Genomic DNA, 60,948 nt, shown 5'->3' with positions numbered 1-60,948 from the left:
GAAGCTGGTTCAATTGGTTCTCACAACAAGAAAACACACACACACGCACACACACACACACACACACACACACACACACACACACACACACACACACACACACACACACAGAAGAATCAGTATTCCAGTCAGATGTTTCTCACTGAGCTCAGCTGGCTCTGGTTCCCAGTAAAACCACCACCAGGGGGCAGCACAGATGAGAGTGTTTAAATGTGTGTGTGTGTGTGTGTGTGTGAGAGAGAGAGAGAGAGACAGTGAGAGCCAAAAAGAGCAAAAGAAAAGTATGCATGCATGATTGTGCAGACAAATGTGTGTATTTGTGTGTCTGCCAACCTTGTTTGTATGCCTGTGTTTGTCGGCCTGTCAGTGTGTGTGTGTGTGTGTGTGTGTGTGTGTGTGTGTGTGTGTGTGAGTCCTGACAAAGGCTCCATCCAGCCATACTGCAGAGGGCTGCTTGTTCCCAGAGACCCTCAGAGCTCCAGGACACCCAGTCTCTCTGCTGCCTGCAGCCCAGACACAGCAGCCCTGACACGGACACAGTCCCTCACCCTGCTCCCCCTCCTCCTCCTGGAGCTCCGACACCTGTTTGGATTACTGATGGACGGGAAAAATAGAGGCGAGTTTTAAAGTGGCAAACTTAGTATTAGTGTAGGAGTGTTGGGAGTTTAAAGAGAAGAGAAGAGAAGATAAGGGAAGAGAAGAGAAGAGAAGAGAAGAGAAGACCTATCTGGACTACAAGCTTATTAAAAATCTAGTTGGTCACAAACAAGCGTTTCTTAATTGAAACTTCCTGGAACTTCGGTGGATGTCGAGTAAACAGCAGCCAACTCTGGCGTAATTTAACCAAAATCTTTCCCTGGAATTGTCGACTTTACTGACTTTTCGTCAGGAACTCTGAACTAGATCTTACTGAAAGGTTTGGAAACTTTGTCGACATCAAGCTGCTTTATTCCTGAATATTTGGACATTTTGGAAACCTTTCTGAGATTCTGTTGGAGCGCTGCACCGGATTCTGCACTATTACTCTCTTGTCACGTCCTTCTGGTTTGAATCCACCCAATTTAAGAGGAATCTTTCTCATTTAAGACCTGAACCATGGCTCCGTCTGTTGGTCTGTGGCTGTGTCTGTACCTGCCGCTGCTGTTTACCGACGCAAAGAGCGTCGGGCAACATGACAGTCAACTCGACGCCATAGACAAACCCTTCTCTCGTGTCAAACTGGAACCCCTTTGGATCACCAAGCAGCTCAGGACTGGGGTCGATGCCACCAACCAGAGCTTCCCCCTCCCTGAGATGCTGGATCTAGACCTGGACCAGCACCACCGCCAGGCTCGTGGCGCTGAGGAGGAAGAGCAACAGTCCACCTTTAGCCAGTCCTTCGAGAACGACTCGGTGACAACGCCGCAGGCCACCGAGATCAACAACGTAACAAACGTGGCAGCAGGGGACGATGGTAACGATAATATCAATCTCCATGGAAACACCACCATCTCTGACCACGATCCCCCGGGGCTCTTCAACCCCTTCTACCCGCTGGCGGACAGCTCGTATTCAGCCTACGCGGTCCTGTTCCTGGCCGGCCTGGTGCTGGCGGTGGGCGTGGTGGGAAACATGGCGGTCATGTGTATCGTCTGGAACAACTACTACATGAGGTCCGCCTGGAACTACCTGCTGGCCAGTATGGCATTCTGGGACTTCCTGGTCCTGGTGATCTGCCTTCCTGTGGTGGTCCTCAACCAGCTCTCCCATAGGAGGATCCTGGGTGACATCACCTGCCGCATGGTGCCTTATATGGAGGTGGGTGGGGCATATGTGGAAGATGGAGGAGGAAGAGAGAGATTGCTTGAAACTGATTTTGTGTTGCCATGTTCTGGGTTAAACTCGTTAATGTGATTTGTCCTGAGGGTGGCGCTAGATTATAGTTAATGGAGGGTTCCTCCTCTGAGGAGAATGAAGGAGTTCAGAGGCACAAACTGGTTGTGCACATATACATTTTTGCATTCAAGTAGGGCTGATGAGATGTTGAAACACTGCACTATTTAAAAGCCAACTGCAGGGGATGGCAAGCTACCGCCACAACAGCATGTGACTTCCCATCATCACGACATGTTCTGTCTTTGTTTCTTAAGACGGGAGAGCGTCCTAGAGCGGCAAGGTTGAAGAAATTCGACACAGCAGTATCCTTTGGTTCACAGACCAAGATTACAGTGCCACATAAAAATCACATAGACTCTGCCTCACTCACTCTGAAAAAACGTCCAACTGGAAGAAACAGCAGTCTTTAAGTAGAAGACGCTAACTGGTCCGTTATCTTAATTCACCACTGCTGTGGTGTTTATGTCCTATGGTTTCCAAGTAATACCGTGCTGTTGAACCACCCAAAATCACTGCAGGAGAAATTCCTTCACCACCACAGCCCTACATTCAAGTGCAGTTTGTTCTGGTGGAGAAAAGATCAGAGGGTCATTAGTGGGTGATTATCAGGACCCTATTCACACCTGGTACAAGTCTTCACAGGTCCACTTGGTTCAAAGGAACCAACTTGGGACCCGTGTTGGACCGGGGACACAAGATCAGTCTTATAGGATGTGTCAATATGTCTAATACCTAAAAAGTATTCTCGATACATTTATTATTTAGTGTTTATTTAGCAGAGACAATGTAAAATACATGTTCTGTACCAGATATAGCTAATAGCTAATTTTCCTCTGTATCACCCTTTTTTTCATTCCTGATACCAATTGTGATACCTGGACTATGTATATTGGTCAGTACTTAATACTGATCTGATCTTTTTAACAAGCAGTTATTATCATTGTTGTACGGCCTGGCTCAGAGTCAGAGCGGGGCGGCTCATGACTTCACTATCCTGGGAACAAAAAAAGGTTTTTGGCACTATTGTAGGAATTTTAGCTAGCTTTTGGTCACCTAAGATTACCCAAGCAAGCATAGCTCCTAAATTCTTATATCAATGTTACGAACTTTGAACATAACATTGATTAGTAGCTATGCTTGCTTGGGTAATGTCAGCTAACCAACAGCTAGCCAGCTAGCTCAACGTTATGTTTGTAATGTCTATGTGAGAAATGAGTAGCTCTTTCACAGCTAATATAGCTGGCTGGCCTGTAGTTCTTGGTTGTAGAGCAGCAAAATATTGGAGTTGGTTCTTTAATGTCAAAATGCAAAGAACTGCTTTGAGATTAGGCCCTGGCTCCGAACCGGTCTTGAAACTGCTTGATGAAAAGGGGTATCAGTGTCTCACAGCTCAACAACTACAGACCTGATTGCCCTTCGACCATGTTTTCAAATTTAAAATGTTTAAAAGTACTGCACTATTTTTCCAATTCCACATCAAGGCCGCCTTAACTGAGAAACAGTTTTGTCCAAATGCTGTAGACCCAAATTTAACATAACAGTCCCCTCTTGTGTGGTTTTATATTGTGAATGATAATAAACCAACATTGGCCATAAACAGAACGTTTTCAAATGTCATAAGATTAAACTTCTTAATACAACAAGGATGAGGATATCCAATGTTTGCTTATGGTTGTATTACCGTACTGTTTGTCTGAGACCTAGCGTAGAAAATGTAAGAGAGCAGGACTTCACATTATTTCTATAAATTATTCTTTTGAAGCATATAAACACATTATTTTTAGGGTTCTCTGACTTTACATTGGTTCCCAGGATTTTATTATAAATTGCTGCTCTTGTACTCTCTATTAGTGCCAATTCAGGTCAACTGCAATATGTATCAGGTGTTATTGTCCTTGAGGTTTCAATATTTACATTTATTGTTAGGCGACCTCTAGTGGAAGTAGTAATTATGACTGGAGCGATATAAAAAGTCCATGAGACCGTTGGGGTTTTTGGATGGGTCAAATGAGGACTTTGAACCTGGGGACTGGGCTTTGGGTCCCATATGAAACCAAAAGTTGACTTATTTAAAGTTTTAAGTTACATAATGGTCAGATATGACGGTTTGGCAAACAATCCTTTCTGTCATTGAAGTATTAGGACTCTTACATCCATTGTTACTCATCCGCTTCTTTACCAATATGGTGAAAACCGCATTGTTAACATTTTGTGTTCTAGCTAACGGTCTTCTTCATTGCTTTTGCTGGCACACTGGAACATTTCTTGGCCGTTCTTTGCTGCTTTCACCAAATGTCGATCACTGCACTAACATGAAACCGAATCACATTGCCTAAGTTCGTTGTTCTCAAAACTTCTTGGTGTCAAGGAACCCCAGATAGATACACATCAGGCTATGGACCCGTATTTGATGATGAGATTTTGTTACTCCAGAACTGAACAATATGAACAAAAAAAGTAATTCTTATACATTCTTTCATTGGGCTAAAAACACCACATTATGTAACAATCTGCCTCATTATGTAATAAGTAAGCCTGAACCCAATATTTAATACATTTCCCCATGTTCTGTAATTTTGTTTTTTTTTACATATCGTGGCGGCTAATAGAACATGTGGAAGTTTCACTTTTTTATGACCTGGATTTTGAATATGCTCAAGCTGTTGAAGCTGGTGGTGTTTTTGAGGAGCCCTGTGGAAGAAACCCAACAACCAGGGAATGTGTTTGAGTAGCAGTTTGTTAGTGTTAAATTCATCTATTGTGTTTATATTAATTAAATGATTGGATCATGTTTGTTGGACAGAAATTCAGATGAATGAAATCAACCAACAAGAACAGATGGTTTTAAACTGCGTGATTCTGACTTGTGGGCTTTTGTCCCACCCAAATGCTGTTTGTTGTACTTTTAATGTAGTTACACTCAAAAGTTATTCTTTGAATTTACTTCAGGATTCAGAAATTCTCTTGGACCAACTTAATTTACTTGGGTTGGATCAACTTCATTCACTAGTGAAAATACATTACATTTTGTATGCATGTACTATGACATAATGAATAACTTAAGTAAATTAAATAATAGTGAAATTAAATTATCCCTAGTTTTTCTGGGGACCTGCTGGAACCCACTGAAGGACTCCAAACCCTTTAAGTCACAGTGCGGGTACTGTAGACTCTACTGAACGGCAACTATAGATCAGCATTTTACTGAAAACTTTTGGAAACATTATTCAAGTTCGAGTTATATTAATAAACCTTTCAACTTTTCTGAAAAGAGCGAGTACTTCACTGAAATCTGCAGTATTGTCCTTTAAAGATGAAAAACTATTATGGCACCGTTTTGCTCTAAATAGATACAGTTTACTGCGACTTATCTGGGATTTTAGATCTGTGTCATAGGGGTGAAGCATCCAGGAAATTACTCTGTACTGCACATGCAGAGTCAAGTAAAACTTTAATTAAATTTCAATATCAGTTTACAATACAATACAATACATACGCCCTTTGTCCTTAGATCCTCGATTCAGGTAAAAAAAAAAAAAAAACTCCCTAAAAACCCCTTTGAAAAACAAAATGGAAGAAAGCTCAGAAGAGGAATCTCTGCACCAGGAGAAATGACAGCATAGCAGCAACAATCCAGCTCCAGCTCCAGATCCAGATATCTGCTTTAGGCACTGACAGCAAGGTTATTATTATTATTATTATTATTATTATTTATTATTATTAGGAGATGAAGGTTGAGGGCTTGAAGGACCAATATCAGTTTTAGGTTTTAACACAGTAACACAAATGAGATTAGCCACCACAAAGACATATCTAAGTACAGGGAAAGAGGGAGTTGACATAGGCTTGCTCAACTGTTATTTGCGCACAGAGCAAAAAAGGACGGGACTTAGGAAGGGTTTATAGACATTGTATTGCTTTCTAAAATGAGAATAATAGAAAAACATTTCCCAAAATGTTTTATGTGTAATTATTTCTTAGTTTAGCCAGCTCAGGGAAATCTGATTCTCAATTTTCATAAAAGTTTTAGTCCTTTGAGAAACCACTTTATAGGAGATTAGAGCTGAAAACATAGATTTGATCAGTGTCTATTCCCTTCTCGTCTCTGCAGGCTGTGTCTCTGGGCATCACCTCCTTCACTCTTTGCGCTCTGGGTATCGATCGTTTCCACGCTGCCACCTCTTCCTCCCAGCCGAAGGCCCGGCGGGTGGAACGCTGTCGCTCAGTGCTGCTGAAGCTGCTGCTGGTGTGGCTCGCCGCTCTGCTGCTGTCCAGCCCCGAAATCTTCCTGTGGCAGCTCAGCCAGGCCGTGTCCCCGTCCACCGGCCAGCTGGTCGACTCCTGCACCATCACCCCCTCCTCCCCTCTGTCCTTCTACCTGCCCGACTCTCTCCACTCTCTGTTGCTCAGGTATCACCAGGTGAGAATATCACAGACACACAGGATAAACTGAACAAGAGGTTCTGACAGTGAATATATCAGTCAGACCTTCTGGGTCTGTAAAGTGAAGCCAACGTGGAAGTGTCTTAAACCTGTATTCTTTCTAATGGCGAACAGGGGGCAGCTCCATGGGCTGCACAAAGAAGTCTGATAGTATTGAATCTTATGGAGAAATGAGCCGACTTCTCACTTGATTTATGAGCTCAGTAAACAGTTTCCTGATGAGTTTATGGTCTCAATCTCTTCAAAATGGTACTCCACAAAACCAATGGGTAACGTCATGATTGATTCATACTTCACAACAAACTTATATCCCGCATCATGCAGCTACTTCTGTCTCTTCATTGGCCAACAAATCATTTTGGGATTTGATGTAATGTAATGAGTATGACCTTTTAATTGTGACTGATGATGAATAACCAGTTACCAATGTACTCACAGTCGAAGTATACGGTCAAACTGTTGCTCACAGAATAGTAACTCCAGTCCACCATCTTTGATTTCACATGGTTTATACTGACTGTAATTAGACGAGACATTTCTTCATCAGACCAAATTGTGTTTGTTGCTCTTTGAATCCTCTTAGCTACTTATATGGTATAAGTAGTTAAGAGGATTCTTTGATGGAGGGGAGTTCATGGGAGATGATAAATTTGGTAAGAAGAACCTGATTGGACCCGACCCAACCCGCCAAAGCTCTAAACTACAAACAAGATTTTATAACTCTGAATCTTTGTACTGAACTGAACCTCAAAGTATCATAACTTCGACATATTGCAACAAATAATATTACAAACAAAAGTACCACAAAGTAGCACTATCTCTGCAGCTAAGGTAATCAGATTACTCCTGTACTCTCTGTTTCAGGGGCGTATGTGGTGGTGTTTTGGCTGCTACTTCTGCCTCCCCATCCTCTTCACCATCCTCTGCCAAATGGCCACCCGCAACGTCAACAGCGACTCCACCTCTGCCCAAAAGCAGCGTAACCAAGACGACCGCTCCACCAATCAGAAGCGCCAGCAGCACCAGGCGGTGGAGCGGCAGCTGAACTGCACTCTGCTGGCGTTAGCCGTGGTTTACGGTGTCTGCGCTCTGCCCGAACACGTCTGCAACATCACGCTGGCCTACACGCACATAACCGTCTCTGAGGACACGGCTGCCATGCTGGCGCTGTTGCATCACTTCTTGTTGTTCTTCAAATCATCGGTGACGCCGGTGCTGCTGCTCTGTCTGTGTAAGGTAGGTTCAGAGAGTCCAGAAACCCCAGGCAAGATCCTTTTTTTACTTGACCCCCTCACACCTGCAGTGTTAATGAGCAAGGGTGTCTTAAGAGTCCCCTTAATTCAAATATTTTTTGGGGGGGCTCAAAAAGGTACGACACAGTCAAAGACATTTCTTCAGGTACACTATTGAACCTCCCCTATTTGTCACAGCTCATCCACACAGGTGTCATTATTAACACTAACAAACCCTGGATCCCATTTCCCTGCTCCAGCCTGATGTCCCTGCTGACCCCCTTTTTCATGTTAGCCACTTTGTTCTGTTCAAACAAAACTGATCCCACAGCAGCTTCAAGGCCTAATGCTTCAGCCTGTTCTCATTTGCAGGGCATCAAATATCGATGTGTTGTCACAACTCTCGCCATCTCCATTACAGACGCAAAGTACACACACATTGAAAACACTGGGGAGGGAGAGGATAACTAGTCACAGGTGAGACGATCAGGGCGGGACGATGGCTGTCTTCGATGGAGTCCGCCATGTTGAACCGCCATGTTTCTACAGTAGCCCAGAACAAACACTGGCTCTAGAAAGGGCCACACCGATGGCCCTTTTGCGGGCAATGTAGTTCCTCATTCATGCTGGGAATGGGAGGGTGAAGCAAAGGAGTACCACTAAATCCTACACACTGGGCCTTTAACACACAGATACAAGTACTGTTCATTTAAATAGAGCTTTGGCAGAGGTTCATTTTAGTAATTAGTGTGTATTTATTTATTGCTACTAACTTAACCGCTGCATGAAATACAAAAAGGTTATACACCCAAACTTTGTACATTTACACATCAAATCTCAGGTCGGTTCAGACCCAGCTGTTAGCTTGCAATAGTCCGTAACATTCAGTAACGTCACTGACCTGCATGTCTTTGCCTTTCAGGCTCTCGGCCAGGCCTTCATGGACTGCTGCTGCTGCTGCTGTCAGGAGTGTCAGCCAACCACGGCTCAGGGCTCGCCAAGCTCCGCCCAGGTCAAACTGAAGGCAGCCAATGAGACGTCTATCTTCTTCGACAAGGCTAAAGACACGTCGGCCATACTGTCCATCTCCAGCTAGAGCCATAGGTCCTTTTTTAGCATCAATCTATCACTTCCTCATAAATCAATTCATCATCTCTTCTTTTTACCCTTCAGCACTGTTTCTCTTCCATCATTAACTTTCCTTTCCCTCCCTCCAATGTTTGCTGTGAATCCATTTTCTCCTCCTTCTATATATTCTTTCCATACATTTTTCTCTCTCCTCCAGAACACTTGTGGATCAATGATTGTCTTTCTTCCTGTCCTCTCCTCTTCTTCCAGAGTACCATTTGTATGATATTCCTTTATGGACACTGCGTTACACCCCTCCAGCTTCCTCTCTGTTCAGGAGGTGATGTTTAATCTGTAGTGAGATTAGAAAAGTTGCTGTACTTGCACAACCAGCCTGTTTCAGGACTCTCCGAATGGACTCTTTCCTCCAACTTCCTGCTGTATGTAATGTAATGTGTGATATCTGTGGTGGAAAAACCAACATGGATGTCTTCTTTGGTTGGACTAAAGCTGATGTTTTGCTGTGTTTTATGGGGAAGTAATTAGGGCTGCTGTTTACATCCCTTACAGCAGGTTGATGGCAAACATGATCTAAAGATGGTTAAAAACGCTGGTGAGACAGAAATAATCCAATTGGCTGTTAAACGTCAATGAGCGGACAAGTTACATAACCATTAAACTGGCTGAAAAGAGTACAGTTGACGTGTTGTGTATTGAAATGGCAACGACTTGTTTTCGACTTCGTGGTCAAAAGAGGAGGATTCCTAGATGCTTTTGGTGACTCACCTCATCTTTCTTCTAGCAACAAATTTTGGCCAAAATGTTATGTCCCCTTGACTGTGTTCCAATCAGAGCTGTGTTGAAATATGAATGAAGATCTTCCAATATTACATGGATGGATTAAACAAACGTAGGGAGTTCATTTCTATGCTCCAAGTGTCCTATGTTCCCCTGTTCTTCATATCTGTTCTCATGGTCCCATATTCCCAGGGTTAGGGGCCAGAGTTTTGACCCGAACTAAACAGGAGGGTTTGTGTGTTTTAACTGAATATTTAACTAGGGAACATAAGACCTTGGAAACATAGGACCTTGGGTGCATAGGACCTTAGAAACATAGGACCCTGGGAACAAACGACCCTGGGAACAGGTTATAGTAAAAGTTATTTCTCAAAAGGGATGAAAGTAGTGAAGTGGGGGAAGGGAGGAGATCTGAAGAGTATTGAACAGGACTCAGACCTCTTCAGTACTGAGGTGGTCTCTTTGTACAGGAAGTCAAAATGTGTAGGATGTGTATTAATATGTGTTTAGGACAGTGCTTTCACTCAGACTGTCAAACTCAAACAACTAGTACAAATGAAGAAACAGAAGATATGGACGTAGCTTACTTTAGTTCTAGAATTACAACTAATTACATCTTTGTATGAAGGGAAGCGAGATAGTAATTTTTTTATGTCACAAGAATGTGTATGCCTTCGTAATGTTCAGTGTCACAGTGTTAAATTCATGGTATTAAAATGAAAACTGCCCATTGTTGGCCCAGTATTCTGAAACCCCAGTAGTCCAAAAAATGTCCCATTGGACTGAAAGCCCATTTGTCAGACAGCTTACATGTAAACAATCACTCACTGCTGTGAAGGCCTTGTTTTAATACACACTGGATGTGCAGAAAAAGACAAAGCAAGGTGACCTTTGTTGTAATTTTAACATGTGGTAAACATTGTGAAACCGTTGCAGTTTGGTTAGGTTTAGGCATCAAAATTCAAATTGAAATTGAAATTTGAAAAGATTTGGCTCAAAATAAATATGTTAGTTACATCATTTGAGTTACGTACTTAAGTTGGTGATACCAGAGTGTGTATTTTTGGAACAACAGGCCTTCGGAGCAAAGGGCGTTTGTTTTCGGAATAACAGGCTGTCAAACAAATGGGACATTTTCTGGACTATTAGGGTTTCTGTCAAAACAACGGGGTGGCAACAATAATATATGTCAGAGCCGATTGTGCCTTAGTGTCCCCTCAGCTCCGGACTGTCAGTGTCTGAATCAACAAACAGCGAGTAGAAACTTGTCAGACTAACTTTACACTGTGAGCAGCTACTTTAAGAGACAAAAAGAAACTGCATCAATGTTTTGACCTGCAGCTGTAAGTTTTCACCCAAAAGTTAGCAGTGTTGTTTTACCACTGACAGTAGATTTTTATCAAAAGATGATCTTTTGAGGTCACTTTTATTGCCTTAAATAATGATCCACATGTGGAGCAGTACTACATTTCCACAGAAAACTTGGATACACCTGGTTTACATTTGATATACAGCACTTTGACAGTGGTCACATTTTCATTTGGGTCCCTATTTACAGATGGTAAATATGTTTCCTTCACATGCTGTTTGGTCTATTATATAAATCTGAAAAGAAACGAGACATATTCGGAGCTCAAGTCCCACCAGTGTCGTGTTTGAGTTTATTGTAAATGTGAACAAAGTTGACATTAAGTGCCTCCTTAATAACTTTTTAATAAAGGGACAGTCCACACAAAACAAATTAACTTTAGTGCCTGTCTTACATTTTTCTTTTACAGTAAAACTGTGTTGTTTTTATCTTGTGAACAAGGCATAAACGGACCAATCGGGTGAATAGGTAGTAATTTATAAATAAATGTGAGTAATTTAAACTGCAGTTGTCTGGAAAACTTATTGATGCAATAATGATGTTATCCATCAAGCTGAGCTGATCACCACAACATGCTCAGGCCTATTTTATTCAAGCCCAGTATTCTTCCTGCAGGCCTAAATCTGCAGCTGGGAGTGGGAGGAGCTATTTCAGAGACCATGGTTCTGGAAGTAAGTCCAATAAATTTTTTCAGTCAAAGTTACATGACTCACCGCTGAAGCTCGTCTACGGCTTGGATGGACATAAAACTCTCCTGATGGAGTCATCAGTCCAAAAGATGAAAAACTGTGTTGGAAAATATGAGGTTCTTTGAAAAAGGTAAAGCCTGTGGACATAAAAACTGGAGGAAAGAAGTCAACTACAACTCCCAAGGTGCATTTAGGTAAGAAGCATCTAGTTAATGAGGTTAAAATTGCGCTGCTAGCGGTAGGTGGAAGCTAAAAATGATGCTTAAATCAGTTACATTTTGGATGAATTGCGTTACTAAGCATTTTGAATTCACTACAGCTCTGACTGGCTTCTTCTCCATAGCAACATCAGCTGAGGCTTGTGGGTATTGTAGTGTTTTGAGACATCAGCCAAAATGACGGACACCATCTGATTTCCCATAAATGAAGTTGAAATAATTTAAACTGGTGGTCAGAACATAGACGTATAGGATTGTTACATCATCCAGGAGAGTCCTGAATTTCTATGTTAAACCTACAGTATGCAATTTCTGCCTGTAGGGGGATCATGGGAGTTGTCGTCATTGTTAAACGACCACTGTTGCTGATGAAAATCTATCTGACATGACTCAGGCTGAAATTGTTCATTGGTGAGTTAATATATTAAAGTTTTATTCAGTTTATTTATCCTTACGTTACATTAACTTGAGGCTAGTAGGAAACGCATCGTTACCTGAATAAAATGATTCTCTGAGTTTAAATACTGTTGGAAACATTTGGGATAATTAACTTTTAACAAATGACTGCTGTCTGAAAATAAGAATGGTTATGTTTTTGTTACCTTAGTTTGAGCCAATTGAGTCCTCCATGTTGAACTGCCATGTTTCTACAGTAGCCCAGAACAGACAAACAGTGGCTCTACATTCACATTTTTCCTGGCCACCATAGTTTCTCCCTTGCGGTTGGAAAAGGAGGGTGAAATTTGAGTGTTGCAATCTGCAACTATACCGCTAGATGCTACTAAATCTTACATTCGGAACCTTAGAGTCTTAAGAAAGACTTAAAGGTCTTGCTCACCTTGACAAATAATGCTATCAAAATAATACAAACTATACCTATGAGATCACTGAAATGCAATTTTTTTCCTTTCATCTAATTGGTTTGTTTCGATATCAGCCTGCTGTGTATCACGCTGGGGGATAGGATGGTAAGATAGTAAGCAGAGGTCAAATGAATGGTCCAAACACACTGAATCTTGGCTCCAAACCAGGAACTACTGAGAAGAAAAGTGTGGGCCAGGAGGAACCCTTTTTCCACCAAATTAGCTCTGGTTCTTGACAAAAAAATCAGTCAACAATAATTAATCTTCTTATTATTCTTTTCTGAGGTGCTGTAAAAGGTTTGAGAAACACAAGTCTAAATTAAATACACTCTAAAACCAGCAAAATTCAGATTTAAATCAGGAACTATCTGATGAGAGAAGAACGAAAACAAAATCATGAATTTAATGGAATCAGATATTGGCTTCAGCAGAGACATCAGGGCGGGAACACTAAATTAACCTTTTATGAGGCGAAATACAACAAGAAATAATTGGATTTGTTCACAAAAAGACTTTCAGAAACTCATTAGAGACTTTTGTCTCTGATGTAGTTTTAAACGGTGTAAAGGAATCCTTCCTCCCTGCTTATAAGAGCGAGGAGGATTTTCCCTCAGCAGAGCTGCTGCGCTGCATATCAATGACCTCACTACTGTCCCGTCGCCATGGGATACCAGCCCAAATTCACGTGTGAGAAAGAACACGCACCCACACAGTTCTGTTAATTTAGAAACTCTTTTCCAAATCAATGCAAGACTCTTTTCACTCTCCCGTCTTTGCCTGGTTACCCCCGGCAACCCATGAAGGGGATTTACAAATTTAAAGGGAAGGTAGGAAATGATGCTTGAGGCAGACAGACAGATAATGTGAGACTACTGGGACAAATCAAATCAAAGTCTGATGAAGTATTCTGAATTTTAGCCTTTTCTGGAGCTTTCAACAAGTTGTTCAGATGACAAAGAGCTGGTTCAGCTTTCATACAAAAGTATAAAACCATGGTCATGTGATAACTGAGCTGTGACAAGGGGTCAGAGGTCATTGACCAGAAGAAGGAGGACATTCACATCTAAATCATATACAACCATTTATGACTTGTTATCATGTTACTGAAGGTCTACACAATGGAGCAAACTGTGTGCACAGAGGAAGACGTGACTGAAAACTCCAAAAAAAAAGCTAGTAAGTGACCTTGAGTTAAACATGCAGTATGTCATTTCTGCCACTAGGGGTCTCTCACATCAAAACAATAATAAAAGACAAAGTTTGATGTGGTGAAGCAGCGTGGGATCATGGGAGTTGTTGTCTTCACCACCATTGGCGTCATTGCAGTCAGCTTCTCCCGGTTAGGATTCCTTCAGTGTTCATGGTTCAGGAGGTTTCTACCGGGAGCCCAATGATCCACAGAGGTCTCCTCCTCTCCAACACAAACAGACCCGCTGATTAAAACCACTAAACACACTGAATAAAGCAGTTCCACCTTAAACACACTGAATAAAGCAGTTCCACCTTAAAAACTGCTTCTCCCGCGCTGTTGGACAGACAAAGGACGTCCCGGAGGGGCTGCGAGCCGAGCTGCTGCTAACGTTAGCTCAGCTTCTTTAAGATCCAGACGTCCGTCTCTCTCATTTGGATTTCGGATCGGTCTCGGATATTGAAGTCTCCACTTCCTTTCTCTGTACAAAAATGAAGCCAAAATATCCGGATACGGCTGCTGCCATATTTTGCTATTCGGAGCCAGAGTCTGTGCAGTAGTGATCCGGTTGGCGTAAGGTATCAAGTCCGGCGGACTCAATGGCGAACAGGGCTCAGCTGTCAATCATTATGTGGAACCTCCTTTTTATATCTTTAAATAACTAATTAAAATCAAACTGATGATAAAAACGAACACTAACATCAGCGTGATAAGAACGACCTGAAATGACAGAAACCATCTTTGGGAAAAATTTGTTTGACTTGACTTTTAGTTTTTGTCTGATCTGCTAACACAGCAGGCTTTATTAGCTACACTGCAGTCAGCCACCAGGGGGCGATAGAGAAGGTCTGGATTCACTTTTGGAGAGCTGTCATGACGTCCATCTTTATATGTCGTTGATCGAGACCAACTAGAATATTCGACCAATATAGGCTGCAGCCACCCAAAATCAACCAAAGTTTGATTTACTATCTGGTGATTTTGACTTATTTCTGTGGTTAACGTTTGGTCCATTTATTTATCTTATCTTGGTGGAAATAACAAAGATACTTGAGGTAAGTTTTATGTAGTTTACAGGACGGAGAGAGCGAGAAAGGAAGCTGAGAGGAAAGAAGTGGAGGAACACAGAGAGAGATTGATGGAGAGTTGGAGGAACAGAATGTTTCAGGAGGTTGGTGATGTTGTTCTCATTAGTAGTGATGAGAGTTCGCCACTCTGATACAAACTACTGAACAGACCGCCTCTGTTCGCTAATGAAGCCACACACACACACACACACACACACACAGGCGACTAGACCTCCATTGGTCATGCGAGAACGTCTCTGGGACAGACTGGATGGGAACCAACTGCAGGCTTTAGTTATGTAACGGGAAGGTCACAGGTTCGAGTCCCACATCGATCTATAAGGTGGGTGGATTGTATTGTATTGTTTCACACAATCACATTCACTTCTCACTTATTGACTGTAAAACGACCTTTAACTCTTAATATTTAAAGTTCTTCAGGAGGTAAGAAGCAAATAAAAATGAGACATTTTAAATAATACAAAAATGAAATGGACTCAAATAGTCAAACAATGATATAATAAAATAGAGAGAAATAAGATATTTAAAGCTTTAGGCAGGAAGTTCAGATCTCAGAATTAAACATGAAGAGATTTAATCAGTAAAATCGGTAACCAGTGAAGAAGAGGCTGAAACTGTCTTCAAAAGCAATATTAAGTTGAAGTATGTTGTGTTTTTATTTTGTAGAAATAATACCGTAAGAAGTAACTCAAGAGATAAATGTATTATTACTACGATTATATATATATATATTACATACACATACTGTATTATACAGCGATCAGCCCTAACACAGTGAGCACTGACAGTAAATAACACTGATTATCTGGTTATCAGGGCTCTCTCAGTGGGGGGGGTATATCAGGCAGACAGTGAACATTTTGTCTTCAGAGTTGAAGTGTTAGAAGCAGGGAAAATGGGCAACGTGAGGATCTGAGTGACTTTGACAAGAACCACATTGTGATGGACGACTGGGTCAGAACATCTCCAAACCTGCAGCTCTTGTGGGGTGTTCCCGGTCTGCAGAGGTCAGTACCTATCAGAAGTGGTCCAAGGAAGGAACAGAACCAGAGACAGGGTCATGGGGCGGCCGAGGCTCATTGATGCAGGTGAGGAGTGAAGACCGGCCCGTGTGGTCCGATCCAACAGACGAGCTACTGGAGCTCAAACTGCTGAAACAGTTAATGCTGGTTCTGATAGAAAGGGCTCAGAACACACAGTGCAGAGCAGTCTGCTGGTCTGGGACCAGTCAGGGAGTTCAGTGCTCAAAGTGTTACTGCTGATCAGTGTAAAGTGCTGTACTGTACATTATGTTGTACTATAATGAGTGAAATGAAGAACCCATGACATTGTAACACTGGTGTGTCTGTGGCAGAACAGACTGAATTCATCAAGCAGGCGCGAACCCGTTGTAATTAAAGTGACCACGTCTCATCACACCTTGGTGGAGGTCTCCCAGTGCCCTTCTAGTTGCTCTATTGTTAGGGCTGCCCCTGACTAAAGACTTTCCTTGTTGACTAGTAGCTGCCGAGTCTTCAGAGCAACAGACAGCTAATAGGACTGCTTACTAGCTAACAGCAGCTAGTACAGTTGCACAGGTCAGAGACTTCAGACAATCCTCTGGTACTTTGGTCCCGGTGACGAGGAGCAGCTTGTTTGTCTGCAGCTGTCCGACTGATGTAAAGTGCGCTGACTATTAGGTTGCTGCCCTAGAATACCTATGAACATTATATTACATTATAATATAGATCCTCCTAAATGTTACACACTGGACCTTTAATACAGTACTTATGTAAATGTATTTAGTTACATTCCACAACATCTCAGCTAATATGATAAAATAATATCTGTATAAGTTAAACTACTGCAGCTTTAAATGGAAGTTATAAAACAGAAACCATTTTTAGATTTAAATTCTTCACTTTGTAACTGCGTCTGTGTGAAAGTGTTGAACCTCTCGCTCACCGTGTGAATCCCACCAACATGAAGCACTACTCGTAGAGAAGTGTGTATGTGTGTGTGTGTGTCTCTTTGCGCACAAGCTCAATGAACACAAACTAATCTGACCTGAATGTCTCTCTCACACACACACACACACACACACACACACACACACAAAACACACACACACACACACACACACACACACACACACACACACACACACACACACACACAAAACTGAAACCAGGAGCACAATGTTGGTTTTGTTCTGTGGGAAAAACTGATGAGGGAAGGAGTGAGGAGGAGGAGGAGGGGGTACTGTTGTCATGGCAATGAGCACGGGGTCCCGATGGAGAGTTAGGTGGACTCATTGGGAACACACACTCACACACACATACACACACACACACTGGTGGGACCACCTTGTACTGCAGACAGGAAACACTGAGGCCTGCTTCTTTGTTGATTGGTATAAAAGTAGATCTACACACACACACACACACACACACACACACACACACACACACACACACACACACACACCTTCACACTATGAAAGGGAAGTTTTACCCACTTGTTGACAGGAGAGAAAAAGAAGGGAGGGACTGAGGAGAGGATAGATGGATGGATGGAGAGAAGAGGAGGATGAAGGTTTTATCAGTGCGATCACGTCACAGCCGAATGACCAAATGACCGGCTGCTTTTATTTCTTCCTCCTTTTGCTTTCTTTACTTTCTTTACTTCTTTTTTTGTCCGTCTGCTTTTGAATCTCTGAGAAAACTGAGCCTTCCTCTAAACTGTCCATTATCCACCAAAATAAAAGCCTGAATGATACGAGAGCTGTGGGTGTGATGTAACAACTCTCCATACGCCACTTCATCATCAGGAAACTCACATCATGTGATCGATGTGTCGCCATAGATACCGCGTATACAACAGTGTCAAATATTGTATTTAATAAATCTAATTATCCTTCATTAGTACAAAATCTTTTTACTATAACTAGTATTTAACTTTCACATTATCCCCGAACAAATAAACTCTTTCATCTCAACCATCAAGGAGAAAAAGGTTTTCAATGTAAGTTAGTAAATTCTGTTTTCTTTCAACCTAACATATCTGATGACTTCACTGTAACATTGAGGACGATCTGATGTCACAAACGCCCTCCCTGTTGGAGGGTGAGGGAGGGGGTTGCAATCTTCACAAACTACAAGATAAATAAGTTTGTTTCAAGTGAATGATGCTACTCTAGTGGAGAATATAGGGCTAATATTAGCATAATAGGTCCAGTTTTAATGTACTACAGTGAGTTATTAACTGGTTATAAACAGTCTCAGTTTCTTACTGATGCTTCTATATGAGACACATAAACATCAGAGAGAACATATTTCTGTATATTTATTCTTAATGTCTTCCGCCGGGTCGGATTGTGCAGCGTGGTACGAGTGAAGTAAAGGATCTGAATACTTCCTCCACCACCGGTTCCAGCTTCCCTTTCATTTAAAACAAACCCTGATTGTGTGCAGAAACACCTGAGTGTGCCAGAAAAGAATCATTCTGGATGAGAATTTGTCATTTTTTGGATTAAGTCAGATTAAGTTCACCTTGCCTGGTTGCTGGACTGTACAGGCTGGAGGCAATCAGACGGTCCCTCTCTCTCCTTTGGCTTCCACTCTGTTTGGTTTGGTTGAATTTGTTTGTCTTTAGCTTCATTTCGCTTTTAGTTTTGTTAAATAAACATATTTTTAGTTACAACTCGTGTGCTCTCCCCTTCTTTGTCCAGCCTTGAGCCGGGTTGTGACAAGCATCAAGCTCTGGAATCTGATACTTCCTGGCTATTTATTGACTTGTAGTACCTTATTATTTGCATTCACGGTTTCGGGCCCCCTGAGACTGACCGGCCCCCAGTTGGAGGTGCTCGTTGTCAACTTGTGATGGGCTAACAGGAAATATGGGTGACCTGTCCCACAGCTCCACATTGGTTGTTTCTGTTCAGGTGTGGTAGATTCCTTAAGGAGGAGCCGGATGTCTCCTACTGTCAGGATAAAGTGAAAGTTTCAGCAAATATGACAAAAAGTTATTTTTTAGAAAAGTTAGCAACTGCAGCTTTAAGTTACTCGTTCAGGGTTCAGTGACGTGGAGCCTGCAGAGCAAATGACAGCTGACTGCGATGATGATTGAACTGCTGAGCTCAGCTGCTGCTCCACAAATTAGTCTGAATCTGACCCCGGAGAGAGCGCACACACACACACACACACACACACACACACACACACACACACAGAGACACAGACTGTGTGTGTGTGCTGCCCTCTGCTGTCTCATCAGTGACACTGCAGGTCTTGAATCATTGACACAATCTCTGTTCAGACTGTTGGATGATTCTCCACCGCCGCAGCCAATACTGCTCTCTGATTGGTCGGATGTTGATGGTTAAAAGTTCAAATCATTCATGTTCCAGCCAACACTGCAGGTTACCATAGTAACAATATTGATGTTTTATACTATATTCGTGGTTTAAATTGTTTCACCTTCATTTTGTTTTCTGTGACAAGTGCATGTCTTTCAGACTCTTGTATAAATATATATTTTTTTAAATACTGATAATAATTTTAATATTATTAATCAGGCCTGTCACAATATCTACTTTTAAATGTTTCTTATTTTTGCTTTTTTCTTACATGAGACAACAGTTTACGAGGTTGAGAGAACTCTACTCGTCCAATCCTCGACATAAACCAGTTTGTCCAACGCAAGAAACCATAAAAAAACAACAAAAAAAACATTTGTGGGCTAAAGAACCACTGCTGGTCCACTGATCCTTATTAAAACTATAAAAACCTTTGGATGATATTTTACTAACAGAAATAAGAGCATCTAATCATATATTGCTTCTTAAATTAAGTATGATAATGCAAGTGTACCTCAGAGTGAGCAACTTTTAATTATTAAGAATATTCAGACATTGGAATTGAAAAGAATATTAAAATATCCTAAATAAAAGTCTTATAATGGCACCCAGTAGATTATTTTGACAAACTTTATCGATTATCGAGGTCATGTTGTATATCGCACAGTAAGACAATGACGTTATTGTCCAGAGAGAAATAAATACCTCAAGTTGTTTGTCCATAGTATTTTATTAGTATCATACACAAGCATGTTTCTATTAAAACACATTATATATCAACTGAATCAAACAATAATGTACAAACAGGTTCAGACTGACGGACCGTCTCAGCGTGTTTGGCCTGCACATACAAACACTTTGTTCACCAACGCTACAGAATCATCAACAAAACCACAGAAGTCCAGTCAGAACCAGTTCGTCAGATTCACTTCAAACTCATCTCCAGATGTTAGGTTCAATTTGTTGTTGTTGTTTTTATATCTTAATTTTAGTCATTCAGTTGTTTGACTTCAGTTTTGAATTCAGTTGAATTTACTAACTGTATGACTTGTTCTTGTTTAAAATGACCACAATCATTCAAAAGATAATCTAATAATACATCACGAGATAACCTTTCACAGTACTTTCACTGGTTGTCTTTTGTTCACCGATCAATGACACCGGTGGTTCTGTCTTTTTTCTCATGTTTTGGTGACGACTCCGTAGAAATCTCCTGTCCAGTTTCAGTTTGTACATGCAGGATTACAGGACGTTACTAGATTATTTGCCATAAAAAATCTGGTCACACTTCACATAACAATGACCGTATTCCAGTGTATATGTGAGAAAAGTCTTGTAAGCACACTGTCATGATGCGATCCTCCTCCTGTGGATTCTTCTGTTTTATTGCACTGTTTTAGTACATCTCATGTTGTGTAACTTGCATTACTTTTCTGTAGGTTAATACTCAAGTTGACACACTGGATTAAGGCCATTTTACGGTAAAGTTGCACCAAAATAACGATTTACTTCATCGGGTCCCACAGATATACAATCCTTGCCCTCAGCATGCAAACAGAAGAGACCAGAGCCGATCAGAACAGAGCTGCAGGGGAGATTTCAAGGTTCACACGTTCGACCTGATAAGAAAGGACAGAAAATACCCACAGCTGTCGTCTGAAGGCGTCTTCCTGCTTTGATTCACACCTGGCAGGCTGCTAAACTAGCAGCTGCTGGATCTCAGAGTTTACTAGAACACAGGAGACAACACATTTTAGCTGGTCAGGTATAATCTGTCCTCTTGTGATACCAATTATTGTTCTTTTTCTGTATTTAAATAACTAAGAAAAGTGACAACTGTTTGACTCCACAGGTACTTCTAGTTTTAACAGGGTTTCTTAAAACTCCATTTTGAAAATCACATGTGCCATGGTCTTAAACCAGCTTGTCGGCTCCTCGACGAGTGCCTGAAATCTGCTGCATCCGACAATTTGTGCTACCTTTCAAAACCATTAATGATGCCAACTTTACGCAGCAACCGGCCAATTGTGTTAAACCCAGTTTTACCGTTTTCTGATTTTTTAAATTTGACTGAATGCTTGTTTCCATCCACTACTGTTATGCAATTATTAAGAGTTGGTTCAGGAGATAAGCAGTCGGTGGTGCCAATTCTCCAGTTGGAAAAAGCAATCAGTCATGCGAGTTAAATGTTAGCCACGTCAGATTTTAAGAGCATTAACTCTTCCGTAGTGAATCACTTTTCTCTTTTCAGGCCTTTAAACGTGAAAGACTTCGTTATCAAACCGACTTTGTTCGAAGCACAATTAACCTTTCGTCCGCTGAATCAAACTCCTGCAAATTCCTGTTAACTCTCTGCTGGATGATAAATCGAGACTTTGAAACTCCCTCTGCGATCTCATCTGTCTGACCGCATCAATAACTAATAATCACTGTGCTGGCTGATCAACAGATCAATAAATTTCGAGTGGACCAGAACGAATCAGACAACAACTTTTCGCTGGTTCAGAAAACACCAGAGCCTGAATCCCGGAGAAGCTGAGGAACAAACTGAGCTACCAGAAGCCTGAAGGAGATTCAGTTTTTCTTGGAATTAAACAATTTCATTCAAACATTCGACTGTTGTGCTTGTTGTTGTCTGGTGTTTCATCGGGGGGGGGGTACTGGACCTTCCAGTGATCCAGTTTATTACAACAGCTCCTTCAGATCCACAGCTCTGGGTAGTTATTAAGAAATTTGCAGCTTTCCGCTGTCGGGCTAAAGATTTGGTCTGTTTGAAGATTACAGCTGTTTGGCTCTGTTGTGGAAACGATTACATCGAGAAAAACAAAAGGACTTTCTTAGTTAAGAGCTAAGATCTATCTTATGTTTCTGGGACTTTGATCTCACATTGTTCAGAGTTGGGCCTAGCATTGTAGTGGGTTCCAACAACAACAAGTTAAATTCGGAAGTCATAACCCACAAGAACACTCAGTCTATAACTGGGACAGCATTCTTGCTGACTTCACCAGATCAGCTGTGCTCAGGTGGTTCATTTAAGCACACCTGTACTGCGCTACAGCTCCAAAGAGATCCTTACATTTGCAAATCAGGCATTATTTTGATAATTCAACCAAGCTGAATCCAAGCTGTTAATCTGTTGCTAGATTTGGTCAGTTACAGTTGTAACATAAAGGGTTTGAATTATTGTTATAACACTTATGTGCTTTGCTGTCGATGTGAAATGCATGCTGGGATACAAAAGAAAGCAGATTGAGAAAGTCTCAGTCTGTCTAGATCTTAAATCTAAAACCAGACAGACCCTGTTCGGCCCGACAGCGTAAAGCAGGCGAGTGTGGGCGAGCAGAATGAATCACCCACATAAGCTGCTGACAGTTTGACCACTCTTTAACAAAACGACCTTAATACAGAACAACATACAGACAGGTAATGTTCCTTCCTTCTCCTGTTTGTTCTGATTGGCTGCTGTCAGGACCAGGATGTGTCAGAAATGTGATATGCACCAATAGAAGGACAGAGCTGACTAAGATGCTGCAAATGAGACAAACAAGCAAAGTAGTGTGAAAATAGCGTGAGGATGTAAGTTTAATGCTAATGTTTGTACGAAGCTACATGCTAAAGTTTTGTGAAACTTTTGATGAAAACCTTCTTATGTAGTTTTCACTGAAGTTTCTCTTAAAGTTTCCTAATTCCATAACAGATTACAATCTATGATCTGACAAGCGCGATTATTTTTCAGTCAAAACTATCAAAACATTATTTTAGTACTTGCTGTTTAGCTATCGTCAATGCCGTTTATTTAGAAACTAAACTGGATCACTTAACTAGCGAGCTAAAAGTTTAAATGCTTGAAAAACTGCTGCTACCATTCACACCAAAAAAATAAACCCAAAAACATATTCCTTCACATTCACCAAAAGCTGGTTCTAAACTTCGACCAGCTGTATGAGCACCAACTGATTATATGTCTGAGATAAATATAAAGTAGATTTCCTTGTGTAGCATCATTCAGAGTCAGCGCAGTCCGAACCCTGGTCTTAAACCACATTCCTATCATCATACATACCATAAATAGAAACGGTGAACACTGTTTTGTGTGCAAGTCTATGGCTGCCAACATTAAAATGGAGTCCTTTGCATTCATGTGCACATCTAATTGGCAAAATTCATTATTACCGCCATTTAATAAAAATCAGTGTAACAAAGGCATAATAACAACATTAAAAGTGAAGGTGTCAGATTGTGCAACCTTAACTGGAGTTTTTATGTCCTGATATTAGCTCATTTCTGATGAAAATAAAATTTCTGTAACTGCAGGATTCTCCCGGGTCTTTTTTTTCTGAAATTGCCGACTATGAAAATGACCATGAAGAAAGCTATTTACATTTAATTTTCATTAGAAACGAGCTAAAAAAGATTTAATTTAAAAGTTCAGTCTAGAGTACACAGAAAAATATTTCACTTTGATAGTAATTGTGTTTTTTCAAACACTAAAATTACTATTTGATTTAAAGATTTTAATTGTTACACATTATATGCAAGAAAAATGCATAATTGATTAAACTTTTACTTCAACATTGGCAGCAGCAGACTTCCATAATCACGCTGCATCTTGTGGCACTTAAAACCAGGATGTGGACATTTCTCAGAGCTTGTGAGGAAGGATGTTAAGTTTTGTACATCAAGTTTTGAATCCGAAATGTGTTTTGTTGTCACACCTGGTGTCATAAATGCATCAAAATAAATGGATGAAAACGTTTAAATCAATCGATTTTACAATAAACATTTAATATGTGGGAGTTTCAACAAATCAGGCGTGACTAATTACATCGACGTGATGTGAAGGTTGCATTTGATCACCCCTGGTCCGATCAGCAGACATCTCAGAGCAGAAAACACTGAACTCTGGCTCCAGAGTAGACTTATGAAGTCAAAAAACAACAATAAAAAATAATAACAATATAAAACAAATAAGAAATAAAAAGCTTATTACAGAGATATGAACAGAAACAATAACATTTCTCCTTCTGCCAGTAAAGTACCACTTCCTTAAATCTGGCCAGACCAGGTTATGTCACAATAAGAAGATTATTAACATTATTCTCATTATTAATATCTTACAAAACCAAAATGAACAGTGCAATAAAAAGGTTTTTAATCCCTCGCTCAGCAGGAGAGAGAGAGAGAGAGAGAGAGAGAGAGAGAGACGACGAGGGGCGGGGCTTGGCGACGAGGAAAGAGAGAAAGAAGGGAACATCCAAAAATAAGAAAAGGAAGGAAAGATAGAGGGAATACAGAGGAGGACAAGCAGTTCACAACAGACGAGGGAGGAAGAGGGGCTTCTCAGGATTATATAAATGTGAACGAATGGAGGCGTGGATGGATGGATGGAAGATGTGGAGGTAGAAAGGGAGAAACAGATGGAGGGAGGGAGGAAGGAAGGAAAATCAACAGAGGAGAAATGATGAAGGCAGATTTTTGGTGGTGGAGAAGGTGGAGGTCGGGGAGGAGAGGAGGATCATGGGAAAAACTTAAGTGAGATCCACAAAACAGGCTCCAGCTAACCGGCTAACAATGCTAATGACAAGAAAATCTGTTTTCTTTCTCCCTTAAAAGTCAATATGGCCGACAGTTTTGGCTGCAGAGAGATGTTTGGCTGAGGCTCCCCACCAAAATAAAAGCACGGGTTATCACAGAGGCTGCTGTATGGATCTGTAAAGATGCACTGATACCACTTTTCTGTCGCCAGGATCAAACACTGACTGACTGCTGGGTTCATTTACTGAAAATTAAAAAAGTCACTTCACCCAAAATTACAAAATAAGAAGATTTTCTCTCTTATAGTTTCTATTAATGCAGATGGTTTTGGTTTTATTACCTCCACCCAGACACAGTGGAGGTCACTGACTTCACTGTGAGGAAAACCTTTCAGAAATGGTCCTGCTGTGTAATTTGAGTGAAATGCTCCTTTAACTACAGTATTAATTAATTCCTCAGACTTCTGTGGTGTGACACCCCTAACAAGGGTTGAGTGGCGGGAATTGAGATCCCGGTTTTTCCTGGGAATTCTCGACAAAATCTGCTTCCGTTTCCCGGAAAAAATACCTGCGTTAGCGTGTGTGCTGGTGTACCGAAGACATTTTCTATGTGCTACAACAAAGACGCCTTCTCCAAACCTCACGATGCTTCCAAAGAACTGAACTGAACCACGGAAGCAACGGTTGTCACTGCTGTTCATTCAACTTAGGAGAGGAAACTTTATTCTGTTAACACACAGAACTAATGAATATATATGAATAAAATTTGAATTAACGTACATTTCTGATTAACTGTGTGTTTAAAATCGCATTTCATTTAAGGTGAGAAATCCCAGAAAATGTGAGATATATTCCAGGAAAGTATTAATTTTAAAATCACAGCTTCAACCGTAACGATGGAGGTTGAGTGTGTCCGTCAGGAGGATGTGGATGACACAGAGACTTTGGTCAGTACTTGAATAAAAACAAAACGGAGGTATGAGTGCATCCCGAGGTGTAATGGAGGTGGGTGGAGGTCAGGAGGTGTTAATATAAGGAAGGGAGAGATGGATGGAGGACAGGTGGGGGGTTAGGGAGTAAAGTTTTCAGGGGAGGGGTTTTGATCAAAGAGCGAGTGTGTGTTAGGACAGGTGGGCGTGGCCTGTTCTGTTTTCTGTTCTCAGGAACTCCTCTTAGTCCGGGAGTGTTGGATCAACCACTGAAGAGTGATGTCTGCAGAGAGAGACACATGTGACGTCAGCAGAGTGTGAAAGAAAAGCAAAGTGTGGTTTTAATCTTCTGGGTTCAAAGCAGGGATGGGACCTGAGAACTGGATCCAAAAGATCTGACTGATCGCAGTCGTGTGTGCGGCTCAACGTTAAGGTTCCTGTAAGGTTCCTGCTCAATAATGCTATTGTTAAAAGGTCAGAATAGAAACAGACGTTTGGTGCAGGGTTAACATCTGAACACTATGGACCAACAGATCAGTTTAAAGCTGTTCAATCTGACCACTGACAGAGAGATATATACAGCCACAGTACTGACGTAGGGGAGCTGAGGGGCTCAAATCTGACATAATGAAAACCATTAGTTCATATAAATGTTTAAACCTATAATGACTTTCCTCACTTGTATGTGTCCACACTGATTATTTATGGAAGAAAAGTGGTTTCACCTGTTTTTTTAATCTGTTTTATCCACTAAAAGGTGTAAAATGGAGTCCATACACGATCCTGACCATTCAAATTAATGCAAAAAGCAATAATGTCAGGCATGTAGCATGACGTCATTATATAGACTGTGTCAGCAGCTTCAGCTCTGACTACCTTCCAGTGTCCAGTCTCATCGCTGTGATTCAATAATGATCTCGGGTCACTGCGGCTTTCCTGGTTTGGAAAACCAATTTAACATCGACGGTATCTGGAGGAAATAATGGTACTGAGAGACAGTATTCTCCCAGCATGCAGCACTATGGGGACATCCACTAAACAGACGTTTTAATCCTTTAATTATTCTTCTTTTGGGGCCAAAACTATTATTTACTAAACTATTTGTTTTAATCTTTTAAAATCATCATTATTGGCAGAAAGAAGAAAAACATCAGTGATCCCAAACTTGTGTATGCTGACATTTTATATTCTGTGAAATATACACAATTATAATTATTTGGTATTAATTATTTAAAATGTGTACATTGTCTTGTTGATGATGGAAAAACAAGATCCTTAACTCCATTAATCAAAGCCTGTTAACCTGAATGCATTTGATCTCATTAAGTATTTAAAATGTGTTCATTGTTTCACTGATGATGAAGCTTTGATTAAACAAACGTAACCACTTTACCTGCTCAAGAAAATGTGAAGTGATGTAGAAACATCAGTAAAAATGGTCAGAAAAAGTTTGTTTATGCACAAATTTGCTCTCTTTGCTGTGAACTGGGTCGCCATTTTTAAAAAGTGAGTATACGTATAGTGTGTGTGTGTGTGTGTGTGTGTGTGGTGTGTGTGTGTGTGTGTGTGTGTGTGTGTGTGTGTGTGTGGTACCGATGTTGTCTTTCTCCTTGCAGGAGATGGAGTAGCAGCAGATCTCTCTGTCCTGGATGGCCGACAGGTTCCTGAGTAAAAACACAATCAAAGATAGTGATACAGGAATGTCAACAATTACTCATTCATGCAGCAACAGTACCCACACTCTTTCTAAGAAACTAATTTTCCAGGAATACTTGATAAACGACACAGGACAGCACTTGCTCACAGTCATATAGCTGACTGCTGGGACTAGTACAGACACATTCAACCTCAGAGCTTCTCCTGACAGACAGCCGAGTGTCAAACTAAATATGCACCCAGGTTTCTGTGGGGGCTAAAACACAATGAAACATTTCCAGGATATTTGGTTGTCTAAATCCATTTTCAGTTGTTTCCATAACTGGAAAACTAGTCTAAATGTCCAGGTTTTCCAGGACGTGTGGGAACAATGTGGATAATATAGAGCAACATGTCTGTTCCTCACAGTTGAGTCCAAAAGGGGGAGCTAGCGAGTCACAGTGGGAGCAGCCGTGTTACATCTTCAACACCAAAGTAACCATTTACTGAAAGCTAGCAGGAGGTAGCCCACATACCAAAACACACATAGCTCACATCCATGAAGCATGTGACCTCTGTTCACACTGATAAAAGGTTAGAGTGAGGTTTGACTTACATCCTCTCTATGAGCTCCTTCTCATCCAGAGCTCCTGGTAGGTCCCTCTTATTGCCCAGAACCAAAACCTGAAGAAGACACACAGACGGGACAAACATCAGAGAATATAACAGCTGTCAGTCACAGTGCAGCACGTTGCAGCTTCAGATAACATCCGTCTGATCACTCTGGGGCGACTACAGCTTCAGTGACGCCACTAAAAGATACCTTTAAAGATGCAACCGGTGCTAAAATAAAGAGAAGGTTTTGGTTTTTAGCAGCCAGTTCTTCCCCACTGTGAACCCAGAAGTGTTGAGTATCCTAAAGGTTTGTTAGAAATGTTCAGTTTGGGTCTCGAGCATTTAGAAACTGCCAGATGCTAAAATGTTTCATTACCTGATTGATTGATTTGGACAATATAGGAGTTGGTTTAGGGGAATATCGAGGATGCTGAATCGACATTTACAGAATACAAAATGGACGTTTCAACCAGAAGTTTCCACATTTCAACTCCCAGTGGGATGATTTTGATTCATTTTGAGGTTATTTATATGCTTAATACATATCCACTGCAGCAGAGACACAGTTCAATAACAAAATGCTGCACAGCAGAAAAAACACCAACAGAACTGAAGAATACCAAGAAATATCACATCTGAACATTTGTATAATGACATTGAGCTTTCTTGTATCCAAAACACAGGTCCAATCTATTAATATGTAATATATTATAAGTAATATCAAAATTAACTCAAAATGAAGAAAAATCAGCCCACTGGGAGTTGAAATGTGGAAACTTCTGGTTCAAACATAGATTTTATATTTTGTAAATGTCAGAAATGGATGCATCATCATCAATAACCCCCCCCCCCACAAACCCCTCCTGTATTGTCCAGATCAGCCAAGCTGCTGCTGAAACATTGTCCATAGAGGTGTTATTGAGGAGACTAAAAGGGTATAAAAGGGTTTAAAGATAGAAAGTGCTGACGTTTCAAAACCGGCTGTGCAGAAGCATTAAACTTTAAACACACTATATCTGCCTTTTATCTCCTATAATTTTCATTAAATGTTTCATTTCTAACACAAACAATTTGCTTTCCCTGTTCACAGATGTGTGTTTGGTTGGTTTTGCTCACTGTATCAGGTCCACTGTTTGATGTTTAATCTGATAGTTCGGCTCAGTTCAACTGGCTCTGGTCCAGATTGTTCAGTCCGCTGCAGCTAACTCGTTCTGGTTCACTCAGACCGACAGTCGCTCTCAAAAACCCTACAAGCTTCAAGACAGCGTGTGGAAACATCTGCTCACTGTCTGAGGTTCTGAACGCACCCAACTGTTCTGTCTCATTAAAGGAAAGGTGTTTATTGACTCGCTCTGATGGGTTGTTAAATCTTAAATATTGGTTTAAACCGTTCACTCCGGTTTGTTCTGGCGTTCTTACAGGAATTCCCTGCAGCTGCGGTTTGTCCAGCAGGTTGTGGAGTTCGTTCTTGGAGGCTTCGATCTTCTCCGGGTCTGCTGCGTCCACCATGTAGCTGCGACAGAGAGAAAGAAACTGTGATCTCATCGTCATTTATATCAGAACACGGTCTGTCCTGCTGAACTCGACAAAAACCACAACCGAGCCCATCAGGATCACTTTTACTACATCTCCACTGTACTTTGGTCCTCTTTGTTACATAAATCTGCCCCGTTTGCCCTGAAGCTTTCCTCTCCCGTCTCACTAACACAACTGTGGTAATGTGACTCAACAAGACTACAGGACTGAATTCTGCATTCAGCTTCTTCCTGATGATCAAATTCTAAGATTTTTGATGACATTTAATGTGATTGAATCAAACTCTTTGTCATCAAAAACCTTCAGATGTTACATTTAAATCTTCTTCCTGTGAGGAACGTGTCTGTTTGTTGGACCGAAGGAGCTGCTGGACTAACATGCGTGACTATCCCCCGTCTCTCTGCTCTCATTAACGTCTCCTGTCGTGCTGAGACGTCCCAGCGACCCCCTCTAGGGATCAGAACCACAGTTTAGGGACTTACACGATGGCGCTGACTCCTCGACAGTAACGCTCCCACATGCTCCTGAACCGAGGCTGACCACCGATGTCCCACAACTGCAGACACAGGGAGACGGTTAGTGAGCGTCTCAACATAAAGAAAGAGATTAAAAATGAACAAATACAACAGAAACTGCAGAGTTTTATCTCTGTTACGAATAAAATAACACATTTCTGTTTGTTGTCTGTGTGTGCGGGGTAAAAAAACACTGCATGGACGTCATTTCTGCCTCTTTATTCTCTAGATTAGTCTAAATATTTTCTATAATTGATATTTTATGAACGTTTGATGGAAAAGGGGTCACCAAAGGCTCATGGGGGGTCGCGAGCCTTCTGGGTGTTAAGAAAAGTTAGAAAAGTTTGAATTTAAAACCAATGAGATGAAAGAACGACGGTCAAGTGTCAAAGAAGAAACCTATCAAGTCTGTAAAACTGTGCAAATATAAAAAAGACATAACAGGTATTTTATTGTATAAAAACGTCCCTAAAACAATCAATAAAACTGATCTCTGATCAATAATCACAGGAAATAATCTGCTCAGACCTCAAACTTCCTGCAGTTGTTTTAATGGTTCAGTTTATCAGCTGTTATTATTATTACTGAATCTAATATGAAACATCCATAAAATGTGACAGTTAAAGGAGGAGAAGGTCTCAATGGTTCCCTCTGAGGATCCATAAGTAACTGATTACCACTATAAATAAGTGTGTGTGTGTGTGTGTGTGTGTGTGTGTGTGTGTGTGTGTGTGTGTGTGTGTGTGTGTGTGTGTATGTATGTGTGTGTGTGTGTGTGTGTGTGTGTGTGTGTGTGTGTGTGTGTGAGAACCAACCTTGATGGTGACGTTGCCTTTAGTGATCTTCCTCATGTTGAAGCCGACTGTGGGAATCATGTCTTCACTGAACTGGCCAGACTGTAACACACACACACACACACACACACACACACACACACACACACACACACACACACACAGCAACCATCATATTCTTGTATCTGCTGTTACTGATCGATTTCAGCTCAGATACACTGTATTGATCTGTGTGTACAGATGTGTGTCCAGGTGGCCAGATGGGACCTTTAACTCCACATCTGCCCTCGTTCTCCATCATTTATCCATTAAAATACATTAAAATACATTAAAATACATTAAAAAAAAAGTTTGGACTGATACGTTTGTTTTCTGCTGTTTTTTTTACTGAAATAAACTTAAAATCATGATGCTTTGACATTTTTGGGAATCTGTATTAAATATTGTTCCGTCAGTTTACATCTGGAGAACAGGATTTATAGACCAGGGTCTCCATCAACAACATGTTACTGGCATCATATAAATATATATTATTATTATATTCATTTAAACATGAATGAAATGAACATTACAGTATATATACGGAACAGGAGGAAGCTGTTTAAAGAGCAGCTGGAGAAACTCAACCCGGACTAAAACTGAATATCTGAACATTACTGGACGAATAACTGCTGAAGGAATATTAATAAGAGAAGCAACAGTCTGATCAAAGGACGACATTATTAGTATTGACTTTTTAAATGTGTCACCAATGTTCAATAATACAGTTTTTAAAAGTCTCAAATATTGTTGATAAAAATCTGTCGTCAGTCGAACAAAAGGTTGATACAAACTTCAGTTTCAGGAAACTTTAACAGTTCAAATCAAATACATTTGTATACATTTACAGAAAGTTAAAGTATTAAATCAGATCATTAATATCATTAAAATGAATTTTTTTTTTAAAGGATATTTGGACATTTTCATTATTTTCCATGACTGGAAATAGTCTGTACATTTCCAGGACGAGTGAGGACCCTGAACTCATCACCACAGATCCTCACAGAAAGAAAATATATTATTATTATTGTTATTATTATTATTATATAAATAGTAAATCTATGTCAGTGGGTCAGCCGGAACCGGGGAGCAGAAACACGCTGATGTCAGCTGATGACGATGTGATGGACTCTGGAGAGAGACTGGGGAGGGAAGGTCACTCTGTCAGCGGGGGGGGGGTGATCGATCCTCCAACAGCAGACCTAATCAAACCAATCAAACCAATCACAGCTCATAGATCATGCTCCGGCCCTGCGGACAGCGGGGGGGCTCCGTATGAACCCTGTACAGATGTTTACCGTCTAACACGAACCCACCTATAAACACGCACACACACACACACACACACGCGCACACACACACACACGCGCACACACTCCTCCGTGCTCGCGGAGGGTAACAATGGACGCAGCCGGATGCTAACTGACAGCTAGCCACCTGCAGCTTACCGCTATGACGTTGACGAAGGTGGTCTTCCCGGAGTACTGCAGCCCGACCAGGGTCAGCTCCATCTCCTCCTTCCAGAACAGCGCCTTGAACCAGTCCAGCAGCTTGTTGATGAGCGCTATCATCTTCCTGTCGTCTGCTGCTAACGCTACTGCTAATGCTAATGCTAGGTGGCTCTGCTAGCTGGCTGGCTAACGCCCCGACAGTCTGTGTGTTCTCCGTTCGGGGGGGGTTGACAGTCGGTGTGACCGCCGCGGACGGTACCGGGGGGGCACGGAGGACACCGGAGGGCTTCCTGTGGACCGGAGAGGGTGTCGGGAAGGCGTTGTGGCGCTAATGTCTGCGCTGTTTGCTAGCGACGCCTTTTTCCTTCCAGCTGTCAGCGATATTAGCCACCGCGACGCTTCCGGTACAGACTTTCAAAATAAAGTCCGCAGGGAAGTCAAATGTTTTAAGAATATGGTGGGAAATTAACCACAGGAGGTGTTTTCTGTTATTGGTTATATTGTTGGGTTTTATTGAACTGTTGATTGTTTATTTTATGTCTTGTTGATTGTTGATTGTTTATTTCTATGAAAATAAAAATTGAATTGAAAATGAATTTGTATTGCCTGTTTGCACCGTCTGTAATTTCATCTGTGCTGTATGTTGTGCATATTGCATATTTTGACAATAAAGCTGACTTGACTTGTTGTGTATCAGGAACAATCCCTGTGCAATAAAAGACTCTAACTGTAAACTATCTAATGTTTATGTTTTTCATTGATGAAATTAATTTTCTTTTATAAATACAATGATTCAAACTCATCTACACATGCTGGTCATACTGTATATTAGTGTAAATATATCCACCTACCTCATTTACATAAAAATACCTGCACATAAATATTTATTCCAGCACCCTTTGCACTCTGCACTATTCTCTACTGTCTACAAATATTATTGTTTTTGTTTATATATATCTATATCTGTACATAAGAGCTTATGTCCATTTTGTTGTCCTGTTTATTTATGTTTATTTATGTATGTGCATTGAGAGTAATGTAAAATTCCTTGCGTGTGTGCACCAATAAAAGTGATTCTGTTCTCCACTTCCTGTTTGGGTGGGGTTGATAGAGGAAGCAGAGGAGAGCAAAGAGGAGACAGACAGAGAGAGACACTTCAAGTGATGGAAACACCGCCCTCTGTTGTTGTGTTGGGTCACATTAGGGTGGAAACTACCGGGGAGGCAGGGGGAGCAGCTCCTCTGGTTAATGTGCAATACTCTGATACTGCAGTATTTAAAGGATCTCAACATTAACATTATTAGTAATCACCTCTATTATTTATTATATTATATTATTCTAATGCTGCACAGCTCAGGATTATATTTTAGTTTATTAAACATAAGTATGAATCCAAATATTTCTTAATGATCCCCCAAAACAACCATTTTGATAATCAATTAATTATAGTTTGTTTTTTATCATACGTCAGCTGTAATGTAATACTTTGCTTTAGTGGAAGAGAACTGAGTAAATTCAACTGAAAACATTTGTATAAAGATGCATTTAAGTGACTTTATTCAGATAAATTCTGTTCACACATTTTACAGTTGTTTCCAATTGCTAACACACTAAAATAACATAGCACAATTATTTAAACTGACACACAGAGAGCAGAACCTCTTCTCAAGTCTCCAAAACTCTGAACACATTTTCTGCTTTACACACATTTTGCAATTCAAAATGACACTTTTTAAATGCACTGAACACGGTTCTCTGCATAAGACACAACAATCTGACATAAAGTCAACATGTTTGCCATTTCAAAATACTGCCATTCAAAATGACACTACATGAGCTGATTGGTCAATATATGATCCACCTGGACAAACACCTCAATGGTTCATTGTTACCACTTCAATCAGGAAGTAAGCACCATAAAAAGACCACAGGTCTTTTTTTTCCTATATATTTTTTCTGCACATTTTTTCTGCAATTTTCTTCTTCAGTTTATTGTTTCTTGTGAGCATATTTTTGTTCACTCCAATGTAAATATATCTGCTGTGCATATGTTGCACTGACTTGTTGATGTTGATGTTTCAACAGCATGTGTGTGTATCTGCAAATATTTCTGTGCATGTGAACAATCTGAAGAAGTTTCTACAATTTGAACTATTTTAGTATTATGGCAAAGCAGACTAAAGATGAGAATGCTTTTCATTACGCCCAACAGTGTGTAGTTGGTTAGACAAAAACCTGGTAATATGAATGAAGTGTGTGTCATTTGGTGCAAAAGTTTTGATAATGATGATTTTGATAATGCTATATGTAGTTTTGGTTGCAGTGCTTCATTTTGCAGGATATACGAGTTATTTTGCAGTTTGGGTTTGTGGTTTTGTGAATTGTGTTAAGTATTTTGATAAAACCAGCCTGGTTTGCAAAATCGTGTTTTAGCAATTGGAAAAAACTGTAAATAAAAGAAATGCTGCATGTGAGTAACTTTAATTAACTGAATTAACTTAATTTATCCAAATTACCTTAACAATAAATACTTGAGTTACTTCTACTTAAATCAAATATCGGTTTCCTCAAACAGTTTGTGTTGAACTAACTCATCAGGTTTTACAGTGTATTACTTTCCCCAGTAACTAGTAGTGTAACTAATTACTAATACATTTCAGTAATAATATTACTGCTACCACCCCAAAAACATTACTTTTGTTGTTACCCCATACTGCTTTATTGAACAATCACACTCTATCAACATTAATTCATTTCTTTAAACACATCAGCAGCGTCAAAGAAGATTCACTTTTTTATTGGATTTAATGTGATTCATTGTGCAAAGGACATTTTCTGTGTTGGTTCTCTTGGTTCAAGCTTCAGTTGAGAAAGATTAGTGAGACTTTCAGTCCAGGATGAACGTGATGCTCTGGGTTCTTCTTCAGCTGTATGCATGTAAATATCCAGTTCTTTTGGGGTTCCTGTCTGATCCCGACACTTCTGAAACTGCTGGTTCCCCAAACTCTTCATCTGTGAGTGCATCAGTTCTTTGGGCTCGGCTGCTGGCGTCCAGTTGCTGGTTTTATTAATAATAATAATAATAATAATAATAATAATAATAATAATAATAATATTTGTGATGCATTCTGTTGGTTCTCCTGGATTTCTGTAGGTGTGAACCCGCTGGTTCTCCGGGTTCTGTACGGTATCAGTTCTTCACATTCTGTGTGTCGTCCAGCTGCAGGTTCTGTAACTGTATGCTGACTTGGTGCTCTGGGTTCTGCTGGTTCTGGTCCTTGTGAAGAGGAAACACAAAGTTTAACTGTTGCACTGTGGGGACTCACAGAAACCTAAAATCTAAACCACAAGACTCTCTAAAGTCCGGTTAAGTTTAGGCAACTGAAACGAGCTAGTTGAGGTTGGGGAAGGTCATGGTTAAACCAGTGTTGACATTTTGGGATGTAAACTGCAGTCTGTGGTGCTGGAGGTTCAAACCATCTGTGGTTCAGGTCGGTGGTTCAGTGGTCAACACTTGACCTTAAACTGGATTAATAGTCAGTGCTAGATGGGTTATAGTGGGACAGTTAAGAATAATACTACAGATGTAGGTTTATATGAAAAGATATAGTTATGGTTTACCCTGATGGTCATAGGTGAAAACTGGTTTTATGACTCTTGAGGATTACCAAGGTGTGTCAGAAGACCACAGACATGTTTTTCCCTCACTCTTTATCTCAGAAACATACAGATATTTAGGGGTGTGCGTTTCCGATACGTATCCAGATACATGGGCTAAGATACGATGCATTTTAATATAAAATGATTTGGTTTTATTTGATGCAATCTGATAAAGTTCTTAACGTTTGTTTAATGTAGACATTTATTTTCCATTCTCAATTAAAATAAGCCAATTCTATAAAAGTGACATTGTTTACCTTCAGATACATATATTTTATAAAACACCTGAAAAAGTATTTCTTTCTTTGACAAATGTCTCAACAAAGACTTTCTGCAATAATTATCTTAGACCATCCGTAAATTCTGTTGGTTACTTGTAGCGAGACCCTGGCGTTGACCTTTTACCTTTTATTAGCAGCAAAGTTTCAGTCAACCGATTCATAACTTTAGAAACGGACCATCGACCAGTTCGTGGTTCTTTTAGATCGATCCAGGGGTCGGTGTACCGACGTAGTTTTGGGTGAACTGTCCCTTTAATCTGACAGCAGTTGAACATGTCAGTACCTGGTTGTGTTGTAGCTGGGAGCTGTACTGGGCCAATGTGGAGTACAGGAACTGGTACTGCTCTGTGGTTTGGATCATACCACCCCTACATAGGATGGGGAGGGAGGACTACAGGTTAAACTTGCTACATTGAGGGAATAAACCAAATGTTCCACAGTGGAGACAGAGACAGAGACAGAGACAGAGAGAGGAGAGAGGACACCCACCTGTCGAGTCGAAGCTGACACACAGTCTCCAGGATGTCAACCTGACCTGTTTCTCTGAGCTGCTGACAGCCGATACTGCTGACTATAAAACAACCCGTCCTCCCGATACCTGCACTGAGAGGACAGAGGACAGATTAATGGAGCATCAGCGAGTTCTTCAAGGCAACATTTTTTGTATTTTTATCCTGTAATCATGAGTAGAGGGCAGAGCTACCGGGTCTGTGAAGTGAAGCCAATGTGGAAGTGCCTTACACCTGCATTCTATGTAATGACCAGTAGGGGGAGCTCCACTCTGATAGTATTGAGTCTTGATTTATTAGCCCAGTTTCCTGATGAGTTTCTGGTCTCAGTCTCTAGTTTCAGTCTTCTTCCATACAGCATGATGTTCATTTAGTAACTGATGGTCCCATTTAGAGTAAAACAGACCATAAAGCAGGGTATGCTTTAGGGCGGGGCTACCTTGTGATTGACAGCTCATTCTCAGTGAGTCCGTCCAGCTCAACCAAACTCAGATCAAACTGTCAAACAGTACTGATCAGATATGGATCCAGATTCTGTTGTTGACTATTTCTCTCCTCAGATCTGTTCACAAACACATTTTACTGTTTATCTGGAATACCAGATCCTGTGTGAGCAGGCGAGCCACCATTGTTTCCAAACCGAGAGCAGCCAATGAGAGCAGCTCAACTCGCAGTACGTGACCTCCACTGGCTCTAACTACTAACCATCATGGTGACGATTGAACGCCAAACTCAAGGCATCACAGTTGGTAGGGGTGTAAGAAAGTATCCAAAAAGATAAAATCAGCTCATTTTAAGGTCTAAAGTCCTGATTAAACAGTAACGAATACCTATGAATATTATATTCTATTTCTGACACTAGGCCCTCCTCAGTGTTACACACTGGACCTTTAAGCCAAACTGTGGAGAAAGACAGACTCTCTATATGACTACTGAGCCTTGTCATTTAATCCACTTCCTCTTTCTGGTTGTACTTCAAGAAACAAATTTCTCTGTGTTTCTTTGCACCGTCGGTCAGATCCACACCGCAGCCTGCACTCTTTCATCTGTCCTCTCTGCTGTGGTTGGTTGCTCAGGTACGACCGGCCACGCTGTGAAACAGGAAGGAGCCCTTGACACATCCGCCGCTCGGGTTTGATTCCTCATGAGCTGGTTTTACTGTTCAGTAACCCAGACCGTAATCTACTGGTGTTACACACACACACATTATAAAAGAAACCAAATGTGAAACTTTTTATAGGTTTATACCAGTTCATCCTATTGTGCTATGTAATATTATATTCTTTTCTTCTGTTCTTCTATTTGACGGTGGTGTTTCAGGGCCATTATAAAGGGAAACATATAACTTATGACTTCAAGAGCAGAATCTGAACATTTTGCCTGTCTGTTAGTCAAAGTTTTGTTTTGTAATATATATATATGTATATATATATATTTTTTTTTTACTTAGATTTTCTAGTAAAAGTATGACCCATTCAGAAAAATATATTTGACTGTTTTGCAAGATTTTTGTTTTTTTCACTTATTCATCTTAGTTTGCAGTTTTTTTCTTGTACTATTTGGTAAATCAAACTTTGCCTTTATCAATACTTGCAAGTTTTCTCCATCAATTTACACAATTCTAAGACCTTTTTTGTGTTTTCTATGTGATCAATGAGGCAAAAAAACAAACATAACAGAAACTAAAATAATAATTTTATCCTCCAAACCACCCGACACAGCTCTACTTCTTCCTCGGTTGTTTGTCAGTTCGTCCTTCCTCGTGTCCGCCAAGTTACTTCCTGTTACGAGACTAAATAAAAGTAATAAATAATAATAACATGAAGTCAGTACAGGAACCAACCTGCAGTGGACGATGATTGGCCCAGGAGAGAGGGCAGGGGCTGTGATTGGCTCAGAGCTCGGCGGTAGGAGGGACTTGCTGTAGGTCTCCACCTCCTCCACCAGTCTCAGCAGCGGAGCGGTGCATTGTGGGATGTGATGGTCAGGCCAAGAGGTGAACCAGTAGTGTCTGACGGGACGGTGCTCCTCACACAGCTGCACACAAATAACTGATCAATATTCCATCAATAGACAACCAAACAGCAGCTTCTCTTTATTCACCTTCTCCAGGTGAGATGCAGTGGAGAGTCAGTGGTTCAATGTATGTGTTTAGACCCCAGTATACCTGTGTATCAGGTGTTTAGACCCCAGTATACCTGTGTATCAGGTGTTTAGACCCCAGTATACCTGTGTATCAGGTGTTTAGACCTCAGTATACCTGTGTATCAGGTGTTTAGACCCCAGTATACCTGTGTATCAGGTGTTTAGACCCCAGTATACCTGTGTATCAGGTGCTTAGACCCCAGTATACCTGTGTATCAGGTGTTTAGACCTCAGTATACGTGTGTATCAGGTGTTTGCACCCTGGTCTCACTCACTTGGTCAGAACTATGTTGGTGTCCCGTGTGAGACCAAAAGTAAACAGTTCCTTTGAGGTAACGTATGTCATCAGGTACGGAGTATATATTGTACTTTAGTAACATCAAAACTGTACTCGAGTAAATGTTTACTGTACCTGGATCTCCATGTCAGTTACAGTGAACCCGTCTTTCTCTTGGCTGTCTCTCACTCTGAGGAGGAATCTGCCAAATCGGCCTGTCTCTCCTTCCTCCTTCTCCTCTCCCTCCTTCTTCTTCTCTTTAACGTCTTCCTCCTCCTCCTCCTTCACCCTCCTCCTCCTCCTCTCCCTCGGCTGTGGCCAGTACAACTCGCATTTCTGGGACAAACAAACACCGCAGACACCTTGAGGACAAGTTCAAGAAGGTGAAGAAAAAAAAGAGAGGAGGAAGGAGAGAGGAGGAAGGAGAGAGGAGGTGTCGTGTCTCCTCACCTCGTTGTTCTCCTTGAGTCTGGTAACCATGACGATGATGCTGCTCCTCTCCTGCCACACCATGTCCCAGAAGTCCCCCACGGTGTGCACCATCGGCCCCTGGGTGGCGATGTAGGCCCTGGGTGCTCCTTTGTAGCCCTGCAGCAGGAGCAGAGAGGAGGTCAGACCCTCAGCTGCAGTGGAGGCCATGAAATCATTAATTAATCATCATGTCATCATTAATCGCGATTGTTTAATGTGCACTTAATGAACTGTTGAAATGAAAACAGATTGATTTTTGAGGACTAATTTATCACTCAGTTCTAAAATATTTCATCAAACTTCATCTTTTGTTAGTGTTGTGATGTGAAAGTCCCCCTAGTGGCAGACATTACATATTACACGTTTAAAGATCTAAATACAGTTTTATTCTGCAATCAGTAAAACTGCCCAATTGGATTTTTTGCAAAGTTGATGCATAATGACAAAGGGCCATTATGTTTTTAGTATGTTTAATACTAATAATAATATATTGTGTATTTAATCATCTATTGGTGTTTTGTACTGATGCATTTGTAGTATGTGATTTAGACTTGCACACAGTATGATAACTGTTCACATCCATATGTTTTATTATTTGCAAGGCTGACATCAAAGTAAAAGCAAGAACCCCCCCCCCCCTGCTGAAACCACCCAACATCCCTGACCTCATAAGACAGGAAGTGAATCAAGGCTGCTCATCAATAACAACCGCCTAACGTCCAATCAGCAGGTTGTGTTTTTATAGTATAAATAAAGAATAAGAGTATAAATAAATGATTATGTGTGTGTAGCTTCTTATTATATTAAACTAACTGTCAAAACACATCAGGAGGAGCAGCAGGTGTCTGCAGACCAACACACACACACACACACACACACACCACACACTGACAGACACACAGACACACACTGACAGACACACAGACACACACAGAGCTGAGGCTGCAGAGTGTGAGGGATGCGTGGGCCGAGGAATGGGGGGATGGGGTTGGTGACTCAGGGACATGTCACTTCCTCACTCACTTCCTGTGGTTTTCCTGGTTGTCATACTCCCACGCTGACAAACCGACGGCTCATATCTGAGTTTCTGTTTGTTTAGCTGTCCGAAAACACACACAAACACACGCACGCGCACACACACATCTACACACACACACACACACACACACACACACACACACACACACACACACACACACACACACACACATCTACACACACACGCACACACACACACACACACACACACACACACACAAACGAGAAGACGCCCACGCTGAGTGACAGCGCTGTCACACACTACCCGCTATCAGCAACACTGAAGGAAACTGTCACTTAACTGATTTAATTTAATTAATAAAATAATACAGTTCAGACTAAAAGAGATAATGACACTGATTGACCTAATGAGCTCCCGTAAGTGAGGAGGGAATTATTTATTTCAGGTTGCATTTAGACATTTTTATAACAACGCATGCAGCTGTGTTGCACAACTTTCTGCTGAAACATCCAAATCCTCTTGTCCCTCCTGTCTGAACAGCACTCCTTTGGTGTGAGGATAACGGGCTGGTGGGACTTTCTTTCTGCTGGGGTACCACAAGGATCTGTGCTTGGTCCCCTTCTCTTGTCAATGTACCTCACAGGGTCCAGTGCCTGAATTGGACCAAAAAAGGTGCCAGTGCACTAACCCAACCCTAACTCAGTACAGAGCTCCATGCCTTCTGGCTGTCAACCCAACTGTCTCACCGAGGAGAACTGGCCCATTTCAGACACTTCTGGGTTGATGACACCCGACTCTACCTGCCCCTCTCACCAGACAAACTGAGGTTTATATTTTTGTTTGTGGGCAGAATAAAGAGAGATATAACCTGTTAATCATTGGACTTATTGGGCTAGCTGTTTCCTCCTGCTTCCAGTCTTTATGCTAAGCTAGGCTAACCACGTCCTGACTCTCCAGCTCTGTACTGAACACACAGACATGTGAGAAAGAAGAGAAAGAGAGCAAGTGTATTTTCTTCATTTTTAAATGAATCTAAACTAGAGGGGAAGTGAAGTCTAATATGTAAAATCAAGTAAAGGGAGCTGGACCATCTGAGGTATGACATATGGGTGGGATGTTTTGGCCAGTATTAGTATTCATGGTGTGGTGATGAATGTTTTGTAAGTATAAATGCTTGCTGTAGAAATATTATTAAACAAAATATGTTTTCTACAAATAAAGAAAACCGCAATGCAGAACTCCCTTTGAAAATCTGCTAATTTAACATGAAGGGGAGAAAAATCGCAGGCTGGTCAACGAAAATACATCTTCAGTAGATACTCATTCATACTGAGACAAACAATCAGCTCCACATACAGACATCCAATATTAAAATCCATCACCAGAATCACCTCTGCAGAAAGCTGCAGGGTGATTTGACTTAATAAAAAATAATGTCAGACTCAGACCCTGATGTAGTTGGCGTTGATGTAGCGGTCTGGCCCCGCCTCTTCCTCTGGGCTCCTCAGGATCACCCGGGTCTCAGGGTCTAAATAGTTAACAACAAATGGTTAACGAGAGGTTAATTAAAGAGTGAAAACGATGTCTTTTGACTGAGAGTGCAGCAGGACATTTACTGACTGGGTAGGATGGTTTTATATCTGTCTTTCATCATGTGTCCTGGAACATCAAGCTCTGCGGCGCTCACAAAGTTCGGAGGGATCTTCTGTGGAGGAGGAGACAGGGACGGGCTGGATGTTAAAACAAACACACCTCAATGCCCTCACACAGGAAGCTGCTCTGTGCGATGAATCAAGCCGACGCTGCGTTACCTGGTACTCTACATTCAGTGTGCTTGTGTCCATGGCGGCCTGCTGCAGCGCAGGGTGTGTGAGCGGTCGGGAGGAGGTGTGCAGCAGCTGAAGCCACACCTCCTTTGGGGTGGAGACAGAGCAAACAGGCTCCACCCCCAGGTTGGTCACATCCAATAGCAGAGACAGGTTGGAGCCCCGCCTACAAAAGAAGAAACAGAGTGATGAGTGCAAAAAAAAGGAATCTCAAGAGTGAAAACATGTTGTTTCTAGGAGAAAAGAAAAATGACAATAATATTATAATAATTAACTTTGTCTTAATAAGATATCACAGCTAATATTGAGCTCGATTTCCAGCAACAACAATGGTTGCATAATATCCCAGCAGAGGAACCAGATTATTGTCCTTATTTTCAGAGTAAGAGCACGCACACAACTTCTCAATTTAAGAGTCGTCTGGTTTAGTTTGTCATTGTTTTAATAAAAATTTACAAAAATAAAAATGTTTGTGGAGCTTATACTGGATACTTATTTTAACAATGTTAAATAACTGAGTTTTCATTAATTGCAACACAAATTGGCAGATATAAGAAGAATGAATTTATATTTAAGAACATTTGGCACTGCTGTTTTTGCAGTGTGTGAGAGAGATTTTCTGTGTGTGTGATTAACATCCACCTCTCCTGCAGGCGGACCGAAGCTTTGCGAGGAGGTGTGGTCATGGGCGGGGGCGTGGTCGGGTCCTCAGAGGGAGGGGAGGCCGGGCACACTGCTGGTGTACTGGTACTCATTGTGTGTGTGTGTGTGTGTTAACGTCTTAGCTGTTCATCACAACACCATCCTGTAAGAGAGAGAGAGGACTGTTAATGTCAGTATACAGCCTCACATCAGTCCGACACACACTGCATCGAACCTGACAGAGGTTTTTGTTTGAGGGTGCTACTTCTCAACAAACTAACTACTAACTAATGAGAAACTTTCTCACTGTTTTGACTCAGCATCCATAACAAACCGAACTGAAGACATCAGAGTCATCAGCTGAGAGTCAATTCCAGAATTTAAGAGAAATCTGATGATATGAACTGAGAGTCTATTTGCTCGGCTCACCTAATCAAGGTAAATTCAATTAATTGATAGTTCATGGGAATAGAGAGTCAGCGAGGGCTCAGGCCATCTGGGATGCAGAGAATGAACGCAGGAGGGCAGAAAAAGGGAAGTGTGGTTCCAACTCAGAAAATGTAATAAAAGCTAGTCTCAATATAGTGTTAATAATTAATCAAACATATCAGTGATGCAGTGAAATGATACCAACACTGAAGCTTGTTGAGCTGCAGCTTTTTGAACCACTAAGAAAACTCTCTATTAAAGAGAAAATCCCCAACTGAGATGAAACAACTGCCTTTTCCTATATTTGCTTTGAAGAACGACTCTCGGCCTCTGTAGATAAAACGTCTCATTCTAAGGTAACAAAACCACAATGATTCTTATTTCCAGATGATTATATACTAATGAAAACATACCTGTGAGTATTATATTGTCTTTCTGTAGTAGTTTTACAGTACTGTTGTGTATTGGTTACCATGACAACACAATACATTACTGTAATATGACTGCACATTTTTGTGAATTTACAGTAACTACAGATGATTTATTACAATTTATTGTAATTTTACTTCAAAATACTGTGGTTTTACACTAGTTATTGTGACTTGTGAGTTCATCTATATATTACTGAACCTTAATTACTGAATTCTGCTGTGAATTTACTGTAAAGGTACAATAATACATTTTACAGTATTTGAGTGTCTGAATTCAGCACAGTTTTAAGTCTGTTGTCACACTGGACATTTGAAAAAACTAAAGTATATTTAAGTATGCATACTAATAAAACCCTGTTTTTTAAGTGTGCTGTTGATTGTCCCACAATGCAATGCAGAAAGGAAATGGAGGCGGTATTTTCTTCTGCAAAAAAACCCCCTAAAAATAAACTGCGTGAGACAAATGAAGGAGCATCTCAAAAAAACAAAAATAAAAAGTTTACATTTTAAAGACGTAGTTTGAGCTGCTGCTGTTTGTGCACACGTTGTGTCTTTTCCTGTTTGCACGTAAAGTTTGATTCCTTGTTGACTAACAGCAAGTATAGTTACTTACAGATAAACAAGAATAGTTAATAATACTTTTACTTAAGTAATAGTTACAGTGGCATTAGTACTTTTACCTAAAGCTGCTACAAGGAACATCTAACCTTTGATATCCCGACTATATAGTCATAGTTATTCTAGCATTTACATGCATCTAGCATTTTCTGCAGCATTCAGGAATATTTAAAACATTTCGGAAAATGCACAATTGTTATGAATATTTCAACTTAGTTGCCCCACTATTAGTAACCTGGACTCGCAATGTCACAACATCACAAGGTCGCAGGAGAATCCATGTCGCCAGGTTTCCACTGCGTTCTTGTGTCCAACCACAGTGATTAAAACCAATGAACGTCAGGAACTACTGGCAGCTACTGTGTGAGCTACAGCTGTGGTTTAACAATAGGTGTGTGTAACCGTTTGCTCAAAAACAACAATGGCGGCTGCTAAAGAGGTTAGTGAAGATGCTGCTGGCATCAGTTATATCAGAACTGGAGAGTAGTACGTTATCTCTCTTCTCCCGAAAAGTTTGGCAACATATGAAATATGACTCATTACTGATCGGATGAACTTCGTTCGTGATAGACGATGACAGACAGATGGTTAATCGAAAAGTCTGTCATCCCAAAAATTACCTCCCAGATGGTTCTGTGTATCAAACCATCCACTGCAGTCAGGTCAGATTCTGGCTGCCCCTGTGGACAAAAGCGATTGCGTTTCCACAGCCTCGTTTTATTGACTTTGAGGGGAATCTGACCCGGTGGCAGATATTAATAAATATCCAATCTTCTCTCTGAGGTTTGTTTCTGTAGCTCATACAGAGGTTTCAGTATTAAACTGAGACTGTTTATAATCAGTTAAAACTCTGAGTAGTACGTTTAAGTAAAGGACACCCTCACGTTTACTGTCGGCTTCGGTCTCAGGTTTTATTGTCCCGGTCAGTTCTCTTAGAGCAAAAACATTGTACTCACCATTCTGTCCTTTCTCAGTCTCTCTAGTCTTTCAGATTACACAAACGCCTCTCTGTCTGCACTCACTTGATGCTTTTGTCATTAACGAGCTTCCATACAAATCTAGGCGTTAAGCTCACAGGCTCCACGTGTCACTCCTGATGGTTCCTACAGCCGTATGAGGTCGTTCTCGATGCCTCAATTAAGGAAGTTTAAAAATGACGAGTAAATTATTGATGACGAGGCGAAGCTCCTGTCATCCTCCACAGATCGGTCATCAGCAACATCGCAGACAAAAAGGACGCACGCAATCCTGAACACCTGCCTGAACCCCGACACAGAGATAAAAAACAACAAGTGTGTGTGTGTGTGTGTGTGTGTGTGTGTGTGTGTGTGTGTGTGTGCGTGTCTGTGTGTGTGATTCAGAGTGTTTCCACATCAGTTCGGATCTGAAACGTTTCAGTGTGTCTCCATCGGAAGAGAGTTTCCTCACAGCAGGAAGTCAGCACACCCACACTGACTCAAGTCACAACACACACAAACGCACACACACACGCACACACACACACACACACACACACACACAGGAGTCAATACACTGAAATATGAATTGTTTTGTTATTGACTGAGTTGGAGAAGTTGTTACTGGATTCGACACTTTCAGGTATGACTCTGTGATCTTGTCTGTTCTTGTTTTCTCTCTTCACGTCTACATTAAGTTTCCAAATATTGCCCATTTTACCAAGAAAGCTTTGTGGGTTATAACCAACCACCAGTCTCACTCATAACTGTTTTTTTTATATAATATATTATTGTAAGTGGGGCTCTGACTTAAGCGGGGGGAGGGGGGAATAAAGTTTGTGTCTTACGGACAGTATGCAGAAATATTCACACACATTTATTCCACATACAAAAAACTGCATGGGATTAGCATAAAGTGTAAAGAGGAGACTTGTAGGTTCCATAGAGACCATTTTCATTAAAATAACTTGAGGTCAGACGTCAAGGGATCCATTTGAAAATGGCCATGACAGTTTTTCCATTGCAAACAGTTTGCCTAACTTTGCAGTGTTATTTAGGCTCCTTCCCAACATGCTAGCATGACAGGATTGATACCAATGGATGGCGTTAGGTCTTCTATTTTCATAAGATATATCCCTCCTTTACCTTTTAACAGCTTACTACAGTCTCTGAAAGACAGTGCGGAGTGTCAGAGGTAAGGATAATGGGGGTCGTCATCAGCAGCAGCTCTTTGGTAATTTACTAATAAGAAAGTAAAATAACATAAAAAAACAATCTGTATATGGAACAAATGTTTTAATAAAATGTGAGCTGATTTATAATTTAATAAATTATTTGTGCCACACATCACATTTCATATTATTGAAGAAAAGGGTTAGGGTTAGGGTTAGATTATATTTTGCACAGTAGCCCAGAGCGGACAAACCAAACACAGGATCCAGACGGACTTTCAATTTTTGTTTTGTGTTTTGCGCCGTAGTTTCTCCTACACGCAGTTTACAGTTTCATCCCTCAATACCACTGAATCCTGACTATATGAATAAAGATTCTGGTACTGTGTTGACTATTTCTCACCTAAAATCTGTTCAGAGACCTATTTTACTGTTTATCTGGAATACCACATTGTGTGTGAGCAGGCAACCGCCACTGCTGTTGGTTGCAGAAAACCAACATGGCGACGACCACAATGCCGAACTCAAGGCTTTAAAATGATACTCCACAAACCCGTGGGTGGTAGGTTCACACTTGCTAGCATCCCATGGTAAAATATTGTGTCAGATTTAGTAACCCCCTTTGTTTTCCTTCAGGACAAAAATTCTACTTTTACACAAGTAAAATCTAAATGTCGAATTGCTCTTATTCCTGCTCCCCAGAGGATAACTCTTTACAGCGTCACCCTCAGGACAAACTTTTTTTTAATCATATTTTATGAATATTTAATATTATATTCAATAATAACAGTAGAGAACAGCTGATAAACAGTATAACGAACCCAAACAGTGAGAAGGCCTCGCGACCCCCTGTGACGCTGTGGTGACCAGATCTGGTCCCGACCCCCAGGTTGGGAAACACTGACTCTAAGAACAGTTAAATTATCGTGCTGTTTTATTCTGTCCAGTACTTTCATATTCAGGTTGTAACAAACATTGCAGCCTCTAAGAACTTTACTCCCATATATTAACCACTTCTGAACACATTCAAACAACAGTATCAATCATTATCTTTGCTTTTTCATATTTCAAACTAAGAAGAATGACTCTGGACTAAAGCACAACAACTCTTGGAAGAACCACATTTTCAGATCGGTAACGAGAGGTTTTTAAGAGATCAGCTGTCAGTGAGTGTGAGTAGTATATGTATTGTTCAGGCTTACCCGGTTATTAGACAGCCATGATGATCTGTTTTTGTGTAATTCAGCCCACTAAGATGTGAATCCTCCAAGTCACCTACAACAACCTCATAACAACCTCATAACTGACTGTCCTGACCCCAGAGCTGCTCTCACGTCACAATAACTAACTAACTACCTGACCGACTGAACTAACCCACGTAACTAATTAAATAAGCAGTGAGAGAGCAGAAAGATTTCTGTTCCTTCTGTCTATTTCTCGCCCTCTTCACATGAAATCGATGACAAACCAGGGGCAAGAAGAAACAAGTGAATGGAGAGAAAAAGGGAGTGAGAGAGAAAGTGATAGTGAAGGAGAGAAAGTCAGAATGTGAGGTGAAGGAGAAGAGTCGAGGCAGCAGGAATAGACATGTCCTGTTTTTCTGGCCGTTATTACCCTGATTCAAGGTGTTGGGAGAGAGAGAGACAGGCAGAGAGACCTGAGGGTAGAGAGAGAGAGAGAAAACAGAGAGAGAATGAGTCAGCGAGCGAATGAAGAGATAGATATGGACGAGAGGAAGAGAGATGCTCCAGGCGTTGATTATTAACACACCAACAACAGCTGCTCATGAATCATTCATGTCAAATCATACAACACACCGGTAACAGCAGCAGCACAGAAACGCTGCTGCTCTTATCTTCCACACATCCACTCAACAACGATTACAACCTGACAGTTCACCACAACGGAAAAATCACCTTTATATGAGCAAACAGTGACTCAACCTTACACCTCCATATTGTTGTTCACTCATCAGTCTACAGTGGAAAGTTAAGTCCTTTTGACTTTTAACCGAACTGTGGCAGTCCTGGCAGCGCCCCCTACAGGTAGAGGAGGTGGCTGTTTGCTGAGCCCCTCCTCCCAGACAGCAACTGTCCAATCACAGCTGAGCTTCTGCTACTCTGAGTTGGGAGGGTCAGGAGTGAATTATATTCCCAACCTGTGGGTCGTGACCCCCTGTAAGAGTCGCCAAAGACTTCAAAGAGGGTCGCATGGCCTTCTAAGTTTTAGAGGTGCAAGAACACATAAAAAATATACAGGGTTAGGGTTAGGCCTTTTTCTCAGCAGCGGACTCATGCTACAGACGTTCAGGAAAAGATTGCAAGTTATGTACCTCACGTAACTTAACCTCACTACATCTAGTGCCGAAGTTGCAGATTGCAACTAACTGAGCACTGCTCGCCTCTGTATTTGATGACCTGAGAATGAGAACGGGTTGTGAAGTGAGAAGGAGAATCTACGGTGGACATGAAACTTGCAAAACATGCACAAGGCCCTATCTAGATCCAGTGTTTGGTTTGTCCGTTCTGGGCTACTGTAGAAACATAGCAGAGTCCAGAAGAGGACCCTCTCCCTCTATAGATAAAAACGTCTCATTTTAAGGTAACAAAAACAACGATTCTTATTTTCAGGAGATTATACGTTAATAAAAACAAACCTATGATTATTATATTACACTGATGTTACCCACTGGAGCTTTAAAGGGAAACTTCTTTCGTCTTAAAAGTTCCGTAAACGTACGCACTGTAACGCATTGCCCACCGTCGAAGTACATCGATTAAAAGTGTTCATTTGCTGTTATTTTTGTTTGATCTGCTGCATGTCTAACCAAGTCTCGCTCAAGGAGAAGTCTCGTCGTGAAATCTCGGCAGAGGTGAGGGGACTTGTTGCTGGATGTCAGCAGTTCAACTGCGAGTGCAGTAATGTCGAGTTTGTTGTGTCTGAGGGCAGAAAGTGAAGTTCTATAAAAGATTTTCAGTGTCATGGCTGAATATGTAGCTGATTTGGAGGAGACTTTTGAAGGCTATTCTATTCACTACTACTGATTTGCACGTATAGATCTAATTGGTAGCAGCATTTAAAGTCAGTAAACTGTAAGCAACCAAAAGGGAGGGGTAGCCTCTATCATAGACTGTTGCTTTGAATGTTAGTAAAGTCATAAAACTATGTTCTGAATTTGTGATTTTTCATAAATATCATACAATTGTGGAAAATTCACTTAAAAAATGTCTCATTAGGAATCCCCGATGTCTGTACCCTGGTTCCGCCCTTACATGGACGTACTTTGGCGGTGCACAGTTACCTCACAGGATTACTTTGGAGATGGTTTGGCGGCTGCAGCGCTCGCATTAAACACTGGACCACATTTTATCTCTGTTACTCAAAAACAGGTTGAAAAACACAGAAGTTGCCCTTTAATCACTTAATCTTTATCTTAATTCTAATTTCCAATTCATTATACTGTAATAGATGTCGTACCAAAATCAACACTTACCTCATGTCTCCATCTTTTTATTTAAAAAGTACTTTATTTAAGTCTATACACACAAAGTTGTTGCCCCGTCTTGTACTTTAATATTTGTCTGAAGTACACAGGAAGTGTTCTATTATCCCTCATATGTACTTCAGAAGTTGTACTGTATTAAAAAAGTTTTACCTTCTTGAGTAAATACCTAAATACTTCTTCCATCTGTGGATATTAACAATATCATTGCCACAATCACAAAGTGATGCTGGTGATCAACTTTTTCTATTTTAAGAGGTCGTCAGATTTCTAAACACCACAATGATTTACATCCATCTTCCTGTGCAGTCAAAGTTCTCTTTCAGGTGACCAAGTTTCTCCTCTTTCTCACCTTTTGTTGTTGGTGTCGCTCCCGTCTTTTTCCTCCTCCTTCTCTTCTTTTTTAGTCCTCAACGCTCTTGTCGTCTTCCTTTTCTCTCATCTGTTGCTTTCTGTCGTTTTGTCTTCACTTCTACCTTCTTCTCCGCCACTTCCTTTTCTGCACCCACCCACTCTCTCATTACCACACACACACACACACACACACACACACACACACACACACACACACACACACACACACACACACACACACACACTATTTCGCACACACATACACTTTCTATTCCCCTCTCATCCAAGGTTATGGGTCCCCGTTAGACTGCACGCCACAGGCTTTAACATTGTGTATCTGTGTATTTATTTTCATTATTTGATTTTCTGTGTGTGTGTGTGTGTGTGTGTTTCACAGTGGGGCTGTATAAACTGATTTTCCTCGTCTTTTTCTCTGCAGCTGTCAGATGAGCAGCAGCAGGATACAGTCCTACTGGGACTCCGGGAGGAAGGCTAACCTGCTAGCGTTATTAGCAGCCACCATAGAAATAAAATTAGATGAGAAGATAATCACACTGTAGGGGACCTTTTAGGGTTTCATTCAAAGCTGTGAGGCACCATTTGTGGAGGCCTATTGCTGAACAAACTGCTGTTAGTGTTCAGGCCTGTTTGCTGTTCCTCCTGCAGCCGCTCCCTCTTTACACAGCCATGAAATTAAAATGATACGTTACCACTTTAACCCTCATATTGGGTTTTTTGTCATCAAAGTGACACAACAGGAAGGATTACACAACAAGATGACAGGTCGGGATGGCACAGTGAGAATATGTAAGGAACCTCGAGCATCACATTTATGTACACATGGTTTATTTATTTGTGTTTTTATTATGAACTAGTACAGCACATATACTATAGTACAATGTACTCTATTGATTGTTGTCCACAAGAGTACCCTTACTTCTTATTGAGTACCGCCACCTCTGTATGGACCTCAGTATTTTTTCCGAGGGGAGACAGATAAACCTTTATTAATCCCCGGAGGGAAGTTCAGGAGATAAATTATTTTAAAAAGTCATGAAATAATTGCCTAAACAAAAAATCCTTTCCTTGCGTGAGTTAACGTTGTGAAAGGGTCACAGTTTGGTTATGATTAGACACAAGAACTACGGGGTTAGGTGGCGTCCTGGTAGAGCACACGTCGTATCAAGACCTGCTCTCATTGGCTGCTCTCATTGGCTGCTCTCGGTTTGGAAACAATGGTGGCTCTCCTGCTCACACAGGATCTGGTGTTCCAGATAAACAGTCAAATGTGTTTGTGAACAGATCTGAGGAGAGAAACAGTCAACAACAGAATCTGGATCCATATCTGATCAGCACTGTTTGACAGTTTGATCTGAGTTTGGTGCGTTGAGCTGGACGGACTCACTGAGAATGAGCTGTCAATCACAAGGTAGCCCCGCCCTAAAGCATACCCTGCTTTATGGTCTGTTTTACTCTAAATGGGACCATCAGTTACTAAATGAACATCATGCTGTATGGAAGAAGACTGAAACTAGAGACTGAGACCAGAAACTCATCAGGGAACTGTTTACTGAGCTCAGAAATCCAGAGTGGCGCTGCCCCCTGCTGGCTATCAGAAAGAATGCAGGTTTTAGCTCTGTTCACATTATATAGTGTGGTGGTCTACAGTGTACAGCACTGCCTTTCAGTAAATAGAGGTCAGAGCTCATACACAAAGCTCTATCCTCACACTGTTAAATAAACTCAAACTCAGATTTAATCTTCCTCTGTGAAGATTGAAAAGCTGCAGTTTGTTCAGTAAAAGAAGCAGGGACTTGTTTCTCCCAGCTGCAATCACTCTGCTTCCCTTGCCCATGAGTTCATCCTCTTGTGTCTCTGTAAATACTATTGTCTCTTTTTATTGCCCTCCACTCCCTGTCTGCTCTTATTGTCCACCTATATGATACTCTGTAAGTTGTGTCAGTGTGTGCTTCTGCAAACCAAATTTCCCTCATGAGCAATAAAGAGCAGAATGACTGAATGAATTAGACGTCTGAAGCAGAGCAGCCGCGGCACTGTTGACTCCAGCGGCTCCCTGTGAAGTTGTTTCATTAGTTTCCATGGTGATTCGGCGCCGCGATGGAAAACAATTCACTGTAGACTCACTACTGAAATACTTTAATTCATCTGCTAATGACACTGGGAGCCTTCATACTGCTGTGTGTCTGATAATGGGGAGTGAGAGAAGAAATGAGAAAAGAGGAAGAGCGGTTGGCGGTTGTGATACAGGAAGTCAGAGAGGAAAGAGATAAAAGAAGAAAAGAGATAACAGAAAGAGAGGGGGTGAAAAAATGTGAAAAACAGAGAAAACAAAATGAATGACAGCAAAGAGACAGAAAATAGAAGATTACTCATTTTTAGTGATAAACTCGTCAAATACTGACGAACAAACTCTTTCACATCTCCAACCAGGCCCAGTGCGACCAGTGGACCCTCTGGAGCTTAACACGCCCAAAACTCTGGAACAACAGTGGACGTTGCCCAGAGTGCAAACTACAGGAGGACCTGGGCTCCTCTCAATAAGATATGATGTAATGTTTTTAGACATTAGCTTGCAATGAAATTACAGGAGAAAGTGAAATAATGAATGAATTAAAATCGACTGTTTGGAGGGTCAGTGTGAGACGTTTGTCTGCATCATCAACACTAGAAACCAGGAAGTGAGTTTGATGACGTATGACTCAACATTTTGTTCAGGAAACTACAAAGATTGTTGATTAGACGTAACAGCAAGGCCGTGCAGCATTCACAGGTTGAATTTGGACTGCAACGTGTATGTTTATATATTATATATCTTCATTATCATGGATTAAACTGCTACTGATGTTTGATTTGTGATTGAGGCTGACTCAAGACTGATATTCTTGCCATCAGCACTGAAGTGTGAGAGCACAATATCATTAACCTCAGAGCAGAAAATATCACCACCAAACAGGACAGGAACCGACTACAGCGGACCAAACAATGAATACACAAACAAGAAAACTGAAGGGACTACAACGTGTGCTTCTGTATGTGCAGATACAATCTCAAGATCAGGGAGTAGAAGAAGGTAGAGCGAGAGAACCAGTCCTGAGCCACAAGAACAGATAACAGTTATAATATACAGATCTGCTCTCGGTGGACCTCCAGTCCCTTGTCAGAGTCCTTTAACAGGCAGGCTGCCCACTCCATGTTCGGCAGGTCCAGATCTTCCTCCGGCCACAAGTCCTCAGAGAAGCAACCAGGTTTACGCTCCATCCACTTTAAAAGAATTCATCTTTTAGTGGATAAGCAGCCCGATGTTAACAGTGACTCCCACATTGTGGTTTAATCTTTGGCCCAGCAGGCACGCTCCAGGACGTATTGGGAAATTAACACTGAAAAACAAGAGTGATATTACTTCAGTCCCAGAGCAGGAGGAATAATGTGCCTTGTTTACCACACACTGTAAAGCCTTAAACAGTTTACATGTATTACATCAAAAAATATTTGATTTGCACATTACAAATATTCTTTATACTTTTGCATTTTCCTGCACAAACTGTTCAGCTTCCATCTGAAATAAAACTCATATTGTCTATTAATGTCTTTTTCATATATTATCAATTTCTGTCCTTGTTTTTATCTTTATTTCTATTTTACTTGTTTCATTGTTCTGCACTAATATTACAGGAAAATTCCTTTATTTATTATTTATGTGAAAACCTTGTTGTCAATAAACCTCCCTCTGATTCTGACTGAATCCCCGTAACACTGTGATAATGATAACTTTTAAACTGTACTAACTAAATCTACAGAACTACAGCTTTCAGTGAGTCACACAGAAAATATTTGTCTTTAAAGGTTTTTTTATTGTGTACGATGATAAAAACGTGAGGAAAAACACGAGTTTTTACTTTTCTTTTTTTTAATCAAAGCTACAGGAAACTATATATGTATTTTTAATTGCAGTCATCCCTTAGAAAAGAGAGATTAATATTCTGTATATGAGTTCATTTATAGAACAGTGTGTAATCACAGAGTTTGTCCACCAGAGGGCACTGATAGGTTGATTATTACACTGTAAAATGTCTCCATACATGGCTGCTATTCTTAAATAACCAAATTAAAGAGATCCTAATTTAAAGTGTGTTAATCTCATGTGTTAAAAGAAGAATATTAATTGATATATTGTTAACAGACTTTATGGATTGCAGTGTCGGTCCACCATGTTGGTCCAGATTATAATATCTCAATAACTTTAGGATGCATGGCATGAAATTTGTTGCTAGATCAGGGCTATTATAGACTAATTATTAGGAAAGAAGAGACGGCACAGCATTTACACTGATAGACAGACACAGAGCACACACAAACTAGGGAGAGAGGATGGAATAAGGGAGGCTGAAAACTCCTGAGGATAATGATCCAGATTCAAAGTTCTGGAGCCTGGAGAGAGCGCTTCCACCATGCATGATGGTCCGGTCCAGCACAGTCGAGTCATCCCTGCCCAGACATTTCCTGTCTATCTTAAGCTGTCCTATCAATAAAGGCAAAAGGCCCCAAAAAATACAGAAAAAAAAGAAAATAAGTGAGTGAGTTATCCTTCAAACCTACACTTGGAGCTTTTAACCTCAAGGTGGTGCTACCTACAAGCAAGAAACATTAAAGATGTGTACAGAGAGGTTTTCTTGCCAAATGCAGCTATAATGCTACAGATAGAGAAAGAGCTTTTGTAACAGGGAAGCTGTCATTATATTATGTTAGTTATGGTGGTGGTTTAACCTCAACATTGGTTCTAAAACAACTTCTAAAGATATCAACATTAGAACTGAAACATCAGAACAGGAGAGTAATCCTTCATTGAAAGAAGAGCAAAGAATGGTACTGGAAGTTGTTTGTGTTTTCTTTCTTCTCCCAACTGGCTTCATTATGAGTTTAACTACGTTATACGGTTCAATGATCTGATTGGTTAAAGTTTGACCAAAATAGACAGTGATAGGCAGATGGTTCATGCAATCAATCTGCAGAGTATTTTTGAGTTCCTGCCCTTTTCCAACCACGACTTTCCAGATCCAAATCAGGCCCTGTCAGGTTATTCCGCTTGTAATGACTTTTAGTGTTTTTTGTAAGGTTGTACAGATGGCATTTTAAGTACTTATGTTTGAGTATTTGCCAATAGCATGGTTAATTAACCTGTATTTCTCTAGTATTTCTCTAGTCTTCCAACCACACAAAGCACTTTTTTACACTACATGCCACCTTTGCCCTTTCCAACACATTCAAAGTCCATGGAACAGAAACTAACTCATTCATTCACACTCACTCACAGATGACGCAGCATCGGGAGCATTTTGGGGTTCAGTATCTCGCTCAAGGATACTTCAATGAGCAGTGGGAGAGGGGGGGATCGAACCAACAACCTTCTGATTAGTGGACTACATGCTCTAGAGTACAAAAAGTACTTATATGAGTACTCAATGACAATATTACAGTTCTAACAATGACCATGAAAACATTCTATTTTCATCAGAGGTTCCTCACTTTATGACTAATTAAATGTTGTAAAAGTTGTTTTAAGTATCTCCTGCTGATATTCACCTCTAACAAGAGGTTATGTAAGGTCACGCTGCTGTAAAGTGGTATCAGAGTAGTTTCATGATTATAAGTACGAGTACCACCTGAATGTTATTATACAAAATAACAGGGTTAAAAAGACAATTACACAACCTTGAATCCTTGTAAAACTATGATAATAAGTGGCAGTATTTTTAAACTGTACTGAATAAATGAGAGCAGATTGGAGACAGAGTCAGAGAGAAACAATGTGCATTTAAAGTTTTTTTATTGTGTATAATGATAAAATAATATGAGAAAACACACAAAGTAATGTATAATTACACACCCAGTTATATAATGTAAGTTTTGACTCATTAAAGCTATAAGAAAGTAAAATCATGAGTTTAATTGCTCGCAGTTCTTAGACAAGTCATTAATAATCTGTATATGATTGAGTTCATTTATAAAACAGTGTTTCATTACAGAGTTTGGCCACCAGAGGGCGCTAACTTAATTATTAGCTCCACATTCATAGTTACTATTCTTTAAGAACCAAGTTAAAGAGATCCTTATTAGAAATAAAATATATCCTCAGATACTGTGTATATGCCAGTCAGAAGTGTTATTGTCAATCTCTTTATTTCTCTAGTTCTAAAGTAAAAATGCATTTTGCAACAAAGACAGTTTATATTAGATTAGGACATTAACAGTGACAATGCAGCGTTCACAAACACAGTGTAAAACACAGCTTTGACCTCTGATGCATTTGTTTTATTTCCATAAGACTGGAAATGATACTGAGGTGTGGCGTCAGCATACAGAGACGTCTAAATATCAACCCTGCTTCAGATGATTTACACAGTACAGTATGTGAAGTTAGATTTAGATTTAGAATAAAAGAAAATTCTAGATCAGTTCCTATGTCTATCTTGTTATGCTAACAGAAAAAGTTAAAAATCACTTGATTATTATGTTCTAGAAAAAGACGAGAATAACATCAAAACTGAGGAGAAAGATTATTGATTGGGATTATTATTAGGAAATTATTACATTTAAATGTGAACAAAGAAACAGTTGTAACAAATACAATATATGTGATAAATCAGTAATATAACTGTTGACTGTCAGGAGTTTTATGAAGGAGTTGAATCATCATCAGACCCTTGGATTTCTGTCACGTGGTAGGAGAGGCTGTTTAAAACAAACAAAACAACAACATTGAGAAATTGGTAAATTGGAAAGAATAATTCGCTCATTTAGACCAAAGGAACAGCCAATCACATAACTGTCCCTGTTTGTTGGTCTACAATGGAGACGTTGTGATAATATGAACTGTGACATTAAATGATATAAGTGAACTTTTAAAATCTTTATTATTTAAAACTACCTTATAAGTTTATTAATCATTTTTAAAATTATAAGACCCCACACAGGTCAGAAGAGACTTGGTAATTAGCAGTAGAGATTGGAAACATTTTCCTGTTGAGCTGAAACAACACAAAACATTTGGTGATGCAACAAAATTCGAGACATTAAAGAGATTAAATGACTGATTTCTTTTACAAAACAATTCAGAAAGGATGTGTATGTATATACCTTTGTTTCATCTGAACTGGTTTCTTCTCTCTGTAAAAATACAAAACACACTGTGAGTTAACATTTGAGAAACCTGTAATAGTGAGCAATCACATTACTTTTATTACACCATGAGTAATTAGTTGCATAACTACTTACGTTTCTCAGCTCCTTCAACTGGTGGCACTCCCGCACTTTACCAAAGTTCTTACAGCTCCCATATTCTGCATTGAACACATGCAGAAAACTATTAACTCAATTACACAATTACAATTACAATTATATAATTAATTATATAAATTATTTCAATAATTTATATATAATTCAGATATATTAATAATGAGACAATATCTGGTACAAATTGCCACCAGTGGTCTATCAAGCACAGAAGAAGAAACTTGAGTTTCTGTCTGTTCACCTCTGTCTTCTTTGTCTCCCTTTATTGAGTGGAATTGCTTCCCTCTGCCTGGTTTTATTTCCAGAAAGAAAACATTGTCATCAAATGATCATGTTTACAATGAATGTTGTTATTACATTTGTTGTTGTTTGTGCCCACCATGTAACAAATGTGGTTTACAAATAAAACTGCTTCACAACATGTAATCTACGTTTCACAGTTTGGGCTCTCTCATTATCTTTACCAAGGAAACTGATATGGTGACTCATTAGGTCAGAAACAGACCTGACTGTGTTCCTGTTGCTCCTGTTGTTGTTGTTGTTGCCCCTGTTGTTGTGGCTGTTCCTCCTCCTGTTGTTGTAGTTGCTGCTGTTGTTGTTGCTGCTGTTGTTGTTGCCCCTGTTGTTGTTGCCCCTGTTGTTGTTGCCCCTGTCGTTGTTGTTCCTGTTGTTGTTGCCCCTGTTGTTGTTGCTGCTGTTGTTGTTGCCCCTGTCGTTGTTGTTGCTCCTGTTGTTGTTGCCCCTGTTGTTGTTGCTGCTGTTGTTGTTGCCCCTGTTGTTGTTGTTCCTGTTGTTGTTGCCCCTGTTGTTGTTGCTGCTGTTGTTGTTGCCCCTGTTGTTGTTGCTCCTGTTGTTGTTGCTCCTGTTGTTGTTGCTCCTGTTGTTGTTGCCCCTCATGTTGTGGTTGTTGCCCCTGTTGTTGTTGTTGCTCCAGTTGTTGTTGCCCCTGTTGTTGTTGTTGCTCCTGTTGTTGTTGTTGTTGTTGTTGTTGATGTTCCATGTTGTTTCTATGAAGGCCCTTGGTGATCAGTTGGTCAGCAACATCAATATAGTCCTCATCATCTACTATTTTTTTATTAACTGCTGCAGTCAAGTGTTGTTTCGCTTTTTCTCTGACAATCTCTTTACGTACACTGTCCTCTTCTTCCACAATCAGTTTGTCATACAGAAAGTTTCTGTCACAACAGAATGGTATTCCTTCACAGCATTTCCTCCATTCAATAAGAGACAGCAGGACCGCAAGAAATATGATGGCTAAGAGAATTGAGAAGCCAATAATCTGAAAAGAAGCATCAAAGATAGATGGTTATATGTTCTTACAGTGATTACATGATGATACACAGGCTGATCAGTCAGAAAGACCACACTTCAACATTCGTGGGAATCAGGTCATCCAGAAAAACATACAAAAAGCCATCGTCTCGCTGAAATGAAACCCAGTTTTTGCCTTTTACAGAAAACATATGTCACAGTCAGAACATCTTAAACTTAAGACAAAACAGATCAAATGTTCTCTGCATCATACAATTCTAAATAAAGAGGAATTACAATCAACAAATAAAACACTCCATACCACGATAAACGACACCACAATAATAGATTTAGATGGTAGTTTATGGTCATTAATGGACTTTTATATTATAAAATAACAAATGCCAACATTTACCAACCTAATGATGAAAATCATTCAACATTATTTTCACATTTCAGTGTTTTTTCTGATTCAACAATTATAGTAGAGTTAGACTGTAATACAGTCTCCTATTACACAAACTCTTGTATCGACTAGGCTGACATAATGTGAGTAAAGAGAGAAAAGACTCACCTCTGACTCGTTTTTCAGTTCAGCAATGATTACTTGTTCCTCAGCTGTGATGTTGTTTTTGGCTTTGCAGGCTAACTTCATCTGTTCTTCAGACTGATTGTTCTTACAGCAAACAAACCAGTCTCCATCGATCAACACAGAGGCAACCCACAGCACACCAACTAAAAGTGCTTTGATCATGTGACGGATTAAAACACCAACAAATGTCAAACATTTCTGATAGGATCCAAATTTAAAACTGATACAATTCTTAAACTGACAGGTACATGCGTATTTCGAGATTCTCAGAAACTTCTTGTCCATCCAGAGTATCAAGAAAAATATGACACCAACTGGCAGACCCATGTATAAATTGCAATACATGGTTTGTGGTTGGCAAGTGCATTTCAGGTCTCTCCCAAGTAAAACATTGTAAGTAAAGATCACAATGACAGTGGCGTAGATGCTGAGTTTTGCAGAGGGAAAATTCTCCAGGAAGCCCTTTGCCAGCTTCATCTTTGGTGGACAGTTCTGCATCTGGTGAGAGCTGCACCTTACAGCCTCTAAATATATACCAACAGGAAAATGTAGTTCCTGTTTTTGAAAGCACATTATGTTGAATAAGAGGAAGCAAAACAGTAATTACTGGGGTTTTGTAGTGGTTGCTAATCATATGATATCATCAACTAATGGTATAAAACTGTGGGGCAGGTGAGCTGACAGGAGGGACCGATTGAGTCCAGGTGTGAAACTGCAGAGCTGGGAGCCAGGGGAGAGTGGGCACACCAACAGAATCACAGTCAAACAGAAACACACAAAGAGACAGAGGCAGACTGGAAACACAAGGAAGGGAATACACACAGGGAGACATTAGGAACACACTGAGTGACTGTCACAACTGTAACAAAATTCCAGAGTACTACTCTCCACACTCTTTGTGGATTGAGACGAGCAGAGGGCTGTACTACGAGCAGGTTATCTTTATGGTTAATGCAGAGGGCGAGGGTCTTCAAAGGCCGTCAGGATCCTCTAGCTTACCCCGATGATGGTCTCTATGTAAGATACTGATTCTCATCTGAGGGAATTCAGAATCCCTGCCAGAATGAATTTGTTATGTTCCCATTCTGACTGATTGCTTTCTTTTCTGCTTTATTTGATCGTCTTTCATTTTTTAAAGACCACATTGATGCAGTCCAGGTCCACTAATGAGTGCAATAAAACTGTAGAAACAACATCCACTATTTCCCTGTTTAAATAAAGGTTTTGGTCTTTTCATGGGATTTGTTGACAATAAGAAAAATAAAAAATAACACCAAACTTACTGGTTGGCCACCCACCTAGAGC

At 40.5% G+C, this 60,948-nt stretch overlaps 4 protein-coding genes across 7 annotated transcripts; 1 reads left to right on the top strand and 3 right to left on the bottom strand.

Moving 5' to 3' along the window:
• Positions 1–226: 226 nt before the first annotated feature.
• LOC127378065 (G-protein coupled receptor 37-like 1) lies at positions 227–11,287 on the top strand. The gene is made up of 4 exons (XM_051426601.1): positions 227–1,797; positions 5,987–6,295; positions 7,183–7,554; positions 8,473–11,287. The coding sequence occupies exons 1-4, from the start codon at positions 1,096–1,098 to the stop codon at positions 8,644–8,646; spliced, it is 1,557 nt and encodes a 518-aa protein (XP_051282561.1). The 5' UTR covers positions 227–1,095; the 3' UTR covers positions 8,647–11,287.
• Positions 11,288–23,932: 12,645 nt separating this feature from the next.
• Positions 23,933–32,615, bottom strand: LOC127378080 (ADP-ribosylation factor-like protein 8A). The gene is made up of 7 exons (XM_051426641.1): positions 32,214–32,615; positions 30,748–30,828; positions 29,900–29,973; positions 29,301–29,394; positions 27,883–27,950; positions 27,225–27,295; positions 23,933–25,914 (listed from the first exon to the last, which is right to left on the bottom strand). The coding sequence occupies exons 1-7, from the start codon at positions 32,334–32,336 to the stop codon at positions 25,862–25,864; spliced, it is 564 nt and encodes a 187-aa protein (XP_051282601.1). The 5' UTR covers positions 32,337–32,615; the 3' UTR covers positions 23,933–25,861.
• A 2,382-nt stretch (positions 32,616–34,997) lies between these two features.
• On the bottom strand, positions 34,998–50,624 carry LOC127378068 (tyrosine-protein phosphatase non-receptor type 7). 3 transcript variants are annotated; one of them, XM_051426607.1, is made up of 11 exons: positions 50,488–50,624; positions 43,028–43,190; positions 42,371–42,551; positions 42,180–42,264; positions 42,008–42,087; positions 39,539–39,676; positions 39,224–39,424; positions 38,510–38,703; positions 36,647–36,760; positions 36,441–36,525; positions 34,998–35,493 (listed from the first exon to the last, which is right to left on the bottom strand). In XM_051426607.1, the coding sequence occupies exons 2-11, from the start codon at positions 43,138–43,140 to the stop codon at positions 35,407–35,409; spliced, it is 1,278 nt and encodes a 425-aa protein (XP_051282567.1). In that variant the 5' UTR covers positions 43,141–43,190; positions 50,488–50,624; the 3' UTR covers positions 34,998–35,406. The 3 variants fall into 3 exon arrangements, with proteins under 3 accessions (XP_051282567.1, XP_051282566.1, XP_051282569.1); XM_051426606.1 differs by lacking the exon at positions 50,488–50,624 and adding an exon at positions 47,836–48,163; XM_051426609.1 differs by lacking the exon at positions 50,488–50,624 and adding an exon at positions 45,462–45,743.
• Positions 50,625–56,317: 5,693 nt separating this feature from the next.
• LOC127378078 (UPF0746 protein DDB_G0281095-like) lies at positions 56,318–59,781 on the bottom strand. Of its 2 annotated transcripts, XR_007887810.1 has the most exons (6): positions 59,626–59,781; positions 58,306–59,079; positions 58,042–58,089; positions 57,783–57,847; positions 57,645–57,674; positions 56,318–57,239 (listed from the first exon to the last, which is right to left on the bottom strand). XR_007887810.1 is itself a non-coding variant. In XM_051426638.1 (4 exons), exons 1-4 carry the CDS (start codon positions 59,704–59,706, stop codon positions 57,204–57,206), a joined length of 921 nt encoding a protein of 306 aa, XP_051282598.1. In that variant the 5' UTR covers positions 59,707–59,781; the 3' UTR covers positions 56,318–57,203. The 2 variants fall into 2 exon arrangements, 1 of the variants encoding a protein (XP_051282598.1); XM_051426638.1 differs by lacking the exons at positions 57,783–57,847; positions 58,042–58,089.
• Positions 59,782–60,948: the final 1,167 nt, after the last annotated feature.

The sequence above is a fragment of the Dicentrarchus labrax genome, unplaced genomic scaffold (genome assembly GCF_905237075.1).
Source record: "Dicentrarchus labrax unplaced genomic scaffold, dlabrax2021, whole genome shotgun sequence".
Taxonomy (NCBI): Eukaryota; Metazoa; Chordata; class Actinopteri; family Moronidae; genus Dicentrarchus; species Dicentrarchus labrax.
This window is presented reverse-complemented; position numbering and strand designations above follow the sequence as displayed.

Excerpts from the sequence above, each read along its gene's own strand:
- LOC127378065 (XM_051426601.1), top strand. The coding sequence starts at position 1,096 with ATGGCTCCGTCTGTTGGTCTGTGGCTGTGTCTGTACCTGCCGCTGCTG. Across the intron at positions 1,798-5,986 it reads GCATGGTGCCTTATATGGAG|GCTGTGTCTCTGGGCATCAC; the intron begins GTGGGTGGGGCA and ends TCGTCTCTGCAG. Across the intron at positions 7,555-8,472 it reads TGCTGCTCTGTCTGTGTAAG|GCTCTCGGCCAGGCCTTCAT; the intron begins GTAGGTTCAGAG and ends TTTGCCTTTCAG.
- LOC127378080 (XM_051426641.1), bottom strand. The coding sequence starts at position 32,336 with ATGATAGCGCTCATCAACAAGCTGCTGGACTGGTTCAAGGCGCTGTTC. Across the intron at positions 29,974-30,747 it reads AAGGCAACGTCACCATCAAG|TTGTGGGACATCGGTGGTCA; the intron begins GTTGGTTCTCAC and ends CTGTGTCTGCAG. Across the intron at positions 29,395-29,899 it reads CGAGGAGTCAGCGCCATCGT|CTACATGGTGGACGCAGCAG; the intron begins GTAAGTCCCTAA and ends TCTCTGTCGCAG.
- LOC127378068 (XM_051426607.1), bottom strand. The coding sequence starts at position 43,140 with ATGAGTACCAGTACACCAGCAGTGTGCCCGGCCTCCCCTCCCTCTGAG. Across the intron at positions 36,526-36,646 it reads TGTCAGCTTCGACTCGACAG|GGGTGGTATGATCCAAACCA; the intron begins GTGGGTGTCCTC and ends CATCCTATGTAG. Across the intron at positions 35,494-36,440 it reads CCCAGCTACAACACAACCAG|GACCAGAACCAGCAGAACCC; the intron begins GTACTGACATGT and ends CCTCTTCACAAG.
- LOC127378078 (XM_051426638.1), bottom strand. The coding sequence starts at position 59,706 with ATGAAGTTAGCCTGCAAAGCCAAAAACAACATCACAGCTGAGGAACAA. Across the intron at positions 59,080-59,625 it reads AACTGAAAAACGAGTCAGAG|ATTATTGGCTTCTCAATTCT; the intron begins GTGAGTCTTTTC and ends GCTTCTTTTCAG. Across the intron at positions 57,240-57,644 it reads CCAGTTCAGATGAAACAAAG|CCTCTCCTACCACGTGACAG; the intron begins GTATATACATAC and ends TGTTTTAAACAG.